At 41.9% G+C, this 71,520-nt stretch overlaps 3 protein-coding genes across 4 annotated transcripts; all 3 read left to right on the forward strand.

Annotated features, from left to right (window-relative positions):
* The first annotated feature begins 1,643 nt into the window (after positions 1-1,643).
* On the forward strand, positions 1,644-55,541 carry LOC132975875 (kinase non-catalytic C-lobe domain-containing protein 1). Of its 2 annotated transcripts, none has more exons than XM_061040717.1 (31): positions 1,644-2,039; positions 10,794-10,992; positions 13,884-13,942; positions 18,433-18,579; positions 21,965-22,082; positions 22,176-22,315; positions 23,642-24,274; positions 25,236-25,350; positions 26,380-26,451; positions 26,597-26,670; positions 26,780-26,938; positions 27,809-27,886; positions 28,063-28,150; positions 28,429-28,624; positions 30,178-30,878; positions 33,233-33,371; positions 38,036-38,295; positions 40,328-40,683; positions 42,555-42,648; positions 42,736-42,833; positions 42,928-43,109; positions 45,904-46,014; positions 46,379-46,526; positions 46,958-47,116; positions 47,533-47,739; positions 48,471-48,553; positions 49,044-49,197; positions 51,016-51,138; positions 51,493-51,552; positions 51,963-52,120; positions 54,662-55,541. In XM_061040717.1, exons 1-31 carry the CDS (start codon positions 1,935-1,937, stop codon positions 54,888-54,890), a joined length of 5,445 nt encoding a protein of 1,814 aa, XP_060896700.1. In that variant the 5' UTR covers positions 1,644-1,934; the 3' UTR covers positions 54,891-55,541. The 2 variants fall into 2 exon arrangements, with proteins under 2 accessions (XP_060896700.1, XP_060896701.1); XM_061040718.1 differs by having other exon boundaries at positions 26,609-26,670.
* A 5,187-nt stretch (positions 55,542-60,728) lies between these two features.
* On the forward strand, positions 60,729-62,879 carry vox (ventral homeobox). Its single transcript, XM_061040988.1, has 3 exons — positions 60,729-62,032; positions 62,143-62,375; positions 62,493-62,879. Exons 1-3 carry the CDS (start codon positions 61,768-61,770, stop codon positions 62,745-62,747), a joined length of 753 nt encoding a protein of 250 aa, XP_060896971.1. The 5' UTR covers positions 60,729-61,767; the 3' UTR covers positions 62,748-62,879.
* A 1,538-nt stretch (positions 62,880-64,417) lies between these two features.
* vent (ventral expressed homeobox) lies at positions 64,418-65,304 on the forward strand. The gene is made up of 3 exons (XM_061041025.1): positions 64,418-64,550; positions 64,666-64,865; positions 64,968-65,304. The coding sequence occupies exons 1-3, from the start codon at positions 64,418-64,420 to the stop codon at positions 65,214-65,216; spliced, it is 582 nt and encodes a 193-aa protein (XP_060897008.1). The 3' UTR covers positions 65,217-65,304.
* The last annotated feature ends 6,216 nt before the right edge of the window (positions 65,305-71,520 follow it).

Genomic DNA, 71,520 nt, shown 5'->3' on the forward strand with positions numbered 1-71,520 from the left:
TAAAGGAAGAATGTGCGACATTTTACTCATAAAAGCAGCAGAAATCAAGTAGGCTATATCCTGTGTAAATGCCTCTCATGAATGTCTACAATGAGTTAGAAGCTCGAGACCTGCTGGCTGTGTTGTTGTCAGAGCCGTGTTTACATCATGTTTACATGGACGGGACGGCCTTGGGTATAAAGCTGTTTTAGTCAAGAACTAGAGAAAAAAAGAATCACATACTGTACTCACTGAGTGGGGAGTGGGGTTGGAGGTGTGTCACTGGAGGAGAGCGGAGGCTTCAGTATGGAGGAGGTGTGGCCAAACAGCAGTTTGTTTTGGTTTCATGCTGGTGCTTAAGGGCGACATCTACTGGATCAAAAATCACACATTCTTCTTTTAAGGCAAAAGGTCACTGATATTTCAGTTAAGGGGTTTTCTCAGAAACTACCAGCTGTGTGTCAAAGGTGTCAGAAGCAGTTTGGAGTCAATCTTCTCATTCATCATCAAGCTTTTGAAATCACAGTTCGGAAATATTCATGGCCTACTTAATGCATGATGTCCCTGATGAGTGGAGTTCAGGGGTTTTAAAGGGACTTTCTAGAAACAAACAGCTGGTTGTTGATGATGTAATGAGCGGTGATTATCTAATCACTTAGCAATTCATCACTTTTATTTCCAATTCAAACACATTTTCACTGCTTCATTTTGTCAATTCACATCCTTTTCTATTCACCTCCTTTTATCATGAGTTTCTGTTACATCCACCCTCGAGGTGTCTTTCCTAACATGATGAATAAACTGTTTTTTGTTTTGAATTATAATACTAAACTCAGTAATATATATATATACTGATGAATGGATGACAATCTAAATGAGTCTGTATTTTTATCAAATCATATGCATTTTTATCAAACTGACCTAAAAAAAATCTGTTTATAATTCATAATTTCATTTTTAAGAGCAAAACGTTTTCATTGCTTCTGCTGTTATCATTTAAATGTGTGTTACTTTCACCCCTCATATTTGATAACCATTTACTTATGACATTTTTTTTAACTTACAGTTGCGAAATGTGTCTTGAGTAAGATTCGCTCTGATGAAAGAGTCATTGAGGAATGAAACAGGCTGTGTTGCACTTTAGAGACGGTCCCTAACTGTGCATATGGAGACACTAACACTGGACAAGCTCAGTTCAGTTCAGTTCCTCTAAATGACCTGTTCATCTTTGACAATTTAATGTTGATCATAACTGTAGAAATGTCTCACTAATAGCGAATATCAAACTGACTTCAATCAAAAAGTTTACAGATTCTGCAAATGAATAGTGAATAGAGAGTATCAAGGTAGCCTACCTGAGTGATTATAATTATAAACATACCACCACTGGTTCAAAATAGTTGATGATGTGAATAATCACACAGTCAATTATAGCCTAACGAGCCAATGGATGGCGGCTCTCATAAATAGCCTTCATAGAGAGATCATCATAATCAGGAGGAGTAGACCTAAGTGATGAATAATGAGTCACACTGTGGACGGAGGCGTGGAGCCAACTGTAGCATGCAGGCAGCATCACTGTGCTCCTCTCTGCCAACACCGGCTCCTCCGGGTGGGGGAGGAGGAGGAGCAGGAAGTGGAGGAGGAGGCGGAGGATAGCTTCGGCTCGTGATCGCCTTCAGTGTGTCGCCTGTTTCTATGGAGGTGTATGATCATGACAGACTCATCATACACCGGCCAGCATCCACCTCCTCCCCGATCCAGGCGCGTCGCTGTGCTTCTCCTTCCCCTGATTTTGGGGTTGATTTTCTGCATCGATTTACAGCCGGACTGCAGCAAGTCTGCACTGGGGGGGAAACCCACACAGCTCGGGCATGCCATCTATATGGACTGGAACCATAACAATTTGGGCTGAATTTCGCTCCATAGCTACTTGAGGAGTGAAAGTTGGTGCAATGGAGACTCCGGGGAGTGAAGCTGCGTTCACTATGTTTGGGAGAGCTGAGGAGAGGGATGGCTTCTTTGATCTGGAGCATCTTCCCCCACTGCTGGAGGACGAGGTGAGACATGAAGTTACATTCATCGTTTGTTATTGTTAGCTTGTATTAAAATAAACATGTCTGATCAGGAATAAGGACAACACCGTGAAGCCTATGTTTGCAATGTTCTTCTTGCATGTCTCCTCAGAGTTCAGGATATTGAGATCACATTATTTTCATAAATAGAGCACTGAGGAAAACTGCACCATATTTCTGCAGACTGCACAGATCTGAAGTCAGATGAGGATTTCTTCTGAACTTCGACTGTTTGGCTTGTACTAGAGCTACAACTATGAAGTACTCACTTATTTGATCAACAGTGAAACAAGCCATAACTTTATTGATTGAATTTTCAGCATCTGAATAGATCTTTTTAGTAGTCTATCACCATCAAAAAGCTTCACTCCTCCTCAGATTAACATGTTTTTTGTTTGACCCTTAGGTACCCACATGTGACAAATTACTTCTTGCTTTAATTATGATTGGATACTATTCTTTAGTGTATGGAACATATTTTAAATATCTCTTAATAATCCCCTCAGCAGTTAGAAAGCTGCTTTTAAAAAAGTTGTGCAGTTTAGTTGTGAAGACCAATTAGGTGTCAAACCATTGAATCTGGATATGTTGGTGTAGAATTGGTTAGTTTGACTTTTATCCACGCCTTAAGTAAAAGGGCAAAAGGTTCAAATGCAAAAAAACGGAGAGACACCTGAGATGTAGCAACTTCTGTAGAAGCAACATAAACTGAAAAGATGACTGATCAGCCAGCATTAACTCTGTCTTCTCTGAAGTGTGTCATGTCACTCAGGGTGATTGTGGAATGGGTTTTGAGGTTGATTAACCAACTGACTCTCTCGCCGTGTCTCCCTCTCACATAGTGCCGGGACACCAACAGTCTCATCACAAAGTTGGAGCTCAAACTTATGTAGGACACCACATTTCACTTGGGGGGGGGGGGGGGGGGGGGTGAGAGAGACTTCCAGCTTCCCTCTGCACTGTTCTCTGGGGAAACTCTCTATTTATGGGGACGCTGCTGCTGTTGCTGTTTGAAGTGGCAACTGTAATTGTGCTCCACTCCACTATACATCCAATAGATCTGCATTGTTCACAATCTCCTGCACCTACAGGAGAGTCATGAAGAGACACAGACAGACACGTCTCCTGCAGTCACTCAGAGATAATGAGACGATTGAAAAGTTACTGAGAGCTGTCATTCATTCAAACTTACAAAAGAGTAAAAAAAAAAAGTCTGTTCCCATGAGACTGAGAGGCAACCTTCTGGGGTATTAATAATGTAACGAAGGGGAAAAAAATCTGATGGTAATGGAAGTACTGGACAGTTGCTGCTTTGTTAATCTCCTCTCCTCCTTCTACCATCCCTCTGTCTTGCGTGAAGGACAGCTTTTGTGTTCACTTTCTCGCCAACGGAAGGTCCTGCAACAATCTGACTGCAGCTTTATGCTCCATGCTGTGTGGAAACTGTGAGATCACTGCCAGGAGAAATGGGGCCATTTGGTTATTGTGGATCACAGATGACGTGTGTTCATGTGGGTGTAAAAGAGTTGCTCTTTGGCATGAAAAGCCAGTGTGTGTGTGTGTGTGTGTGTGTGTGTGTGTGTGTGTGTGCAGGATGCCATGTTCTTTGCGTGCCAAACGCCCTTGTAACTGAGAAAGAAAAGATTCAGGGTCTTCTGCTGTTATAGTTTGAAGAATTAGGACACAGTTTCAGGTGTTATGTAATCACATGAATTTCTAATTAATGTAACAGTTTCTGAGAAGGAACATCACACTTTTATATAACAGGAAACTTTGCTATCAGTGATACAAGCTGTCATCTGTGAATGGAGAGACAATACCACAGCTATTTGCTTTTGGCTCGATTATACGATGTTAGAGCTACATGAGTTGTTCTCGGAAGGCTAGGAGGACATTTGGTTAACATGCATTTTTGTTATCAGTGCTTCCCTGCAATCAGTAGATAAAATGTTCTCACAAAAAAAGAGAGAAAAATCTGGAAGCTGTGTTCAGTTTTGGACTCGTAATCTGGCATTTCCTGTTAATGCCAGATGGAGTCTGTCCACCTACAAGGGGGGGGGGGGGGGGGGGGGGGGGGGTAAGGCCTCTACATGCAATGTTGGAAAAGAAAAACGATAACCTCATGGTCATGGCACAGTTGATTTTGGAATGGCCATATTTGATTAGAGGCATCATGGTACCCAAATTGCCAATAAGCTTCAACCCCTCGTTTCCTTCCTCGGTATGTGCATGTGTAGTTGACCAAATGATTAAATGTTGTCCCTCTCTGGTCGACAGAATGACTTGTGGGTTCAACGCTTTTTATGTTGGGCCTCAATGCTGGTAAATGGCTGTAGCTCCGGCTAATGGGCCTCATTTTCTGGCTCTACTATTGAGATGTAAACAAGCAAAGTGAACAGAGAGCATCTCCTAGGAGCAGCGTGGTTAACCAGTATTTTGATCTAGAAAATTTAGATAAAAATATATGTAGACTGTATCAGTTTAAACTGGCATATCAACCAGAGCAATGTGTAACCACATTTAGCACAGGCATGTGGATGTTAACCTGCAAGGAGGGCTGAAGGCTGGTGGTGCTAGCAATGCTAACATTAGCTGGAGTAGACAAGCACCCAAACACATCGTGAAAAGTGGAGTTGTACAGTGGGGCACGAGTGCAGATCACAGCCCGATCAGCTAAATCAATGGCAGATAAACCCAGAAGTCAATGAGGCTATTCTGGTGAGAAATATTAAGTTGTAGACTGTCTTAAGTACCATAACATCCGGTGTATAAGACGCACTTTTAATACCTATTTTTTCGTCTTGAAGTTGGCTGTGTCTTAAACACCGGTGCGACCAATACACCAGTATAAAAAGCTGACACATGCACCTTCATTACTGCGGCTGCAGAAGCATGCGCACGACCAGGCGCGGTTAAATAATTCCTCTCCATTCATTGTATATTGAAAGCGTATTGCAAGCTGTGCTTGGAAAGACGGCGACCAGTCTGTGCAACTTTTTCACACCTTTTCTTCCTCATGAGGTCATAATCCTGCATTTACACAAAACGTAAATAAACCTTGTGGAGTGCTCTTTTGATTGAAAGAGTCCGATATTAAAGTTAAAGAGTGACCAGCGGAGTCGGGTAGCGAGCTTGTAAGCTAGAGGTCTCTGTTTCACAACAACTTTCAGGCTGAGAGCTCAACTACCGTACTGTAGCTAGTAGGAGTGCAAACTCCCGAAAGTGAAAACAGACGGAACTAAAAGAGCGACAGAGCTGCACAGAAACAGCTCGTTGTTGACGTTACTGAACACAATATAGGAATCGTCACGCAGGACGGCAGTTTAAACTTTTTTTTCTCTTTGAGATACTTTCATAACATGGTGCGTCTTATACACCGGTGTGATTTATATCCTGGATTTTACAGTGACTGAAAAGTGATTTAATGAGTGAGAAAAATATCCGGATGATTTACTTTAGTAAAAGGAGTGATTATACACAGTGTTGAGATTCATGTTACCTGTAAAAGTCCTGCAATGAAAACATGGCTCAACAATGAGTAGAATTACCTGTTATGCTGAATTGCTTACAAAATAATGTACAGATAAGGGAGGGCATTTCCCTGGAGGTGTTTTTTTTTTTGGAGGGACCCATAAGTCTTGCAGGACTTTAGGAACCACATGCATCACCACCTGTTGTGGGCCCAACTCTTTGGAAACGGGAACCTCATGTCGCTGTTCTGCCAGGATCCTTCAATACTCATGCGACTGGCTGATGATCCTAGGATGTGAAAACGAGGATGGCATCTTCTCTGTTGAGGCGAGGAATCTTCTCGCTTCAAACTCAACATCTCTCATCTGAAAGCTGGTGTCCAACTCCCACACCAGCTTGAGAAGAGACATGGCGTCCACATCATCAAACTCCTCCAACTCAAACTCCCAGAGCTGCAGTTCGAGAGACGTTAAGCTCGGCTGGGAGCTTTTTCTTCAGCTGAAGATGTAAAGATTCAGCCACCATTGCGATCTTGATTTTATAGGACTGGATGTCCCAGCAGATCTGCAATGGGAGTGTCGAACAACACCTGGGTTGGTCTGTAGACGCCTCTACTTCCTTCAATGAACTCCATGGATATTCAACTGAAGTCAATCAAAAACAGAATAAGATAATCTGGACTGATAAAAACTTATGAAAATGATTTAACACGAACAACAGACTCAAAAGTACTCCAACACCTTCAATCTATAAGCTCAAATGAGAGTCAGAGTCAGAGAGAGTGTGAAGATTCTCATTTATGTTGTCACAATGAGGACAAGGTTAGGACTTTTCTTTTCAAACTCTTGTTGCTATGGCACCAGAATTAATAAGACAAACAGCAGCTGGACATGTTGTCTGGTATGTACAATGTTGAAATCCTCATTTATTGACTCTTAAAAATGGAAATGTGTTACAACTAAACATGGCCACACAATAAAAAATACCTTTTATTTTTACAGTCTATATATTGGACACTGTCCTCCACAGAAAGAAAAATGCCTTTAGTTATTTCAGATTTTAGCGCAAACAATATGTTTACCCATAAAACCCCTCAAGGTTAACAATAGAAGCTATAAATAAAGAAAGTCAGAAAATGTTTTTATGCAATATATCATACGTCAACAAGGAAACCCCCTCTCTCTATGGAGTTGGTTTAATCCAAAGGTCACTATCGAACCAGCAGGTATGCACTGACACAGCCACAAGGAGCTGTGAATTTCTGAAGTATACTAATCCAGAAGAGCATCAAGCCATTTAAATGTGTACATTATTATAGAGGAAAAGGAAATATTCTAAGTTACGAATACTTAAGCGCCAGCTAAAGATATTAGCCTGATTCAGCCCTCTGGAATATCATTTTTTCTCCATCCTGATTTAACACTAACAGTGTGAGCACTCAGGTGGTACCCGACAATAGGACTGTACAGTATGAGCACACAGACATGAGCTAAAGTTGTGCATTGTAAACATTCTCCTTGAACGGTGTGAGATGACATTATAAACCAGAATATTTACAACATCAATTGTATTCCCAACCCACTTTATCCCAAACAAGCTTGAGTTGGTGACCTCTCTCAAAGAACTTGTCTGGCACCATTCAGTTCGTGTGTTTTGGGGAAGGGATTACCTGAACTCTAAAGGAACTACATTATGCAGATGAACTCCAGGGAGGAGATCTGCATTACATAACACTGATTCAGTGTAGCAGCAGCAGCAGCAAACGCAACGGAGCATGTCATTGTTCACAAACTGTAAAAGTAGCTGAATGGCTCCTTTTTAAGAGAGGTTAAAATGAACTGTGGAGTTTTCCCATGATCAAAACTAAACTGTGTTTACCTTAACTTTACGTTATAATATCTATGACAAGCGTCTGTAATGGGTAAACGTTTTCATAAGTCACTCGTAAAGAGTGTACATCCACATTTTCTTGTGACCAGCGTCCTTCCACTCTGACTTAACGTTTTTTTGCTTTTATTGACACAATACTGCCTCCTCTAGAGTCAAGGCAAGTCAATATTTGATTTGCTCAGCTCAAAATCACTATTTGCCTCAGGGAGATTCACAATCTGAGCAGTGGAAGAGTGCGTCACCGCTTGCAGAACTGTGTACTATGTGTGTGCCTCATGCACAAATGTTTCAAACTGTAATCTAAGCACACTCACTCACTGTGCCTTTAACAAAAGATTGCTCAAATGAACAAAAAACTAAATGTATTTTACAGAACAAGAAGATTCAAACAAGCAGGCCGTACAAAATACAAAGAGACCAGTGGAGGGAAGCATCACAAGAAAGTATTTTGTAAAGTGATTTGAAGGATGAGGAGGAGTTTTCAGTTTGAGGAGCCCGTCATCTCAGGCAGGTCATTCCCCAAGTATAGTAGTCCTGTCTTCAATGTCTCTATCACATTTAAACACACAGAATGTAAACTCAGCAATCAGGAGGCTCAATCAAAACAACAACAGAAGATGACGTCGAGGTTGGCGGGTTGACCGTAGTCAAAACAAACAAAAGAAACAGACCTGACGAAGAGAATATGTCTACCAACAAGCTGATGTATCCAAGGAAAATCTACAGGACGTTTTTATCACAGCAGCACACGCAGCATACCGCAGCTTTCAGTCGCAGTTCACGCTTCCTTATGTTGCGCTCTTTGAGGTGACACTCGGCAGGGAAAAAAAGGGTAACGACAAAAGGGATGCTGAAAGTGTACACACTTTTACTCATGATCTTCTACAGAGATTTCAGTAAACGGTGGGTCTACACAGATGGACTGGGCGTACGGTCATGTGGCTTTAGACCTTGGCAGAAGGTGAAGTCGTGCCAGAAACCCACTTTGTGCTTCCACAAGACAAAAAAAATATTAATAGAAAATCTTCTCAAAAGCAGAACAAAAGCTCAAAAAGTGCACACGTTGCCTTTTAATAACTAACCAGTGATCTCAGTTTGTGCCACATGAGTGCAGAAACAGCATAGAGCACTACGAGCAGTACAGCAGAGTGATTAACAGGACTGTGTGGAGAGCTGGAATACAGGGCTCTCAAAGTCCAATCAGCTGACAGCTGTTGGACAGATGTATTCCTTATACGGGCGTTCTTAAACACTCGGCTAAAATAATGAATAAATGTGAAATAAACATTCATCTTTCTCTCTTCGCTGTTTCTGTCATGCTCTGAATTTGAGAGATGATGTTACTGTTAGATCCAAACAGAGACAGGGTGACGTCCACAAGTTGTACTGAGTTAAATCAGAGTGTTGGTGCTAGTTGTGAAGTTTTGGCTCAGCTAGCTGCATAAAGGGTGTGAAAAGAGGGTGTTTGTTGTGTTGTGATTTTGCAGCCTTGAAAGAAACTAAAACATTTTCATACAAAAGAATAGGATACCGATTCCAACTGGGTAGAATATCTGAGCATGCAGGCAGTATTAAGCAGTAAATGTTGTTGGGAGTAGCTACTACAGTGAAGGTCTTAAATCATCTCAGTTTAAATTTCATCAACAAACGGTTGGAGTTGTAAGGAAACATTTACAAGTCCAGAAGTGAAGTCTGTGTTGAAAATATTCTGGATCTTTTGTTGAAATATGGGTATAAGCAAATTCAGGGGAAATAAAGAGCAGGAGCAAGCCATGTTTTGAAGGCTTTCAAACTAAAGAATGCCAAATAATCTTCCCCTCTGTTAGAGACCAAGCAGTCAGGCATGAGACACAGGAGTAACTTTACAAAAAACGTGTTTGTTTTTTCTCCCGAACAAAGAAAACCAAATGAACAAACCATATTCCAAGAACTAGGCCCTATAAGAAAAGTGAACGTAATCCTCTTCTTCTGTGGTATTTGATGGCTTTTGGCATCCATGTGTGTTGCATTACTGCCACCTTCTGAGTTGCTTCACAGTGCACCCATAGTGCTCCTCCCTCATGATGTTGTCCAGTCTATGGCTCAGACCCAGTTCCCTGAGTCTGTGCGAGTCACTTCTCTGTGTGTTGCCAAGTCCCTCTCTGGTAATGTCCATTGTGTCCAAAAACCTTCTGGCTGAATCCAGCACCATTTTTATCCTCTCTGATTTTCCCTGTCCCTGTGCTTTTCACATCCCTGTGATGTGAAAAGCACACCAATGTAGTGCCCTCCTTTTCCCCTTCCCATAATCCCATCTTCTCCTTGCTTCATGCGCTCCTTCAATCTTGAGGATTGACTCTGCCTTTGGAGACAGTGACACTCACCACCCCCTTCTTCCTCACCTCTGATTGAAGTGGGAAACAGGATACAACGCTATAACCATCTCCAAAGCTACAAACTTTAAGCACCCCTTTTCTCTCTGGTGTTTAGACATCCGACAATAACCATTCCACCTCTGGTTATCCAGATGGACCACACTTTCTCGTGTTTGTCCCAACGAGACAAAAGGGAACTTATGCAGCATTCAGGTGCTGCTCAGGTGGTCCAAGTTACGGAGTTGGGAAGTTGTTCTTCTGACTTCAGTGTGTTCAAGTGATTTCAGTTTTGGAAAGCGTAATGTTGTAACAAAAGAACAAAAAAAAGTTTGATGCGTCAAAGAGGATAAGTGAAATGTAACTTTTCAAAGTTATATTTGAGCAAAAAGTTGATGTGTGAACGTGATACGTGATTTAATAACAAAAACAAAACATATTTTGCCCCCCATTTGGGAAGTCGGGCACCTAATTCTTTTCTGAGTTTCCGATTTGTTGTTCCGACTTGAGCATGTGTTCATGTGCATTTTACAACTCGGAAACTCGTTTTTCCGATGTGTCCAACATCACATGAATGCAGCATTATATAGTGGTTCGGCCAAAGCAAATTAAACGCAAAGGTTTAACAAAATGGACGCCAAGTTAAACTAAATACAAACCAAAACAAACGCAATCCAAATCCCCCCCCATGACAATGGAGCACTTGGTCTGCTCCAATGAGCTGCCTGCAGCACAAGAGTGTCCTCAGCCTTTGGCCACACCTTTGTTCAAACCAGGAAGTCCCCTCCCCGAAACAACCAAGTAACTCTAAAGACAGAAATGATGATTAGTTCATCAGAAAGTAATGCTTCATCTTACACTGGAATACTCTAACTTTGGTTCTTTGTTGCCTGAGATTAAATATATGTTATTCTCTACGCAGTGAGTCTTCAGTACAGCGACCACCCCAGCCTGCAAAGATAAACGTGTGTATGTGCTTACCTAGACTTACTTGTATGTGTGTGCTTATCTTTTTGCGTGTGTGCAGGAGAACGTGTCCCTGGCAGACATCCTCTCTCTGCGGGACAGCTGTCTGTCTGAGGACGAGGTGTGGGCGGTGTGTGCAGAGTGCGTTGTAGCGCTGCAGAGCATCAGACCGTCCCACCTCTTTCACACCCTGTGCATCACACCCGACACTCTGGCCTTCAACGCCCATGGGAACGTTTGCTTCATGGAGCAGCTCAGTGGTGAGTCTTCTGCAAAGACACATTCATGTTTTATATTTGTTCAATAATTAAACCACTTCATGCACATTTTAAACTCCTTGATTTGCACTTTTGGCACAATATTAACCTCTTTTATAAACTTTAACTTGAAGACAGATCAGAACTGCATTGCAAAGCTTTGATGTGGTTGTCCCTTTACTGCGGTTTAAGCTGTTTGACTCAGAGAGAAGGCACATTTTCCATTTTGTTGCCCTGATTTGTATCACTTTAATTTGCAAATTCCTGCTTGAAAGGACTCAATTAAACTCTCACTGGATCTGTCAGGCTCTGCTGAGGTCTGCAGGTCGAATCTGAACTGCAAGGTTATCATTTTTCTCCCTCACAAGCCCTCTCTTTGTTGTCCTTTCCTCTGTTTCCCTTTTCTTCCCCTTTATATATCTTACTTTTTCTCATCCTTGTGCATGTGTGCATACACACACAGTGACGCACACTTTTTTTTTCCGTGCTCTGATGCCAAGCGTTAGAAATTGATCACTATTGATTAGATCAACGGAGTGAAACTTGCCAGGGGGCGTTGTTGTTGTACAAAGCCAGCATGTTATCCTTTTAAAGTGTTTTATCCATTTATCTCCACACCAATCTTCTGTCGGTTATCGAGACACTTTAAAGAGTTGTTTGATGACTCTGTGAGCTCAAATCCTTTCGCAGCCTCATTTGTCGTCATGCTTTATTGGATTGCGTTCACTCCTTCATCTCTGATTCATCCCGTGGAGGGAGTTGGAATCTGCAGTGCCCACATTACCCCTCTTTTGTTTGGTCGTTCCTGCTGAACACAGTGAGACGATCATTAATCATAACAAGCTGCGCACTTTGCCCGCCGTACACTTCCACATTGATTCCTTTTAATTGAGCTTTTGTGGGATTATGATGAAATTTCAAGCTGGTGAATAAAATTGAGCAGCCAGCAGCGTGCTCACACACACACGCTAACAGTCCCTCCCGTGAAGGCTGTGTTATTATAGAGTGACCTTGAGGTCTGTGGAGATGACTGTCTGATGTTACAATGACTCATCAATACACTTCATTCCAGATAATTAATGAGTCCAGTAACAGCAGGAGTGCTTTTGTATGTGACTGCGGGTCATGTGGCTGCACTGACATTAAACATCCGGAGCAGCGAAGTGTCCTGTGTTAGTTTTCATCCAATGATGACCAAAAAAAGACAAATCTTTCCCACCCGGTTTAGCACCGAGAGGTGCTCTGTGGGACGCCTGATCTGCTCGTTTGGGGAGTGTGTTGAATCAGTGAAATATTGCTCAGCTCTTACTACCTGTTATGCTAAAATGCTGTGGGCATACATGACTCACCGAGCTCTCACCATCACTCCCAGGGCAACTGCGTCATTGACAACGGCTGCTGTCTCTTTTTTATCTTCTTCTCTGTCCATTTCTCTGTAAGTCACCAAAGGGTTCAAATGTCCTTTTGTTTGATCTGCCAGTCTCAGTCAAAGGAATGGACAATAGCAAGGAAAGCAAGTGAAAAAATAGAGGAGATGTAAATGCAAAATAGCGGGAAGATCTGAAAAAAGGACAGAGAAGAAGAAAAGAAAGCAAGGGAGCAGAAAGAGAGGATACATTAAAGGTCACATATTCTCCTGCTTTTCAACCAGTTTAAATAATTCTCAGAGCTCCCCAAAACATGTGTGTGAAGTTTCTTGTTCTAAATCCACTCTGATCCTGTATTTGATCAGGTCTATAAACCCCTCTATTTCAGCCCTGCTCAGAACAGGCTGTTTCTGTGTCTGTACCTTTAAATATGTAAATGAGCTGTGTTTGACCACGCCCCCTCTCAGGAAGGGCTTGGGTGTCTCGGGCTTTCTCGCTCCATGTCCTATTGTTTACGGTGAGAAGGCAGACTCAGAGGACAGAACAAACACCTAGCTGTGGGAGTGTCACCCACCTGGGGGAGGGGTCACTGCCCTTTGTGATGTCATGAAGGGAAAATGTCCAAACAGCCTGTTTGAGCACACATTTTCTGAAAAGTGGAGCAGGTAAAAAACGGAGAGGATGGACTTTTCTCATCATTTGGGGATTTGTAGACGGAGTAGGGACACATATTAGTGTTAGAACAACATGGTGAAGTGGATTTTGCATAATATGTCACAAAGTGTTGAGAAAGGCAAAAACATAAAGAACAGTGGATTTGACTAATAAGGCCAATTTGATGAATTTCATGAAAATGTAGGGAACAGAAATGAAGGTAGAAAAAGGTATAGAGAAAGATAAAATGGAGATGTAGGAGAGGAGAGGAGAGGGAGATGGAGATTGGCCTCACTCCACCTGGGAGGGGACATCATACAACCGAGCAGCCAGACAAACCCAGATCTGTCATGACCCACTTTCCTCCCTTTCTTCTCTCCTCTTTCTCCTCCAACTTTGGCTCCAACTTCTCTCTCTCTCTCTCTCTCTCTCTCTCTCTCTCTCAGTCCCTCTCTCTTCCTCCTGTATCCACAGTCCAGCAGGTTGGTGCTGTTTTCATGTTTCTGCGGGTCTTGCCTTGCAGTCTGATCAGTAGCGTATTTCATGGTGAGGAGGATGAGGGTGCAGCACTGCTCCTTCTTCAGATAGCTCCTGTCCTGTTTGTCGGGGACTATCTCACTCTGACACATGAGTAATGAAGATAAAGCGAAACAGGAAGTGCTGCATACGTTAGACTGTTGTGTTTTAGCATGCTGGATACACATCGCTCCGATTAGCATCTCATTATGTGTATGTTATGGTACAGATCTGACATGGCTATACATCAGAGGGTTCACATCAAACAGGAAATGCATCGTTTGTCTCCTTTTGATGACTGTGTGTGTTTCAGAGGGGCGTAATGGTGCAGGTAATTGTTGTGTTTCCCTCCTGCAGATGATCCAGAAGGCTCCTTTGTACCGCCGGAGTTCGACAGCACAGGCAGCACGTTCGAGGTGAGGCCGCCTTCTTATAGGTTTAGATCCGGTCAAGGTCACACACACAGAGTTGTCACCCCTCAGGGAGTTTTCCTGCTACACCACACAGTCACGGGTATCTTGCTGGTGTTTGATGAGGGAGAAGAGGGTGCTGCTGCTCCTCTGTCCTCACCTTAAAGTCATCAATCATACAGCTGTGGTTCTCACCTCGGTCACCTCCAGCTCATTCTGAGGAATATAGAAGAGACATTACAAAGAAGTAAGGTAGTGACTTAACGGTGAATTATGGGTCATTGGAAATGCTAGTATTTTATCCCAACCTTGAGCTACATAGTTAAACAGTATACCCACAATTAAATAAACATGATCAACCACGGATGAAAACTCTGCACATGCTTCAGCTTCCTGCACCCTCCATCTGCAGCCCATTTAAAAAAGAAAAGAAAAAAGAAGATGGTTACTGGTTCCAATCCCCGTCAGAAAATAGCCTCTCTGTGTGGAGTTTGCATGTTACCATGTGTATGCGTGGGTACTCCGGCTTCCTCCCACAATCCAAACACATGCTTGTTAGGCCAATTGATGACTCTTTATTGTCCGTAGGTGTGAATGTGAGTGTGGCTTGGAAGGGCTCCATCATCCCCCATTCATGAACCCTGAATGGGAAAATAGGTAAAAGATAATGGATGGATGGATGGATTTTGTAGAACAACTAATCTTCAAATCAAATAATCTACAAAAAGTCCATAAATACTGCGCTGCATGCAATGTGCAATACAACTCGCTTATTCCACCTTATTATAAAACACCACAATCTGCAGTGCAATGACTGCACGAGGGACAAGAAGCCTAACTGTCAGACCACTCTGACACTGAATTCCCATCACTGTAATGCAACAACTGAGATATAAAGAACAGGTACACTGAGCAGCATCACTGGAAGAGGAATAAAGAGAAAGGTAAAAGTGATAGCAGTGTTTCTTTTAACATTAAGATTTAGGGGGAAAATGTTGGTACAATTGTATTTAAATGTAGTGTCTTGGTGAGGCTCTGTGAATAAAGACTATTCTCAGAACAGCATAGATGGATGGATGGATGGATGGATGGGGATCCGAAATAAGTTTGTTAAGAAAGACTTCCTCTATCTTTCTTTGGAGCAGCTGTTATTAACAAATACAGTCAATGCAAGGACATTCATGGATTTTAAATCCAATCAATGTTGAGTTCCTCCTCTCCAACTTTTCATTGCATCCCAGTTTTTTTTATCCAAACATTGTTCATGAAGTAAGCAGTTTAAGTGGTTTGCCTGTCTTGTCCTTGGAAAAATCTGACAAAGGAAAATTCTGACTTTGTATTAATCTGCAGGCTGATGTAGCCCTTCAACCGGTTTATTGCAATTTTAATCATTGCAAAGTTTGAGTAATTCATATCACTGCAGCAGGACAGATTTCAGCCCATGTGTGACTTGCAGTAAATCTGCCACTCAGTGGAGAATGATTGACAGGCGCTCCACAGCTGAAACAGTACGCTGGTAGTTAACGTCCATCAGAGAAATCCTAGTAATAGACATAGAAGTATTCAGAATTCACTGGCAGTGATATGAATAAAAGTAAAACAACACACACACACACACACACACACACACACTCGCACACACACACACACTCGCACACACACGCACACACACACACACACACACACACACACACACACACACACACACACTACCCGCATACACACACAAACACGGCCATGGCCAGACCAAGCGTCTCCATTGAATACTCTCACCTTCTAGCTTCATATGCAAATGAACACAGAGCCTCCGTCAGCTTCTTTAGATTTTAAAGACATTAAATGGTGATTAGAGCCTGTGATGATTCAGCACAGAGCCTCAGAGAAATGGCTATGTGCACAAGAGGTACAGAGCAGCGGATGATTAAGGACTCAAATGATGAAAAAGTAAACCGACAACATGTCCAATGTGATCATTAAAAAGATACATGTTATGAAGCATCAGAATCCTGAACCCTGTTTGTTATTTAAAGAAAGAATGTGCGACTTTATGATCCAGTAGATGTCACCCTTGAGCACCAGCAAAAAACCAAAACAAACTGCAGTCTGGCCCCACACTTATGAAGGTAGATATGTTGCAAAATGTGAGAGCTAGTAGAATGAGATGTGAGAGCTTGAAAAAGTGAACTTGTATGTAAAAATTATAATTTACTCAGATTTTTTTTTTAAATAACTTGTGCCTATTATCTTTTACAACCACAACTCTCCAATTACAACTTCTCAAATCTTCACAAACTACTTTTCTGAATCTGCGCTGCTTGAGTTTTGCAACACATTTTGCGAGACGTCTGTAGCAAAACAAATTTGTACTTGTAGAAATGCCCCCCACACACACACACGGGAGAGCGGGGGGGAGGGGGGCATTTCTACTTTTAGAAATCTACTGAGATTATAACCTTGAAATGTGCTTATTTAAGGCAATATGTCATTGACAATGATGATTTGCAGAGTTATTTTTATTTTTATTTATTTTTATTTTGTATTCATTAGTCTGAAATGTTAAGGGCTGTCACCTTCTATAATAGCAGTGGATTGAGATGTCTATGTTGAAAAACTTGAAAATTGAAATGAGCTGTATTGCACTTTTACCAACCATCTTCACCCCGGTACCTGCAATTCCTCCCTTCTGATTGGTCAATCCCCCCTCCCCACACACACACGGGAGAGCGGGGGGGAGGGGGGCATTTCTACAAGTACAAATTTGTTTTGCTACAGACGTCTCACAAAATGTGTTGCAAAACTCAAGCAGCGCAGATTCACGCGAGAAAAGTAGTTTGTGAAGATTTGAGAAGTTGTAATTGGAGAGTTGTGGTTGTAAAAGATAATAGGCACAAGTTATTAAAAATTTTTTTTTGAGTAAATTAAGATTTTTACATACAAGTTCACTTTTTCAAGCTCTCACATCACATTCTACAAGCTCTCACATCTCATTCTACAAGCTCTCACATCTCATTCTACAAGCTCTCACATCTCATTCTACAAGCTCTCACATTTTGCAATATATCTACCTTCATACACACTGAAGCCTCCGCTCTCCTGCAGCAACAAACCTCCAACCAATCTTCACTCCTGCTTTAAAGGAGTTATCAAATAGCTCGTAGCTTCATATTGCATGTAAATTTACACGGAATGACCGTGATCTAAAATGACGTGACATTCAAATAAGCAGTGAGTATGTTATTATTTTTTACAGCTTTTACCCAAAGGGGAGGAGCTGGCCGTCCCGTCCATGTAAACTTGATTTAAAAACGGCTCTGACAACAACACAGCCAGCGGGACTCAAGCTTCTCACTCATTGTAGACAGTCATGACTCAGAGACACATTTACACAGGATAGACTTGATTTCTGCTCTCTTTATGTGTAAAATGTCACACATTCTTCCTTTAATGGATGTTAGCAAAAATTGAAACATCAACAAAATTAAATCATTGACAAATCACTGCTCTGTCATCTGAGCTAAGTAGTGTTCAGGGATGATGACCACACCTAAATGATCCTTCATGATCACCCGTTAGCACATTATGACATACAGGTTAACATCTAGTTGTAACATAGTGAGGCAAAATAATAGTGTAGCTGTGCAGAATGATCCCTGCTGCTTCATGTGTGATGGGAGCGTTATTCCTGGTGGGTTTAATAACTGAGTGGAGCTCCTTAACCTTTCGATAATTCACCTCATAACGGTGTCTTCTGTGCTACAGGGGCAGTCTGAAGTCTTGCTGTAAAACAGAACAAAGTGACGCAGCAGATGCATGAAAACAAGTTTTGCCTTCTTCTGCAGAAACACAAACTGAAATGTGAAGCTCACTCTGCTCTCTCCACAACATGAATACATTTGCAGTACACTTATGTAACTGAATTTTAAAAATAAACCATGCATTTTGATTTTGCTGTGTGTCAAAATACATAAATCATGGAAAAGGGAACCAAAACTCTTCCCTTTTACTCTTACTCTGGTGCTTTTTCTCAACTGTTTTTTTTTTCTCTGGGGAGATATTACGCACGGCCAGCGCAACAGCAAGAACAAAACAGGGTTTTAGTCCTTCGGCTGCATGTTTGCTTTTCTATTTTGGTGACCCACACTGGGATCCGCCTTGCATATGTGTTCACCACATAAGTATGGGTACCGTCCACTTCAATTGTTGGGAGTGATGGTTAGGTCTGAGATGTGAGCTCAGAGGCACCTGATTTAAATCCACTGCAGCCTTAAGGCTGACCATAATGTCCACTGTCAGGGCAGCAACAAAAAACAAAAGCTTTGTCATAAAAATGTTCAGTAAGTGACAATTACTGCCCCACATGGTCATGGGATTCTGTGTCCTGTTAGTCTTCTCTGTCATCATTCCCTGATTTAGATCTCTGAACATTCTTTAAACTCACATCTGCAGCTTGCTCTTGATGATGCTGATGATTTCTCTTCTTTATCCTCTCTGTGCAGGGCCATGTTTACTCTCTGGGCTCTACGCTCTCTGCAGCACTGAACTTTGTCATCGAGCCAGAGCTGGAGGCAGATCTGGGGGAAGAAATCCAGAAGCTGCTGGAGCAGATGCAGGAGGAGACACCTGAGGACAGGCCTCTCCTGCAGGTATAGAACGAACCCTGGTTACCGCTGGAATGATTTAGAGAAGTAAACACGATAAGGCAGGTGTGGAATAATTAGAGATCTCACTTCAGCATTGTGTTGTCAGTCTGTCATCACAGGTGTTAAGTGTTAAATGAGGTTATTTTTTCATTGGAAATGCTGATCAGTGATAAAAACAAAAAACATTAGAAGAAAGAAGGAAACTCAAAAAGACTGTCACCGGAGCGACGATAGCCTAGCGGTTATGTCGCAGGCCCCATGTACAGTGGCTGTAGTTTTCGTCTCAGCAGCCGTGGGTTCGAATTCAACCTCTGCCCTTTGCTGCATATCGTCCTCTACTCTGTCCTCCAAACATTTACCATCCTATTCATTAAAGGCAAAAAGGCCCAAAATAACTATTATAAAGAAAATATAAAAAGACTAGAACCCATGAAGAAAATCTGTCACACCTATAAGACATTCTGATAAAGTGTTGACATATGGTCACAGATAAATTAGTAGATGCACTTTTTTTTAGTAATAATGACCCAGGGAGCCGGACGGTTTTTCTTCTGCAGCATGTGAGTAGTCAACCCAGATAACGTCCTTTAATGATGATGAAACAAACCCTGGGACAGCTCGGAGTAAAGTCCCTTAAAACCCACAGAGCCTTTTGCTTGTGTTTTTAGTTTCCTGAGCTGCCTTCCTGTTTTTATTCCCATGCTTTTTTATTCATGTAACCGGTTATATCTTTGTAGCACTTTGAGATTTAAAAAAAAATGTAAAGTGCAGTACAAATAAAATGTAATATTATTATTATTATTTTAAATGAAGACTCCTTCAAGACGAGTTCAAGTGTTTATTGTAATGTTTATTCAAATCTATTTCACTCTTATGAGATGAGCTGCATGGCCCTGCTTGTTGTGAGTCTATGCTCTTTATCACCACCAAGTGGTGATTCTGTTTCAGTGCAGGGAGTGCCATTCACTGTCAAACAGGGCAAAATAAAAACAATAAAATCTTATAATGAATGTAATTATTGTACAAATTTAAATATACATTGATTATAAAAAGAAGAACAAAAACATATTTTAAAACCCAGCATCATTCACCACATTTAAGGTTGAAAGGTTTTTGTAAAAGCTGGAAACCAGAAAAGTTAAAAAATTATTAGAGGTTTCTATTTTACTTTTTACGTTGTATTAAATGGTTGTTTTTTAAAAACGATGGAGTTAATTTATTTGGGTGAGTTCCACACGATACCTGCTAAAACTTGAAGAGGTCAAAAAGCTCCAGCAACACTTGTAGTATGCAGATCAACTTTATTAACGTTGAGTCTTCGATGACCCTGATGAAGGCCCCAAGCCGAAACGTGTCGGTCTGATTTGTTAATAAAGTTGATCTTCAAACTTCAAGTGTTGCTGGAGCTTTCTGACCTCTTCCAGTCTTTCTCTCTTTATGCACCTTGTTTGTTGGTGAAGTTGTGCCAGAAAATCCCGCTCTGCTTCTTACCTGCTGAAATGTGAAAGATTATTTTTTATAATTAATATCAAAATCTTAAAAGAAGATCAACATAGGTAACTTGTAAACAATAGATATTTAAAAAGAAAAATACCATAAATATTTGTTATTATTTTTATTGCGCTTGTATACCTTTATTTCATAGGACAGTGGACAGAGTAAGAAATCAGGGAGAGAGAGAGAGCGTGGGGACATGCGGGAAAGGAGCCAAAAGCCGGATTCGAACCCGGCTGCCCTCTTGGATTGTTAATGAGATATTTTTCAATTAAGTTCTGCGGATGGATGTTATGACCAGTCAGAGCTAGCATCTAGAGGGTCGGCTCTGGGACCCTGCAGCTAACTGTCGAGCCATTCCAAGGTGTTGTGGGCCTAACTTGATGAGACTCCGGTGTAGGGAGTTTTTATACTTGATAACCTTGGTGTTGTGTGGTAGTTTCACAGTTGAGTTGCGTGGTCATCAGAGACCATGTGGAAGGGCAGAAAGTCTGGGCATTTAAGGTGACAGTGCTGTTTTGGTTGTGGTGGCCCATGTGGTGTAGTATGTAACTTCTCAGTAGTGCAAAAGCATGGGGAGGAATACATGTGAGGTAGTGGTAGTGGTGGTTAAAGGGAGGGTGTGGGTGTGTGTGTGTGTGTGTGTGTGTGTGTGTGTGTGTGTGTGTGTGTGTGTGTGTGTGTGTGTGTGTGTGTGTGTGTGTGTGTGTGTGTGTGTGTGTGTGTGTGTGTGTGTGTGTGTGTGTGTGTGTGTGTGTGTGTGTGTGTGTGTGTGTGTCTGAGGCTGGTGACTCGCAGTCTCGCTCGTTCACGTTCAGTCAGTGTTTCGTTCACTGAACGAACTGAGAGGAAGATCGGAGCTCTCGTTCAGTGAACGAACTGAACGTGTACTGAACGTACTGAACAGAACGGTCGGGGAAAATAAATGTGATTGTTTTAGCAGCTTTCAGTTTGCAAACTGTAACTTTATCCAACTAAATTCTCAGCTCATTGGTTTATTATTCACCACCGGCTGTTCTCAGTACGATCGCGAGCAGAACTAAACGTTCGGCCGTGTTTCAGCTTATTAAATTCTGATTCACAGACAGAGCTGCGGAGAAGTACTGAACGATTTGGTGAACGAATCTTTTGAACGAATCACTTTACTGAACTGATTCTACTGATTCAGTACACTGAAAAGAACTGCTTGTCCCATCACTACATTTGATGTTTAGTTGTTGTTGTTAGAGAAATGACTACAGAATAGTCCGGAGATCGAGTTCAGAATCCGATGTTTCTTTATGAAGGTAGAAATCTCCCAGAGTAGAGTAGTCTGTGAGAGGAGCTCCCCGGACTAAAGAACACACAGTTTCCCCCACACACACTTCATGAGATAAGAAGTTTCTCTTCCATAATTGGAGGTTGTTTTTCATCAAGGTATCCAAAAAGGTCGTTCGTGGGAGGCTTTGCACATCATGGTTACATACAAGGAATGTGCTCATTAAGGTTCCATATCAGGCTGTTTTCATCACGGGGACATATTGGTATTTTTCCATCATTTGTATTGAGTCAAAGGTTACAACACGATGTATTGTACTATCTCTGTTGTATTTAGTACAATAAAAACTGCAATAAAAAACCATAATGGTGAAGTGTGTGTGTGTGTGTGTGTGTGTGGGGGGGGGGGGGGTAATTATCCTTTTTATTAGGCCACAAGTTTCATGTTTTTTATTGTAATAATGAAACATTTACAATTCCAATGCTATGCTAACAGACTTTAACAGCAATAAACTGTGCTTAGCATCTTCTGTCTCTACCCTCGAGTAGTGTCCTCTTCTTAAAACCAGACAGATTTGATCATAATTGTTTAATTTATTCTGAATTTGACACACCTGACAGTGTAACTGTCCCACAGCACATCCTCTCTCTGGCTGAAGCCCGGCTGTCTCCTGCCTCCTCTGCAGCCGTGTGCAGAAAGCTGTCTTCTGTCGGTCGACGGGTGCTCTCCATCGAATCAGTTTCCACCTTTCAAGGTCCTTTCATCAACTCAATTCACACTCCCTGTCACTGTCTGGTGTCTGCTGTGATTTCCACTGGTGCTAATCGCTCTCTTTGTACGTCCACAGATGGACAGGAAGGCTCCTGGGAGGCCCGATGGCAGCATCCCAAACCCAGATGTCTGCTTAAAAGACTGAGCTGCGATGAGAACAGTAAAGAGCTGTGTGTGGACTCTTCTGCTAAAGCTAACGGTCTGTCCAGGAAGCAGGTATGTGACAGTAGCTGAAAGCGCTATATGAGGAATACATTTAAGTTTACTGAAAGTATTGTTCTTTGTTAAAATGGAGCTGTTGTAGCTCAGCTATTAGCCCTGGATGCTCTCTCAACTATTATCTTCTTTAGAGGTCATTAGTCCAGTTATATACAGATGGATTTTACAGTGATGGGTAAATACTATTCTACAATGTCATGATTACTTGCACAGAGTAGATAGAAACCAGCAACAAAAACTGTATACAGATAGGGTAGTGTTTTTGTGGCACTTGTCCTCATGGTTAAAAACGATTGCATTTAGACCGGGCGGGCGTGTTTTTGCTGACATGGCATAGAGAGCTTCAGCAGACCCATGACCTTCACAAAGAAGGTGTTTTTGCACATCATGTTGACCTATCCCTAAACCTAACTCAGTTCTGGAAAGAAGGCGGTCAGAAGAGAAGATACGAGAATGACAGGTTGCTTGATAACAGGTGGTTACTCTTTGCTTTGTCTCTGTGCTGTCCGACAGGTCGCTGTAGAATCAACGTTTCAATCCTAAAAGCCAAATGATCACAAGGCCTATTTTCACATATTTTCTCCTTAATCGCTCTCTCCGCCACCAGGGGGCTCTCAATCAAAATAATAACAAAAGACGACTGCGAGGCTGGCGGGGAATCATGGGAGTGATTCTCGCCTTTACCGGTGTTCTGTCCAGATGTGCTGCCTTTTTCAAAAAAGGCTACCATAGTGCGAAACTATAGCAGAGGCCATTTGTAACCCGGATCAAATAACTTTACCAGAACAAAATAACTTTATAGTAATTCATTACCCATCCATTTGAATTAGAAGAGTTAGGAGGAGTGAATTTTGGTGCTCTATATTGTAAGACACTAAAACTATCTGCATTTCCACATTAAGGAAACAGGAAGCATGTTTGGATACTCTGTAATAAAACCTTTTTTTCAGAGTTTAATCGAATAATTTCTCATAGCCGAAAAGCCTCTCCTTGCCGCCCTCTGCTTGTGAACAAATGCCCATTCTCTATGAGGGGGAGGCGTTACCGTACTTTGTGTTTTTTGACACTCTGAGACCTTAAGCTAGCACACCTAACCTCAATATTGTTTTTAAAGTTCTGATACCAGTTCAATAAAAGCCACAGAAACCCAAAAAAAGACACTCACATTCTGAATTTTAGTTTCATGTAGCAAATGTAACGTTCCTAAATGTCCCCTTCAGTTTGACCTTATAAGCCTCAGTTTTTACTCTAATCAATGTATGATTAAGAATATTTCTGCACTGAGAACAGCTCAAACTGTGACTCTGATTTGAAAACCTTCAGGTGTGTGGGGGCTTTGATTCCTCTCTCTGGGCCGAGGACATGGACGACAGTGAAGGAGACGGTCTGATCACGGCGGACGAGTTGGACTGCAGGTCCTACAACAGCTCCCCAGTGAGGAGGAGAGCCCAGCAGAGGCCGGCCCGAGGGAGGGGGGCTCTGAACCGCTCCTGCTCGGTCCCAGACTCCAACAACCCCCCGAGTCTGTCCCCGACCGCACACGGAGATATCAGCGTACCTGTGTCCGACCTCTCTGAGATAGGGGCGGAGGAACACCCGAGCTGCAGGTCTGTGTGGAGTGACAGACTTCAGAAACTGGAGCGGGGACAGTCCTGCGAGGCGTACTCACACAGCAGCTACGAGGACTGTGGGAACTCCATTGTTGACAGAATATTTTCACAAGGAAATGAGGACACTGCAGAGACATTCTGCAGTAAAGACACAACAATCCAAGAGAACCACAGAGTTGAATCTAATAACTGCCTCCGGCACACAGAGTCTCCCTGTACCTCCTGTCAGGACCTGGAACAGGAGCAGGACTCTAAAGGGGAGAGCTCCCTGAACCACAGCCTCTACATTTCCAACAACCACATGACGAAAAGCATGCTGTGCCTAAATGAAGAAACTCAGGACGAGGTTAGTTTATATCTCTGACTCTGCAGTTCTTTCATCAGTTGTTTGATGCTGTCAGGGCAGGAGGTTTGCGTCAGCAGACCTGAGAGTGCGGGTGGGAGTGTGCCGGTGCAGGAGCTCAAACAGGTAGGGGGGAACCAGGTTATGGAGGGCTTTGTATGTGAATTATTGTTATCACAATATGAGCCTTCTCAATAAATATAAGAACACATTTTTAAATGAAGCCAAACAATGTTTTCTCACTCAGCATGTGCACTTTTTACCTGTTGGATGGAGGCCTGGGGATATTTGGCCAAGCTTTCAACCCATGTTGATGCAGCTTGTAGAAGCTAAAGCTAGCTACAAGCTATCGCTGGTTAGTTAGTGACAGTTTGTGGAGATTATTGTTTTTTTTCGAGGGATCGATAATAAGCACAGATATTGTGTAAAACATGAAGAATAGCAGATAGACATTGTGCTTTACAGCTCATATGCACTCTTTATTTTATTTCTATTTATCCCAATCCATACCGTTAATATTGAACTATGTTAGCTTACATTGTATATTTTGCCTCATATTGTGCAGGACTAGTTTGCAACAAATTCAAAGATTCTCCTTTCAGAAATATTGTGTTCACGAGAATGGGAACAGACAATCATACAGTAAATGCCTGTAGCCATAGCTGCTGCCAACGGCGAAAACTGCTCCCTGCTTATTGAAATGTTTTAGCATATCTCATCATGAAACTTCAAAAGAGTAGTATGATGATGAGTTATGTAACATGAGCGCTTAGTCTCAATGAGGTAGAGTGTAAAGGTGGATGAAAGGACAATCCCTCAGGACAAATCATCGTTGGCAGTGGAAAATACAAAATAAAGTCAACATTGAGTGAGGTGTTTCTTCAGTTTGAGTAAAGGAGGCAAACAGAGAAATCAGCTGAAGCTCCTTCTTATAAACTTTATTTGTTTTTATTCTCATGTCCAGTGGATCTCTCTCAGAGAGTTACTGACTCGGTGTGGACGGAGGCTGACCGTCAATGAGCTCTGGGCTCTGTGTTACACCTGCCTGTCCTCACTGCAGACCTACATCGACTTTCCAGGTACATTTTACTGCAACATGTTAAAACTTTGTTTTTGTTCTGTTTGTCTCACTCCTTCTTCCTGCATCTCCCTCTTTCCTTTTGTCCAAGCCCACCACAGTCTCAGCAGACGGCTGCTCATGTATCTGGTTATGCTTGAGGTTTCTTCCTCTTAAAGGCAGTTTTTCTTGCCACTGTAACTTTGCTTAATGTTTCTTAGTGCTCATGATGGATTAATGTTGGGTCTGTGTAGATAATATAACAAAGAGTTGGTATTTTACCTCTTCTTTTACAAAGTGTCTTGAGATAAAATTTGTTATGAATTGGCGCTATTAAAAAAAGATTGATTCATTGAAAACCATAGTTTAAGTACCTATTATCAAAAACTTGATATCTTACTTGATATCCAAAAAATAGGGCCTGACCGATATTGAATTTTTTAGGGCCAATACAGATATCGATATTATGGAGAGAAAAAAATCTGATACTGTTATATTGGCCGATATATCGGTATCAGTTCTATCTGTAGAGATAAATATATAGATATACACATTTATTGTGTTGATCCCTCAAATGCAGTTATCAAACATTTGTGAAAACGATAATGAAGACAAGATGGTCACTCAACTGGAAAGTAACGGGGCATGTATGTGCATCAACGCTCGACACTCTGGAGAGTGATGATGCTTGTTGTAATCCATATAGCGCCCTCCGCTGGTGAAAGAGAACTGCTAGTGTAATACAATGAAAGTCAAATTAAAGGCTATTTGAATGGTGAATAAATGTAGTAATATCGGCAGATTACTGCGATTAAAGGAGCCGATACCAGTGGTCACTGGATACGCTATTATCGGCTGGCCGATGAATAGGTCAGGCTCGACTAATAAATGGGGGTTTATCAAAGTTGATTTAATTTGTGGTGATTTGAGAACCAGCTCTTTTTATCTGGAAAATTATGGAAAAAGATATTGCAAATAAGTAAATATTATTTTACTTGCAGTTTTTTAAGCGTCATTGTTCAAAGCAGTTATCTTTTCTCTTCCCCGTCAGCTTATTTATGCCTGGACACGGTGCATGTTGGCAGCGAGGGAGAAGTACTCTTCTTGAAAACTAAAAACGTTGGTAAGTTAACCTGAGTCATGTTTAGTCTCTGTGCTGCTGAAGCCTCGACGTTTACTTTACTTTTTTAAAAATGTCAATGTATACGGACAGAATAAATGTGAGAAACGCTGAGGCAACAGTTCTAAGATGCTTTCGTTGACTTCAGTGTTCCCTGCAGGATCCAGAGATGAGTTTTATCTTGCTCCTGAATATCAAGAACACGGGATAGTGACTGAGAAGGTCAGCCCGTCTTTACTGCTTGAATTCACTTTTACAAATCTCACTTTCACCTTCGTTTTGCCCTGGTTGTAGCCTCTGCTCTCTTCTCTTCCTCCCTGTCTCGTCTCAGGTGTGTGTGTATGGAGTCGCTGCTATCCTCTGGGCGACGGCCAAGTTCAGTTTGTCTCCCAATCAAAAGCTGGCAATGCCTCGCAAACTGAAGAGACTGCTGCTGGAGATGGCCAAGAGGACGCCCATTGAGAGACCCTCCATCGTTATGGCTCAAAAAGTATTTATATGATCTTAATTCTGTCTTTACAACATGGATTGAAGGTGGATTTAGGATATTTTGCAGAAAACATTCTCACATCAGAAATGACAAAAAAAAGGAGGAACATTTCCACATGAGGCACCAAAGTGTAGATTATATGTATGCTCCAAGTTTATTAAAATCTCCAGACACGCTAACAGGACCTATGTTAACTAAAGGTCTATGTGCTCAACATCTAATAAAGGTAGGCTATAAAAGGAGGAGAGTTTGGTGTTGGTCACCGTCTCTCAGCCCTCTGTCCTGTTAGAAACTTCATGTGCATGTATCAGAAAATGCACAGATATGTAAACTGTGGAGTAGGAGCGCTGTTGTGCATCACGCTGTGTGTGGAACAAGCTCAGTGTGAAGTGTGTTCTGTGAACTCACTGATGTGTGCCCATGTTTCTAACACACCCTCTTCCCTATAAAGGTTTTAGGTGGTTTAGTTTTTTTCATGTTACAATATTTATCTAGTCCATTGGTCTTGTATTGCTTGTAAAGCTCTCTAAAAAGCTCTCCTTTGTCTGTGTCTCTTTAAATAGATATTTGCATATCAATGTGCAGATATTACAATGTCAGAGAGGAGCTTTTATAAATAGTCTTACAAGAGAAGCACTTGTAAGGTAAATATGGTGACTCCAGTGTTGTCGTTTTGTCAGTGAAGCCCTCTCCATAAGAATACCAAACTTCTTCTCTTCGGCTGTCGGCCATTTTTAAAAGCAGCCCTTAGCTTTCTAATGGAACACTTCAGTTATTTCAGGCCAGCGTTTATTGGATCATTACTGTCGATTGTGTGTGTCCTGTATTGTTGTTAGTAATGACGTTCGTTCTCATGTGGGTCCGTTCCAGAGCTGTCGTGACTACTTATCACATCAAGGGACGAATGCTGAGACCGTGTGGAACAACCTCATCAGAAGAGTCCACCCGGTACACGTTGATTACATTTTTACAACACTGAAAATGTTTTCTTTATCTTAACCTGTTTGTGGATTTCACATAATATAATCCTCTATGTCACTGTTGTTTGTCTTCCGTTATGCTCTTCATGTGTGTCCTGTTTCTCTCCTCAGTCGTTGTAATGATTTAAATGTATTTCCCTTCAGCCAGCCTCGAAACCCGCTGACGCAGATGGTCTGAATGAAAATGAAACTCATCAAAGCTCATGTGAAGAGTGTGTACAAAACCACAGCGGTAGGACAGCTCGATGTTTTTTTTTTCATGAAAGACCCTCATGCAAAGCTGTTTACTGTAAACATGTACAGTTATGTCAGACATGCCCCAAATAAAAGAGGAGCATTAGTAGGTGTGACGTCAAAAGACTGTGACAGTCGCCTTATTGAAATGTAACATTCAGAGTCTGAACCTGCAGATCTTTATAATATTCAACACATTCTGTGCGAGGTGCTGATGATCACTGCATGAGACAATATCACTGATATTGTAACTGGCGTTGTTGTAACCGTGTGTAGGCTTTGTGCCCATGGCCACTGAGAGCCGACTGGCTCCTGTGCCTGGCCCTGTTCCCCACAGCTATCAAGTCCACAAGGAACTCCAACTCCCAGAGGCCTTCACTTCCACTGCCACACACTTCTCCCCCATCATCCTGACCAATGAAGGGGACTCTGAGGCTGATGAGGACCCGGACCCTGGAGCTGCCATTAAGCGGTATGGTGTTCTAGGATGTCAAACGGGATAATCATAATGTGTTTTTTATTAAGCAGCAGCACGTATGATGGGATGGTTCAACATTTTGGGAAATGTGCTCCGGCTTTCTTGCTAATATTTGCAGAATATAGTGGAAAAAAAGGAAATAAACATCAACACCTCTAAAGCTCATAAATTAACGAGTTCATGTTTTATGTGGAGTACAAAAGCTCTGGTTAAGGGGAGGTGGGGGGGGGGGGGGGGGGGTGGATGGCTGCAGTCACTTTTTGGTACCTCTTCTTACATGGCATACTTTAGATTCCAGCCAGGACTGTTCAAATAGGGCAATGCTTCAAAATACTTTACGTTCAGTGCAGCAATTTTCTCAACAAGTCTGGCTGTCTCTGTCTTATATAGACTGTATTTAAGCCTTCAGGTCTTGATGGGGCTCCACGCTCCAAATTGAAATCAGGGCTATTCTACCTCCAAAAGAAAAAAGATGCAGCAAAAATGTCTACAATCCAAAGACATATAACAACATATGATCTATAGTCTTCATAAGCAGTGTATGATCTTAAGTTATGTAAAGTTATACAGCATAGAGACACATCCTGATTTGGCTTGTTTGTATTATCTTTAACTTTGACATTTAAGATTTTCAATCAGCTGCGTATCACTTTGATGTTTCACTCCCTTCAGGGAAAGCTCCGTGCTCAAGAACCAGCAAAAGTCCACCTAGCACAGCTTTCAGAAGCCTACAACTTGTGCTTCCACATTTTTTCTCTCTCTTCCTCCGGAGAGTCGCCTCTGAAGAGGTGCAGCGCCATAATAAAAAAAAAGTCATGTCCAAGATTAGCTGGTGAGAACTTGTTGGAAGAACATGGCAGAAACTTTAGATGTGGAGGAAAACAATTTGAATACTCAAATATTGGAGTCAGACATTTAGTGGAGGAATAACCGCGTGGTGATGAGCAAGAAGCCGCTGCTGCAGAGGGTGAAGCAACAGGAGAGAGGGGAAGAGCCCGGTCCAGCTGGGGACAGTCGTAATGCTGCAGAGGCTTTCACCTCTGTGTCACTGTTTCAATGCTCTAAATTGTTGACAGTGCAGTTTCATGACAAATCTATCCTCTGAGCTGCAAAAAAATCCCCTTTTAATTTTCAAACTAAACAAGAAGAACAATTCTCAAAAAAACTTCTCACATATCCAGAAAGTGTCAGCAAACACATGCACATCACTTTTTTAGATGCTGAGTTGTCAAAAATCACTAGATATGATGCACAAAGACACACAAAGCTATGGCTCCAAAATAAGTATATCTTTGTCTTTGTGCATCATGTGTAGCACATAACCATCCATAGAAGTGCATGGTTGTTGTTCTCAGACTTAGTTTATTGTGCTGATTGAACAAACAAGCTTTAATGTATTAGAAATCGAGAGAGTGAAGGGCGGGCAGTCACATTTTGATGTCTTTGGGCCCCACTTCCTGATTGATGATTTACACTGAGGTTTAAGATGTAGAAATGTCAGGCCCAGCATGAAGGGGAATGTGAAACTATTTGATTGAATTTTGCAGGACTGTGGATGGATTCACACAAAGCAGTGAAGTGGATGAGGAAAGGGATCTTGATTTCACCACACACCCTGACGACCTGTATTCTGCTCAGACTGAACCCAAACTACAAATACAGGACTTAACTCTCAGCCAGACAGGACTAACTACAACTTATTACAATGAGACATTGGCCAACTCTACGTCGTCTCTACCTGATGTTTCCCGTATGGAAGTCTCTCTCCCTCAGCAGTTATCCTCTAACCTGAATGGTTGCGGTGTTTTCAACAATTACCTCTTCCATCAGGATCCCAGGACAGGTCATCTCTCCTTGGTGCCTGTTCACGTTCGTGCTCCGGAGTCTCTGCTCGGGTTGGACATAGATCTCTCCCTGGTGCCGCAGCCTCTGCAGGGGCTAATCACAGCTCCAGGGAGCCCTGTTGGTGCTTTTATGAACTGTCTGACTGAGCCTGAACGCCAGGATTACTGCACACCTTCACCTCTTTTCAAAGGCAGCTCCACTTTTTCTGACAGTCCACTGGAGCACAGAGTACCCCGATCTTACAACAGACACCCAGATCAAGGAACACACAATGAGGACAGGTCTCCATCTGAGTCCGTCTCCCCTAAAGTCCACCCGGCCCTGCAGGAAGTGATTGACCTGCTCAAAGGAGAGTTCTCACTTAACGGGTGCCTGGACAATGGACATGAGGACATAGCAATGGGTATGTGTTTTTAGTTGTATTTAAAACCAATGTACTATTTGTTCATTTGCTACACATTGTGGTGTAGTGGTTAGTGCTGTTGCCTCACAGCGAGGAGGTTCCTGGTTCAAATCCTCGTCAGGATCAGCTCCAGCCCCCTAAGACCTTGATAGGGAAAAGCAGATTACATAATAGATACTGGGTGGATGGATTCCTTGAACAAAGCATTGGTGAAAAATCCTTTCACTCCTTTATCTGCTCTTTATGTCTTTATTTTTAACCAGGGTGTCGTCTACACCAGGGTGTACTTCAAGGGTGTTTAATGAAAGATTATTGGTTGGGAAAATTTTATTTAAAAAAACAATTTGTAAAATGCATCCTTAAAGGCTAGTCCAATTTGATAAAGTACAATAGTTAGATCCGACAACTCACATTTGCAGTTGTTTAAATATTTATTGCAGCTGCAGAACAGTTTGTGTCCGATGTATCGCCAGTCAGTTTTATTTTACACGCAGAAACTTGAGGAGTGATGGGATGAAATAACCTAAACAACCCCCCAGTCTGAGCCCACAGGTGGATGCTGGGGTGGTGGTGGGGTCTACAGGTGGATTCTGGGGTGGTATTGGCTGAGCAGGATTGCAGTACTGCTGCAGGTCAGCGCTGACAATGAAAGAGCAGAGGGAGAGACCGGGAGCTTGCAGCTAATTGGATGGAGTTGTTGTCAGGTGATTGTGGATAATGACGCATGTCGGTTATGAAATCAGTGCTGCTCGAGTTGTCTCACAAAATCTACCATTACTAATATACATGTTTAAAACCAGGTCAGTTACTCACTGAGGTCCTTCAGGAAATAGAGCAGAAAAATACATTTGGTGAGTCCTTAAATAACTCAGATCTAATTTGTATCCTTCTTGTATTTATGAAAAAAAAAACATAGTTTTGAAACTTAGTTGGAAATACTGAAGCTGAGGAAAAATTATAAAAAAATAAAGTGTTTAAGCTAAAAGTAATGGATTAAACATTTATCAAAGTTTCCTTAAAGTATTAAAATAAAACGATAATCATAGCTATAACTTTTGTAAAAGGGTATTAGGACCCTCAGGTTTCCAGATTAAAGTCGAACATTTACAAAAAGAAAGTCGTTATTTGTATCTACAGTTACAGCCGCCTGTAAACAGTGAGGAAGGAGGAGCATCTTGTGAAGTTCTACTTTAGTAAAGGTTTCACTAATGAGGAGATACTTCATCATCAGTATCAGGACCCTGAAGAGAAACTGAAAGACACTGGGGGAGAGGAATGTCTTTGAGGGTTCCCCTTTCATCATTTAATGTTGTAAATTTACGACTATATTTTCGTAAAGGTTCGATTATTTTTTTAATTAACTTGGCCTTAATACTGTCGTACTTTTGCATAACACATTGGATAATAGAAGTTATGAAACCCTTAAGTAGCAAACTGAAAAAAGTGTTACACTGTTTGAATCGGTTTAGTTACCGAAAGAGATTAAAGGAAATGTCGCAGCCAGAAGTTAAAAGTATGTAAAGAAACAGAGAGAGGTTGGAGTTCAATGAATGAATGAATTTGTTTTCTTTATTTTGGTCATTCATTAAAAAGTAAAAAAAAATGTGTGTAAATATTCCACTCACCTATCAAAATAAAACACTTCCTGTTTACACTGGTCCATTTAACACAATAAAATTCAAACAATCAAAACAATCGACATAAAGTTATGCAAAATAACTCAAATTTAAATCAAATATTGATGAATTCAAGTTTAAAAATGTCTTTAAAAAAGTAATTGATGAGACATCATTATTGATATCTCTAAGTAATGAAGGGTTGTAGGTAAATGTTTTTTTCAGACAGTACTATCAAAAATGTCAACTTAACCTGAACATGTATAAAAAAGACTGACTTATATATCATTTTACATAATGACTAAGTTTGGAAATGGGATACTAATGAAGGGCCGCTTGAGTTCTTACTGGTGGGGGGACAAGTCCTGTTTGGTAATATTTCTTATAAACTAAAGATGTGATTTTCTTGGAAGGGTTAGATGTGGTTCTGAGAGTATCGTCACACAGACAAAGCTTTCTAATCGGATTCTACACGGACACACAGTGCTCAGCTTTCCACTGTGGGGGATGCCCCCAGGTGGAGCAAAAATAGATAACGCGTACTCACATTTCACTCACTCTTGCTGTTTCCATTGACGTCAGGATGGAAGAAGATGAAAGAGCGCCCTTTGTGTCGGACAGAAAACAAATCTACTGGATGTTTCTACAGCGAGACATAACCCTCCTTACGCTTTTGATTATGTGCAGAGTTTTTTCTGACACATTCACACAGATATCTGCTTCTTTTCTCTTTCCGAGGGGAGTACATCTTCTCTCTGAAGGACCTCCAGTACCACACGTTTGCCAGTGTTGTGAAGGAGAGGTTCAGTCATCTGTACTGGGAGGAGGACTTACTGGGTGTGTTGCACTGCCTGGTGAACTACAGCCTGTCCACACTGTGAGTACAACTTTAACACGGCTGTCTGGTTTTCTGTACGCTCAACAAACAAACCTCCCCTCATAACTGTGGGCTAGACAAAGGTGCATTTATGCCATGTAGTGATTGGTATGCTTCGGTGATCTCTCCAGTTGATTAGTGATGTGTAGCTCGTGAACGATTCGTTCAAAACGAACAAATCATCTGGGTGAACGAACTGAACTGAATCACTTACTGAAAAGAGTCGTTCATTTCTCAACTTCAGTTGCGCTCTCCTCTCTCCTCTCTCCCGTCTCGTGTCCCTCTCTAGACCGTAAGAGTCACTCAAAGCCCGCCCTCCCTCCTCTCCTCAGTCAGTACAGTGTGTGTGTGTGTGTGTGTGTGTGTGTGTGTGTGTGTGTGTGTGTGTGTGTGTGTGTGTGTGTGTGTGTGTGTGTGTGTGTGTGTGTGTGTGTGTGTGTGTGTGTGTGTGTGTGTGTGTGTGTGTGTGTGTGTGTGTGTGACTGAGGCTGGTGACTCGCAGTCTCGCTCGTTCACGTTCAGTCAGTGTTTCGTTCACTGAACGAACTGAGAGGAAGATCGGAGCTCTCGTTCAGAGAACGAACTGAACGTGTACTGAACGTACTGAACAGAACGGTCGGGGAAAATAAATGTGATTGTTTTAGCAGCTTTCAGTTTGCAAACTGTAACTTTATCCAACTAAATTCTCAGCTCATTGGTTTATTATTCACCACCGGCTGTTCTCAGTACGATCGTGAGCAGAACTAAACGTTCGGCCGTGTTTCAGCTTATTAAATTCTGATTCACAGACAGAGCTGCGGAGAAGTACTGAACGATTTGGTGAACGAATCTTTTGAACGAATCACTTTACTGAACTGATTCTACTGATTCAGTACACTGAAAAGAACTGCTTGTCCCATCACTACATTTGATGTTTAGTTGTTGTTGTTAGAGAAATGACTACAGAATAGTCCGGAGATCGAGTTCAGAATCCGATGTTTCTTTATGAAGGTAGAAATCTCCCAGAGTAGAGTAGTCTGTGAGAGGAGCTCCCCGGACTAAAGAACACACAGTTTCCCCCACACACACTTCATGAGATAAGAAGTTTCTCTTCCATAATTGGAGGTTGTTTTTCATCAAGGTATCCAAAAAGGTCGTTCGTGGGAGGCTTTGCACATCATGGTTACATACAAGGAATGTGCTCATTAAGGTTCCATATCAGGCTGTTTTCATCACGGGGACATATTGGTATTTTTCCATCATTTGTATTGAGTCAAAGGTTACAACACGATGTATTGTACTATCTCTGTTGTATTTAGTACAATAAAAACTGCAATAAAAAACCATAATGGTGAAGAAACAAAACGTCCTCAGGGCTTCTCTCAGCGCCTCCGCAAGGAAATCTTTGAGACAAGGAGACAGATGTGCCTAATAGGATTCCAAACATGTGAAAAAGAGGACATTTATAATGTATTCATTAAAGATGGAGTCAGAAGCTTCTTCCTGAAAAAATGGAAAAGTAATGTCACTGAATCGTCACTTCTGGGCCTCCATATGTGTCATGTTGTGACTGTGTCTGCAGAGACACTGGATTTTCATGTTTTGGTTTGTTCTGGTTGACTCGGGATGTTTCTGGGCGGGGAGCTGGTGTGTTTCCCTCAGCCAATGACAGTGCTCAGATGTGTTCAGGAGTGTATACAACTCAGCGACTGGACGCCATTCAAACCGGCCAATATGATGGACGTGGACATAGGGGCAAAGAGTGGCAGTGTAGGTACAAGCAGTAAACGCACACACTACGTCCTGCAGAGAGTGTGTGTCCCCAGAGGAGGTGAGCCCAGGAGGAGGAGGGGCCCCGTTTGAGTGTTGTGTTTACAAGCGGTCGGGACCCCAAGGTTAGGAAAGCTGGCCTAAAGGGAGCATTGGTTGAAGAAAATAAATTGTGTGCACACCAGAAACTATCCTGTGAGCAGGAGATGGTGCACATTCTCATGTCAATGGTTAAAGTTTCTTGTGATCACCAGATCCGTATTCTTTTATTTGTTTGACCGATGTCGTCTTAGGGGCTCCGTAAATATGAACGATGTGGTTGGGTAATAATGGAACAGACATATTTTAGGTTCAGACATGTTCTATTGTTGAAAGAAGTTAAGTGTATATTGCAAACAAGTGTGTTTAAAGGGACAGACATGGTTAAGTTGAGTGTTTGGTCATGAGGCAGAATGAAGATTGTTTGCGTCTTAATATAATTTCATGCATGAAATCATCACAAGTCATGCATGGTGCATCATGAATCTTCATTTCCATTAAGAGACAGTTGGTCGGTACAACCCTAATTCAGATGTTGTTGATATGAGTCTATCTGGAGGATCTCAGACTGCACAAAATGTGACACCTGATTTTAAACTTTGTTTCAAACATAACTCACTGACCACGTTTTAGATCTCTCAGATTTGTAACAGTATGAAGCACAAATCAAAATGACAAATCACTCTAATGACAGGCTGCCTATACGTGATGCAGTGAATACAATCCTTTATGGACTGAGACAGTGCCGCCTTTATACAGCAGCTTGTGGTGCTTTATTTCGAATTCAGAAATCAAATCAAACTGACAAGGAAAAATTAAACAATATAATTGATGTTAAAACCAAGAAATCAAATGAAAAAACATTAAGAGCCTTGGAAAGAAGCAGAAGAACTTCAGAAAATGTGGGTTTTTAAATGCTAGGTGTCGATGCGTGTCAGCAAACACTGGACTGTGAAGCTCTCTGCTTCCTGTTCTGGTTAAAAGTCCATCAACAGAGTTTTGATGAACTTTAGTTTATCATTAAATTGTTCTGGAAGACAAGTCAAGAAAACATTTCTCTAATCTTCTTAAAATACAAACATGAGCAAGTTATCACTCTCTTATAAATATCGATTTTTTTCAGCAGTTTTCTTTCTTTATTGTCTACCTTTAGCCGTACTCTAGAGCTGTTTGAACAACAACAATAACAACAACATCATCAAAGTCTTTGCATGTAAATCCAGTCTTATGGGATAAAAGGTTTTTTAAGTTTGAATGGCTGAACATCATCAACCGTGCTTTTCACTTCCTTATGTGTGCTTAAAGAAGCTGCTTAATGAACCCTCTGGATTGTGGGAATAATAACGATTTAAAAAAGCACACCGAAAGATGTGCAGATGAAAAATAAAAAATAAATAAACGAGGAAAGAAAAATAAGGCAACATTAAATCTATGATGCTAAATCTATTTTAAAGATGAGATTAAGTGTCCACGTGTCCACGACATGGCAACCTGCGTGAGCAACGACTCTAGAGAGGAGGGGGCGGGGGGAGACAGCTGTCTAATGATTTGAATTTGGACTGCGGTACCCATTTTAAACACTAGGGGTCAGAGTTACATATTGCTCCTTTAAGAAATTGGAGAAAACAAATAAATACAAAACACTTTAATGTGCAGAAAGATATAATAATAATTGAACATTCACTTTTCCAGTTTACCAACATGCTCCTCCCTCTCAGTCTCATATCAGGTTTGTAACTCTTAAATTAAATGACAGCATCTCAGGGGGTGTGTTGTCTAATGAATCGAATCAGCACAATTAACCCACATTCTGAGTTGAAGAGAGCAGTCTGAGTAATTAGCCTTAATTTAAAAAAAAAAAGAAAAGGGGAGCAGGATAGATTTTAATTTATTCGTAAATTAGATCTGAATAGGAGGCACACTGAAGATGACCTTTTTCTCCTCAGCACGCTTACATATCACTCATCATCTACAGAATTCAAATGAGCATTTACACAACACCCACTTCTTACATAAACTTCAGCCGGCAGCGTGAATGGTCGCTATGGAAACAGCTCTACATTGTATTGTGCTCAGAGAGTGTTTGGCAACAGTAGTGAATATACAGTTCAAGCCTTTTTCTGTGCTCTTATTGATATGCTGACCAGTAGCCTAAAGGGGTGTGTGTAGAGGGGGGGGGGGGGGGGGATGACTGAATACATGCTCTTTTTCATTTAAATGTAAGACAGAGGCGAGCTGAAACAGACCAGCCCGTCAGAGGTGTAGTTTGATCCAGGCGTTGCCATGCTCTTATGCTAAGGGGGAGCTAATATGTGGAGTGACCCCTTTAATGTGCTGTTTGTGGGAGACATCACAGCTTCACAGAGAGAGCGAGACAGTCTTCATCTGACAGACAGGTGGGAGGATGGAGGGAGGATTTTAGTCTCTACATCAACAGGTGGTGCGTTTAAACTCTGACACACATCATTTACAGTACAGATTGTAGCGTGTTGTGACGTTTAGCACCGTGTTGTATCACGATGTGTAGTATTATTGTTGTGTTCTGTTTCGCAGCGTATTGCATGATGTTTTATTGTGCATGTTATATTATGTTGTATTGGAACGTGTCATGTAATATCCCACTGTACCGTTTAATACTGTATTGTATCATATCAGGATGTATTGCATTGAATTGTATCATATCGCGTTGTATCCTGAATCCTTCTTTATTTGTGAAGTTTGTCGAAAGGTTTTGTTTTGGCCTTTCCTTCCCATTTTCTCTTTCATTACACACTCAAATGCAAATGATTGACATCATTCTTTACATAAGTTCCAATTATCACGAGCCTTGAACACTCACACTATGTGTTTGCTGTTTCCTAATGCGCCTCCTGCAGCGGCTCTAATGAGCAGCCTCCATCAAAGACTGTGAAAAGGGCAGGCGTGACACCCCCCTCCATCGCCACGGTCCGCGCAGAGAAGAGGGAAGTTTTCTCGCACGGCTGCTTCGACTTGAATGGAAACATTCACACGTCCGGTCCAGCTGAAGCGGATCCTTGGGAAGGAGCCGAAGCCCGGTCCCGTCACGGAGAACATGAGGCTTCACTTGAAGACTTGAACTTGAAATCAGAGGAGAGTCAAGACGTCATCAGTAGAGGTAGGAGAGACTCACTGGCATACTCAATGTCTAATTTGTTGTTCATGAAAAAGATAAAACTAATTAAGATAACAGGGTGCACAACAGACATAAAGAATCTCATTCAAATATTTGAAAGCTGGTTCAACTCTGGATTTAGTTATAGAAATATAGACAGGACATGAACCTGAGTGCCTTGTGGCCAAAATTAGAGGTTCAAGAGATTAAAAAAAAACATCACAGTCTATCACATTGTAATAGAAAATGATCTCTGGTGAGAGGCTCAAGTAACATAAAAACATCAACACCCATTAGCCTCACTAAAATCATACCAAAAGTTCCATAGATAGGTAAAAGCAAATGTGCAGAGCGTGTTAAAAAGAAGTATTTATCTAGCCTTGTTTAAAATGTGTATTGCAGTGTGGATAAAAGAGTTTCTGTAGATTTTTCTTTTGAGCCAGTCTTCCTCTGAATCAGCTGTGTGATGGGAACGAGCAATGAAGGGGGTGTGAAGGGTCCTCAGTGAGCCAGACCGCTTCCCTTTCTGCTGCACGCATGCAGAGTTCTGACATTTGGATTTAGATGGTGCAGGTGATTTTGGCTGCATGTTCGATGCTTCCAGTGAGCTTTTTTTTTGTTGCATTTTCAGGGGAGAAAGTTGTTCCAGGATTTGATGTTAAATGTGAGGACTGATTCAATGAGTTTACTGTTGTTAAAATGTGCTGTCTGACTTTTCAATCATTCTTTCTTTGTACAGCGCCTCAAAAAAAGACTCCTCAGGAGAAACATGCTCTCCTGGGCTTTTCTTGTAGTATTACAATTAAAAAGAAAAAGCTAAGCTAAGAATTGTCCAACAGGCACATTTTATTTTATCTGCATCAAAAATAAAAACAAACAAAACATACATAAGCCGTTTTCACATATGAGCTGCTCCGGAGATTCTCCCGACCTGGCTGTTCACACATGCACCTCACAGCGGGAGACTATCCCTGTCAGACAGGAGGGGGAGGGGGGGTGTCTCCTGAGGTAAGACGTGATGTAAAATAAACGGTGCAGAAGTAGCGGTCGAAGCAGCAGAGTCCGCCATACAACACTATAATGAGAATATTTGCCTTTATATCAACAAAAGAGAGAAGAACAACATACTGGAGAACAGAAAGCTAATAATGCATGCTTACACTCTATGCACCGTGCAGCAGTCACAGGATATAAATGTCACACCCCCTCCTATTGGCTCGAGGTGAATTATCCTGATTATATCCTGCTACGTTCTCACATAAGCTCACTCGGACTGTCTGCAGAAAAAAACCCTCAGGGGTCTGCCAGGAGAAAGTGAAATATTCAGCTGTTTGCGTTCACACATGCAGCTCCTCCGGGAGTTTTTCAGAAGATTTCCGCAAGTGTGAAAGCACTAACAGATAATGCTCTACTTTCTTGTCTTGCTGTTATTATGTCATAAACACAGAAGAAACAGAACATCATGATCAGACTTTAAAATGTATACCAGATAATTTTTCCTCACATTCCTCTAAGGGCTTCTGAACCTCTGAGATTTAAAAAAATATTTTTGTAAAATTTAATTTTTCTGCTGGCAGAAGTGAAAAACGTTGTGATTGACAGTTTGGATGCTGCTGTTAAGATTGAAGCATGTTCATGTTCAAGGCGTGCTGCTAGCTAACTTTTCACATGCTTCTCTTCTGTTATCGTTTTCTGGCCAGTGACATTTCAAAAGAGACATGCACCCTGGTTTCTGCATTAGCTGTGCCATGAAAACGTTCTACACATTGGATTGTGATTACTAACAGGTTCTCACAAGGTACTCAAGATCAAATGAAAGATAGCAATAAATGACGTGAATGTTGAACTTTCATCTGTCAAACAGTGGATGCATTGTGCAGCCGTAACAGTTAGCAACAAATACCCACCAAACACTCTTCTGTTTTTATTACAAATCCAGTTTTTTTTTTTTCTCTGCATGTGATTCAGTCCCTCTCTCTGTTTTTGTTTTTTTTCCCCTCTTCCCCCTCTCACTACTGTCTGTTTAATGGTGGAGGCATGAGCACTGACGGCTCCGAGGCAGGGGTCATGGAGGGAGGAGAATATTCAGTGGGGGGCAGCGATGAAAGCCCCTCTGAAGCCGAGTTTCTGTCAGGGAGAGATGAAGGCCCGACTGGAGCCCACGACGAGCAGATGAGCCCGGACTGCTCGGAGGACATGGAGGATAGCGACTCTCTGGTGTCAGAGCGGCTCGTCTCGCCTGGATCCAGAGCAGAGGGGCCGGGTCTCAGCTTCAGCCCAGCCTGGGCCCTGGCCTTCTATGGAGAGGATTGTTTTGGTCCAGAAGTGATCCAGTACACTGGGAATCTTGGGCAGCACACAGGATCTCCACGCCTGGATGTGAAAACACAGGTGGGTAGACCTGAGACACTCACTGTCTGTGCGTCATATCTGACCTTAACCCGGTGTGTTTGAACAAAGAGCAGCCTGTGCATCAGATCCTCTCAGACTACACACTGAACCCTGTGTCACAAGGTCTGCTTTTATTTCATGCATGTTGATAACAGGATAGATGTGCATAATAACCCGCAGGTCTGTCAATAAGTAGATACGTTTAGAACAGATTTTTTCTGCAAAAGAAAAAAAAAGTAATCCTGAAAATGTCAGGCAGACTGCACCTGAACTCTTCCTGAGTTACTTGTTCACACATAAACCTCACAACAGGAGACTGTCCATGACAGACCGGCAGACCAGGAGGCCGAACGGGGGCAGGGTGGGACCTGACTTGGTTAAAATGACAGAAGTGGCGGACCAAGTAAGAGAGGCCGAAGCTATAATGAGATTTTTGCTTTTATACTAATGCTACGTGTAGTTCAACACATTCGCAATGTCCACAGACGAGCGGGGAAGAACATACTGGCTAACAGAAAACCCAATGAAGCAGTCACTGATTATAAACGACGCTGGATAAATACCTCACCTCCACCTCCCACTCGATTGCGTTTCATTTTCCTGAATATTTCCTGCCACATTCTCACACCAGCTCACCCTGACTTTAGTGCAACATTTACTGGCAGGGAAATTCTGAGTAAGACCCCGTGTCCACCTAGTGTTTTTTACTGAGTGCCAGTGTCTTTTTTCAATTGTTTTTCGATGGGTAGAGAGAGATCAGAGCAGAAAATGGTCGTCTGGAGAAAAAGTGCAGCACCCTGCGTCTTTTTTCTGAGTGCTCCACCATTTTTCTGCAGCCGCTCCGAGCGCTCAAGTTGAAAATCTTTTAACTTTTCAGAAAGTCGCTGTTGACATCACCGGCACTCTTTTCCAAATGATGCTGATATTCCCTGTATTTTTAGCGCCTACAGATCATGTCTGGTACTCACATCATCTTTGCTCCGTGTCTGATTGGGAAACAAAACGATCTTAAATATTAAACTTAGTAAAAATTAACGGAGCAGTGTTGGTCATACAGCAGCCATCATCAACAGACGGTTGTCATAGAGACAGGACGGACGTGCACGCTCAATGCAAGCACTCCTGAGCGCACAGCCAGCCTGCCCGGAAAAAACCACTAGGTGGACACGGGGCCTAAGTCGGATAAAAAAGAATCACCTGTTGGCGTTGACACATTCAGCTCACCCCAAACATTTCAGGAAGATTTCTGGAGTTTTCTGCATGTGTGAAAGCACCTTTAGTGTTTCATAACCTGCAGACAGTATATGCTATAAATAAATAAGATTTCCTTTTTTTTCAAATCCAGTTTTTATATATATTTGTATAATGTTGCGCCTGAGTGCCTGCTGGCCACATTGTCCCTCTCCTGGTCAGGCTATTTGAATGTGAGCTGGAATCACTTTCCTATCAGTAATGAAGTGTAGCACAGTCAGGCTCTTGGGTAAACAGGAAAAGAAAATGTGTGGGGACTTTCAGATAATTGCTGTATTATTCTCTCCAAACTGGATCTGAATATTAATGCGTTGAACTTCGCCCCTGGCAGAGGAAGTTATTATCATTTGTAAAAGAATATTAATGAAAAGCTTTTGTGTTCACACACTTTGAAGGCACAGGCCGTTTGTACAACAGCTAATAACACACCTTAAGCGCTGCGCTGCTGCAACTTCTCACTTCAAAAGAGCTGTTGCATTCTGTTGCCGTGGTGAAGAGAGGAAAAAAAGAAACACAGCTCCACACACACAATGGAAAGACCCGAAGGCTTCTCTCAGTGAAAGGCATGTGGTGTTATTTTAAGGCTGTTTTTATGGGTTCGTGTGATTTTCTTTATCCAGGAACTGCAGCAGCAGCTGATGATTGAAACAAGGAATCTGAAGAAAACCAGAAAATTCTACCTGAAGCTGGTTCAGCAAGAGAGAAAGAACAAAGGTTGCATGACTGTAATTCTTATATAATACTGGAGAACAGCCTCAGTGTCCAGTATGGTCTATAAGAAACTGTGTATGTGTCCCAAAGGTTCAGAGAGCAAACTGATGCCATCCAAAATCAAGACCCAGTTTGAAGAACTCCGATCCAAAGTGCTCTTCTTGGACAGCGTGAAGAAATACCTCGAGGTACTGAGTCAGCACTCCAGCTCCAACACTAGTGTTTTTTCAGTCATTTCCTCACAGCGTTTTAATCCTGAAATGATTTCTTGTAATGATTCAGGTTCTGAGTGTGGACCAGTGGGGCCTGGAGGTTTCATTACTGCCCTCCTTAGCCATCTGTGGACCCTCCGTGGACATCCAGTCCTCTGAGGATCCATCAGTTCTGAGTTATGGTATGAGCAAAGAGAAGAGAATTCTGCAGGCAGGGTCTCCTGAGGGCCTCATGGCTTACCTCTACGCCAGGTAATATTCATAAAGGTTCAAAGTAGATCAGAGAAGCAGATTAATCAACATTTGATTATTTATTTTATGACCAAATGCCTGCAAAACTAACGGCATTCCCATCAGCCTTAGCTCTGATGTCTTGTTAGTTTTGATAAGTACAGATGGTTTATATTATTCCTTCTCACCACCAGGGTCACGTTGTTAAAAAGTTTTTATTTCCAAATGAAAATTATCCAGATTTGGTAATCCACTTTTTGTCTACCAAGGATCACATAATCCAGCTCACCTTTCTCCTGGGTTTTCAACGGAGAAAACTGAGAGAATGAACCTGATCTAAACAGAGACTTTTAATTATTACTAAAACTGGATTAACAGTTCTTAAAGGTCACATATTATCCTACTTTTCAAACAATTTGAATAAGTCTCGGAGGTCCCCAAAACATGTCTGTGAAGTTTCTTGTTCTAAATCCACTCTGATCCTGTATTTGATCATGCCTATAAACCCCTCTATTCAGCCCTGCTCAGAACAGGCTATTTCTGTGTCTGTACCTTTAAATATGTAAATGAGCTGTGTCTGACCACGCCCCCTCTCTGGAAGGGCTTGGGTGTCTCGGGCTTTCTCGCTCCATGTTCTATTGTTTACGGTGAGAAGGCAGACTCAGAGGGCAGAACAAACACCTAGCTGTGGGAGTGTCACCCACCTGGGGGAGGGGTTACTGCCCTTTGTGATGTCATGAAGCTGCTTTAAATTAGATTACTTGATGCTAGATGCTTTTTGGTGAAAGATTTAAGATGATAAAAATCCTTCCTTTGTTTATTCACAACCTTAATGCTGTTTTGAGTAGGTTTTTATGAAACCCAGACTAAACAGATATGATGCAGTTTACTATCTGTGACATGACTTTCCTCCCTGATGGAGCCACCAAGAGCAGCTCATCCCGAAAAAATAACGCTCTTGTCACAGCCCGTGGTTATAAATTAATGAATAAGTGTTTTAATGTAGAATTATAATGCATTAGGCCAAATGTAATAATGTAAAACAAATTATTCTTTTCAGATTCTTCTCACTTCAAACATGATTTCTTAGGTCAAACAAAGATGGACTTGTTGTCAAAACCACTGGAGACTCTGACATCACTTATAAAAGTGCTTCAGTTACAAGGACATTAAAAATATCACTTGAACTGTGTGGGGTGTTACCCTGGCAACAATGCTCATCTGAACAGAAAGATGACAGTTTTTCAAGAGATGTTTTTGTATTAAATTGTAGAACTTTGAGGAGTCCTTAAAAACAGACCCTGGACCTGTTTGCTCATGATGAAACATGGAGTCCATCCCATACAGGGCCCTGACCAGATCTCTGGTTCCTGTAGATCAGTGAGACAATTTATGTTTCCGTTGACATAATTGTGATTTAGGTGACATTCAAAAATGCCAGCTGTAGTTCTAAAATCTTTAAACAACCTGGTTTGATTCTTCAGCAGCTTGTTTGTATCGGTTGCCATGGGAAACAGCATCAACAATCAGAGCAGCAGGAACACAGCCCATGATTTAGTTCTCACTGCCTGAATGAGAAGCTGTTGTGTTTTTTTTGTTTTTTTGATAAGGCTGGTTCTCATTATGTATTAAAATGGAGGAACATTTCAATAAAACACAAGAACAAAATACAAAAACAGCTGCACATAAGCAAGGTTTAATATCCTCAAATATCGCCTCACTGTGCGTTATTATTTTCTCTACACGTCCACATCTCTCATACTGGCTGGTTTGAATGGCGTCCAATTCCTGAGTTTTATTCACTCCTACACTCACCTGCACACTGTCATTGGCTGGAGGAAACACACCAGCTCCCCCGCCCACAAACATCCAGTGTCAACCAAAACCAAAGAAATCATTGAAATCCAGGCAGAGGACAGGTTCTCTGCAGACACAGTCACCACCACACACTGTGACTCTTATCTTTAAGCCTTACATTAGTGAGAGATTTGAGTACTTCTCCAGCCTGTTTTTCTTCAACCCTCTCCTGCTTCCATGTGTCGCCCATAGACTGTAAAACTAAATGAACAGCATAGGTTTCTGAACAGGCATGTTGAAGATGAACAGTGGCATCACCTTATTAGAAATGCTGTCCCCACCTAAGTTTTGATCAATCTAGAAATGGTCAAAGTGGTGGAGTTGAGGCGGGCTTTGAGCCTTCTGGCTACACCCACCTTTCATGCAAATCAGAAACACCCCTAATCATGCAAATGTCTTCATAACTCTTAGCCTTAATATATAAAAAAGCAGACTTCCTGGGCTAGCAGTCAGCCTCTAGTGGACACTAGAGGAACTACAGTTTTTTCACCTGTGCATTGGCTTCACTTTTCCACGCTGGAGGTTGCTGCTTGGTGTTGCCTCTGGCTTTTTAACAAACAGCTGTTACATTATTGGTTGCGCTTTAAAAAGTCAGCAGTGACTGAGGTCAAAGTTGTAGAGTTTAAACTTATAGCCCAGTGCTCAATGCTAAGTTTAAGTGGTATGCCATGCCAAGGCTCTGCTGCCAATGTGTCCAGCAATGTTCTTTCATCTCAGAACAATTGCACAGCCAGCACAGAGCAGGTTTATGGCCGATCATGTGTGAACAGCACTTACTTAGTGTTTTGTTGATTTCAGAGAACTTTGCGTGACTACTCCCCCGTCACACAGCACGCTCCAGGGACATCACACTATTCTCTGTTGATCATGTGTTGCTGCTAGTTTATATACTGCTGAATTTAAATTGAATGTTTGATGAGAGAAACCATTGAAGTGAACTTGTTCCTTTTCATCACAGAAATGCTGCCATGGAGGGCTACATCCAGCAGTTCCTGTACACCTACCGCTTCTTCTGCACTGCTGAGCAGCTGCTGCACTTCATTATGGATAAATTCATCTGTGCAGCCAGGTAGTGATCATAGAGAGCGGCAGCTGTGTGTGTGTGTGTGTGTGTGTGTGTGTGTGTGTGTGTGTGTGTGTGTGTGTGTGTGTGTGTGTGTGTGTGTGTGTGTGTGTGTGTGTGTGTGTGTGTGTGTGTGTGTGTGTGTGTGTGTGTGTGTGTGTGTGTGTGTGTGTGTGTGTGTGTGTGTGTGTGTGTGTGTGTGTGTGTGTGTGTGTGTGTGTGTGTGTGTGTGTGTGTGTGTGTGTGTGTGTGTGTGTGTGTGTGTGTGTATGTGTGTGTGCGTTGAGTATGCCTGCCTCCATGTAAACTACAAAACACAACAGCACAACGTATGAAAGATTTTGCAGTGACAGCATGGTTTGTTTTCCAGACAAGGTCCGGACATGTCAGGAGACAGTGAGAAGATCTTTCATCGCAGTCTGGACCTGCTTCAGTTCTGGGTATCAGACTGCAGAGAGGTGGACTTCACAGCTAAATCAGGCCTCGTGGAAACATTAGAAAACTTCCTGAACACTGAGGTAACACAGAAGGGCCACTTTGCTCTACTCATGACAGCAATGACTTGTCTTATCGTGCAAATTGTTGGAAAGCAATTTCAATTCATGAATTATATTTTGTCTTGTTCTTGAGCTCATGAATAAAAACAAGCTGTTTCTACTGATGCTGCCTACAAAAAGATTGATTAAGATGATTAAGATGATTAAGAATCTGTCTTTTGATGAACAAATAAATCTTTGTGTGTTAAACGTACATATCAAATGTAAAGTCAAACAGTTGCAGAGTTTGTTTAAAGGCTAATATATATAAGCACCAATTGAAATCACCTTAGCACAAGGCATCCATTTCAACTTTTTTTTCTGTAAAATGCAGATAACCTGTGATTTCTCTTTCCTGTATTCATGAAATGGACGATGTCTTCCAATCTGTAGTTGCTTCTTTATCCCCCCAGGTGATTCCCGTGGACAGTCGAGGGGAGGCCATCCTTGCTGCCCTCCACAGCCCTGCATGTAAGACTTGGAGTAGAGGATGTAGAGGAAGCCTGAGCAGCATTGAGGAAGATGATGATTCTTTGTGTGTGCACTCGTCCACTGAGGACCTCGGTAGAAAGGTCAGTACCATTCCTCCAACTATGACAACTTTCAAAAGCATAAACTGATTCCTTTGATCCTACAGTAGTAATCATCAGCAGCAGGTTCAGTCCTGTATGATTAATTAGAGATACTCTGACTGAGCTCTTACAGCTCTTGTGCACAAAAAGGGGAAACACAAAAATGCTGTCAAAGTCCAAACCTGTCAGTTACATTAATTTATTCTAGAAGAAAATAAACTAATTTATGAGGTTTTAATTTAGGGACGATGTGTTTCAGACTGACGAGTTTGATGCCAAATGAACCGTTTTTAAAACATAAATCTTCTGTATTGATTTTACTGTGCAGAGCGTCCTGCATGAAATACTAAAGCAGCCAGTTCAGTTCAGAGCTTGTTTCCTCTTCTGTCACATATCTTGTTCTGAACTTGATTCAGTGGAGATTCTCCAGAGTGGTTGAACACTCATCCTCCGTGCCCAAAGAGAAGGCCTTCTCCATCGCCGCCGCCCTGCCCATGCCGTGCTACAGCTCCATGTTGGACGACCTCTCTAACGTGTGCCTGCACGGCGAGGAGCGGCTCCCCTTCAGCCAGACTGACTACAGCGCTCAGCACATCGCCCAGCAGCTCACCCTGCTGCAGCAGGTACACATTACACACACACACACACACACACACACACACACACACACACACACACACACACACACACACACACACACACACACACACACACACACACACACACACACACACACACACACACACATGATTCACAGCTTCTCTTAATTGGTTGGTATCTCTTTCTACCACTAGAGGGGGACATTTCTTTATTAATGCATCAATAGAAAGTAGATAGATGTCTTTATTGAACCAAAAGTGGAAAAATTGTGTTGTTGCTGGGCAGGTTATCAGAGCAAATAATAAAATAAACACACCGTAACCATAAACACTTATAAAGAAGAAGAAATATACATCCAGGAATTCTATTAAACTCTTGAAAATAAAGTCTCAAATATATGTGGTATACATACACAAATATAAAACTAAAGTCTAATGAGAAGGAAACGTACTTTGCAGGGAGGTAGAGGTCTGAATGTGCTGAATAGTGATCACTGTTGTAGATGTTCAGTTACAGAAGTGTGCAATCACACTGTTGTTCATGTGCAAAGACAGAGATCAGATATGTTAAAGTGTAAAAACACTGTGCAGAAATGTTATCTGCAAATACAACAAAGTTAGTGATAATATTTGGTAGATAGTGAACTGATTGTTTTTTAACGTCATTAACGTAATCATGCACATTTGAACCGAAGCAGAATCCACGCCTCACTGAGTACAGTAATCAGTTCTGATAATAAAGTTTTATGATACAGGAAGTGTTCCAAGGATGTCATCCATTTCACTTCCTCAACTCGAGAACTCAAGGAGTCATGGACAAAGGGACGACCCCTAACAAGTGAGTATAATGCACCAGCTGTATTCACTTTGAATGATTTTATTTTTATTGATTTCAACTCTGAAATGAGTCAACTTCACAATTTCTGCAGGGATTAAAGACCCTTTTGAAATGTCCATTAAAGCATGCATTAATAAAACTCATTTTGACAGTGTATGACTCATTCATTGATAAATAAGTACATTAGATCTACATGGTGGTGCAGTGCAGGGTAAACACTGGTTACAGAGTATACCCACTTATTACAGCTGTAATTAACAAAGCTCCATTTCCACCAAGTGGCCCTGTTTGGTTCAGTACAGTTTGGTAGACTGTGCCTCACCTCCAACCAGGAAATATGTGTCATGTTCATTTACTTGAAACAAAATCAGTCAATAAATCATCAACTTCTCAGGCAGATGATTTCATGGTTATCCACTTTGAAAAGAATTACTGCCTCAGTCATTCTTCCTTGGTATAATTTCCCCCCTCTTCTGTGTTTCCTCACCAGGAATGTGTCTCAGCATGTCCCACCAGCAGAGGGCAGCAGTGTGTTTGAATCTGAGGGGACGTCCTCCGACAGCTTCCTCCTGCGGTTGCTCACATTCGCTGACAGTGTCTCCAACTGGATCTCAGCTGAAATAGTCATCTGTGATTCCGTCAAGGTGAGAGGAGACACAACTCATCAAGGTAACACGGTCAGATGGGGGGGGGGGGGGGGTCACTGCTGCCACAGCTGGTTTGTTGATTTCTCATCGGACGTGGACCCACGTGTCAGTCACAGACTTCCCCAGATGTGAGCTCTGTCACTTCTGTTGCCTCACACTCGAATGTTTACAGAGCTTTAGGAACATGAACACAAAGGCCTGAATCCTGAAACAGTCCTTTTTGAATCTTCTTTTTAAATGCTGCATGTGCTGTGATTTGATTTTTTAAGTTGTGTTTTGGGGCCTTTTTGGCTCATTTCATAGGATAAGACAGCTGTAGAGAGACAGGAAGTGTTGGGAGGAGAGAGTGGCCAATGGCATGCAGCAAAGGGCAGAGGTCGGATTTGAACCCACAGCTGCTGCGATGTGGACTGTAGCCTCTGTACACGGGGCGCGCGACATAACTACTAGGCTATCCGGTGCCCCATGTGCTGTGATTTGTGACCTATGAACAGCTGTGAAATAATACTTGAGGAGTAGCCTCAGCTACTTCCTCATCCCTTCTGATAGACATTTCATTAGAATATGAAAGTGTTCGTCTGGTTTAGGAGGTGTGGGTTTAATCAGAATTATTTGATTACTTTAATTAAGTAGCTGTATATATGACAGCTCAAGTAGTCCGCCCGTCACTTCATCTATGTGTAGTGTGCTTCAATCATGTCTGTCGAGCCGTCTGGTTTCCGTTTTAAATCGATGTAGAATTTACTGACCATATCTGAGCAAGCTTTCATCGTATGCAGCCAAATAATCCATAGAGAGCAAAAGAAGGAGAAAACACAGGAAAAAAGGAAATCCTGAAATCCATAATAAAAAAGCAGAACCTGTTCATTCACATGATTTTCCATATTTTTGCTTTACATGTATTTATTTGATTTTGTATATGATTTAAAGGAGCACTATATAACTCTGACACCTAGTGTTTCAAATGGGTACTGCAGTCCAAATTCAAAACATTGTAGAGAGCTGTCTCCCCCCGTCCACTTGTCTCTAGAGTCGATGTGAATGTGGGTTACCATTTCGCGGACACTGAAGCTTCAGTGTTTATCCAGCTCTGCATGGGTCTGTAAACCTTTCTGTGTTCTAACCTCTCTCCATTTTTCTAAAGCATCTCCAACATTGATCCTAGTTTGAGCACGTTTCTGCTCGTGGAGCTTATTAGAAACATACAGAGGCTTTTTAGGTCGGGTACAATCACTTCTATCTGAACCACTTCTCTTGCCCGCTTCCATCGCTGCAACACCTGTTGGTTTGACCTGATAACTGCTCTCATATCTGGCAAACCGAGGGCCGTCCAAAACGGCCGTGTGTGGGGGGGGGGGGGGGGGGACCAGAATGTAAAGTTAGAAGGAGGACATACTGGCTGCTGCATTGTTGTCAGAGAAGCCAGCACTTCAACATAGCATGTTTCTTTAATGTCTGATCATATAGTAAGGTAACTTTGAGTTAATTCAGTAGATATCGTTCAGATTGGACCTTTAAAGTTATTATCTTTTAATTTGAATATACATTTTAAAAGGGCAGTTTGTAAGATATTATTTTTCTTAGTTTTTATACAGAAAATATAGATTTTTTTTTGTATCAGTCTTTGTAAAATTTGTACAATTAAAGAATATTGTATGGTAAAACCAGTATTGAAGGTAGGTATCATATATTGAGTTTAGTGTATTTTTTTTTACAGCCCTAGTTCGAGGTTTATTGGCAGCATTACTGGGCTTTTGCATTTCCCTGTTTTTGCATTTTCCTCTTGTATTCATTGCAAGCTGTCTCCTGCTGCAGACTCAAGCTGCTGTGCTGACCAAGTATCTGTGGATCGGGAAACACTGCTACGAAGCGAGAAACTTTGCCACCGCCATGCAGGTCCTCGGAGGTCTGGAGAACGTGATTGTGAGGCAATTACCCGTAAGGCTGCATCTCATAAATTCCCCCTCACACTCACTCTGAGCTTCTGTAATAAGTCGGATGCCCCGAGCTAAATGTTTTTGGTACGGCTGTGTGAGAATCGCTCGGTGTTTAATTAGTTTAGAAAATTGAAAATAAGCATAAATGTATTCAGATAAGATGGAGAGAGTGGGAATGTGTTCTGAGTATGAGTCATTTAAGACTTGCAGTTATAAGACACCATTGCACATATGAGACATATTATAAGACATTTCCATTTTTTTGTGTGACTGTGATTATCTCTATTGAAGCAAGTGTATAATTAGCTTTAATTTCAGAGATACTAACTAAAACTTCCTGGTCCTTTGCCAACAGGCTTGGAAACATCTGTCTACCAAGGTGTGTGAGATCCTGGAGGAGCTACGAGCTGTGCAGGTGTGTCTCTGCGTCAGTGTGTGTCTGTGTGTAGGTGTGTTTGAGAAAGCATGTTGTTTGTTACCAAAGGCTCTGCTAGTCACATATTGTGGATTTGGGCTGCAGGGAAAACAAATCGATAGAAAAACAGCTTCGAGCAAACCCCGCCTGTGTGCTGAGGGCTTACAGCTGGCTCTGCTCCTCAAAGTTTCCCTCCAAAGAACCTGATGCTTCAAACAGCAGGCTGCAATATCATGCAAACTTTTCTTTTTTCACTGTAATCATGAGAAACGTGTGTACACTTTTTGGCTTTGGCTGATTTTATTGGACGTCTGCTTCATTGCTGCATTGTATTTCAAATCCTCTATCCCAGTCCAGAGCTGATGTAGCTGGGTCTGCTATACTCATTTGTATACCACGCTCTCTCTCAGGTGTTTCTGAAGAGTGATGACCTGTGTCTGATGGGAGGAGAACACACGATGAGGAGGCCCACCCTGCCGTCTGCACACATCCTGGCCATGCACGTCCAGCAGCGTGAGATCGGAGCGTTCACATTAACCACGGGGATGTACAAGTGGACCAAGCTGAGGTAAGAGGCAGCTGGATCAGATGTCTAATAAGCATCTGTTGACCTTCTGTTGGTCAGCCAGTGTTTGTCTGTTCTAATTCTGGGTCTGATTTCAGGCTCTGGTGAAAGCTCGGGCCGGAGGCATGATATTTTTGGGTGGGGAGTCCATCGTGTCTGTTTCAATCTTGTGAGAGCGATAAATCAGTGATACTTCGAGGGAAGAGCTTCAGATGTTGTAGAAACATCCATATAGACTCAGTAAGGATCATGAGATCTGTGTGGTCAAGGTCACTGTGACCTCTTTTTGGGCTTTCTGGCAAAAACTTAAAAATAGAAACACTTACAAGGACAGAACTTCACTAAAATGTCTTATAGGATCAAATGAATGATGACAAGTGGCATCAATTTCACTGACAAAAGCCTTTTGCACACATTTAAATTATAATTCAAAGGACTCGTCATCTCAGGCAGAATCCAAAGAAAGTTCAGGAGCACAGGAAAGACTAAAGGCAAATTCATTTTGGTCTAAGGACTAATGTTTCAACGCACTGCGATGCAGAGGTGATTTGTGTGCTCCAGTACTTCCTTTGGATCCGGACTCTCTTTGGAGAGAAGGAGTCCATTGAATTATAATTTGAACATCTAAGGTTGTTCTCTGAGAGCACTGACCTCCATTAGCGGGGCGGCTGAAGTGCAAAAGCTTTCCTTCTACCCTTTTCACACGTCTCGTAAAAAATGTCTCGAAAATGCCAGGAGTGTCTGCCCCTGATATGTTCCCGAGTTCCTCGTTCATGTTCCTCACAGTGTGAAGGTTTTCCTCTGGGATGGGGGAGTAAGACATGATGTAAAGAAAAAAAAAGAAAAAAAAGATGCTGTGGACAACGAATACAACAGACAAAGTGACAAAGTCTGGAACTACAATGACAGTTTTTTTTACCTTCAAATCAATGCTATGTGAAATGAACATATTTACAGTATCCAAACATACTGCTGAGCAGAAAAGATCTGTGGGAGGCCTTAGCTCAGTCTGTACGGACTTGGGTTGGGAATCGGAGGGTCACCGGTTCAAGTCCCGGCACGGACCAAGTCTGGAAATTGGTCTGGTAGCTGGAGAGGTGCCAGTCCACTTCCTGAGCACTGCCGAGGTGCCCCTGAGCAAGACACCTAACCCCCCCCCCACCAGCTCAGGAGCGGGATCAATAAAGTATAAATTATTATTATTATCATGCACCGGTCGCACTCTCACAGTACATTTTCTTGAATATTTCCACAACTGTTCACAAATCTGACTCTACATGGACATTTTACTAGGAGGCTCAACAAAGACGAGCTGAAAAATGAGTGTACAGCTCAGTTTGAGAAAATCTGGAAATGCTCAGGAGTGTGAAAACACCTGTCACTTCCTGGTTAAAGAACAATCACTGCAGTGCCAGTGATTGTTCTTTAATTGAATTGTTAATATCTGCTTCATTAAACTTCATGTAGACTTGTCATCACCTGAAGAGAAAATCTTTCACTTATCGGGTGTGGAAAAAGTTAAGCAGGAAAAATGTCTCCTCCAGGGTAAAATTATGGAAGTGCATAAAAATACAGAGAAACAGTGTAACTACTTTAACATGTTAAATGAGTCTCTACTGTGTCATCTAGGAGATATTGTAGAGACTCACAACTTTATGATGTGTCATATTTTCATACAGAAAAACACAAATATCTCTAAGGTGAAGTTTGTCATTGTATCCTTGAGATGTGACGGCCCAATCTGCTGCATGTTGTTTTGTGAAACTCGTCAAATCTTTGTCAGATTTTGGAGCATTGTAACAGACTATGCTGCTCTGTATCTGATATTAAAAGACAAAACAATCTGTAGCGTAATGCCTTTATTTCTGAGGACCTTAATTGAACCTTAAACCCCTCCCTTCATTTTCAAACACAGCCATGATTTCTCTGCATGCTTTAATTTGCACTTATCCTTTTTCAGGTGATATTGGGGAAATGTGCATACAGGATGTTAAATTAGCCTGATAGCTCTCACAATATAATAACACTTAGAGTCATTTACTGATAATTAGCTCTCTGCCCACATCCCAAATATCCATTCATGGCAAAGTCGGCCAACTCTCCTCGAGGACGCTTTTTCCCGTGTCCTTTTCCTCCTCTCCAATATGGCTGACCAGATGCTGAGGTCACAGAGAGAGGTGGAGGGATGGTAATGGCACAGCTGTTGGATTTGGGCTGTCGGTAGGGGTGCCAGTGTTGCACCAGATGGCGCCCGTGGGATGGGGTTTGATTGGAAAAGAGGTTTTGGGCCAGATGCTGAGAGGAGCCGGGCTGCGGCCAGATGCTGGGGTCAGGAGATGTAGCAGAGGGAGGCAGAAACACAGCTGGTTACTGTGGACCTGGGGTTACCCCCGCTCTCTCCAAATCAGGTCAAAGCTGGTGAGGCTGCTAGGAGGAACGCTACCTGATATGCATGAGGAAAAAAGTATATTATCACTCTTCTTTTTGTTCTCTTGTTTCCTTTACATGTCCTCCATCCTCTCCTCTATCCATCTTGGGCTAAAGGAGCATAGCAAAGGTTGTGAGTCAGGTCCATGCCTTCCAGGAGGGTGTGTGCCCCTACAACTCGGACCGGGAACTGCAGGTTTACCTCCGCAGCCGCATCACCCGGCTCGCAACCTCCAACATCCACCTTTTGGCCGCAGACAACGATGCCAACTTCCAGCAGAGCAGTGAGCGACAAACACGGAGGATCCAGGACACACTGAGGAGGGTTAAGGCCACTTTCCAATGACCCGGTCAAACCTCGCAGCCCAGTGCCAGACACCAACACCGGGTCAACACCCCCAATGACCAAGCCCAGACTGATATTACTCAGACGCTTCTGTTGCCTGGCAACCAACTTTTTCAACTGTCAAAGGTTCTCTTTTTGCCAAAGACCCCTTCATACATCATTTCATCATAAGTTCAGACCCACCACCCCCCCCTACCCCCCGGCAAACTTTCTTCACAACTCCCACTCTGTAAGATTACACCAACAGGTTCCCCAACAGATCTGTTGGCTTTTGATAACAGTTTTCTTCCACAATCACAGGAAATAACGATGTTTCATGCACTGACATTTTTTTTTTATCAGTATTTGTGAGTGACTTGAAATGTAGCTGTTTAAGCCTTTAGTAAGAAACACAATGCATGTCCAACATCAAGGCTGGATCACCAACACGGATACCCAGCGGTGGACGAACCCCGCTGAGTCACTGTGGAGCGGTGTGAGAATGTAATCAGTTGTGATTGGGTATTTCAACCACTAAAGCACAAAACAAGATGGCCACCCTCCTGTAGAGCTCTGCTTTCTAATGCCAGACTGTGTGTCATTGAATTTGATCCTGGCTGAATTATCTCAACAATGATCACATTTATTGATTAAAAAAAGTTGTTTACGGTCCCTGCAGTATGAATTCTTAGAACGTTGATGCTCGGCTTTTCCTCCTGCCCTACTCTACTCATTTTAAAACTCCTCACATTCATTTTGCTGCTTTTATTAGCTCCAATTTTGAACTTTTCTAAAACATTTAATTATGACACAATGTGTGAGAAACTGATGGCATTCCCATCAGCCTCAGCTTTGCTATGTGATTAGTGCTGAATAGCAAATGTTAGCATGCTTAGATGATAAACTGAGATTGTGAGTGAACATGGAAAGATTTTCTAAAACGTCTTTAACTAACTGGACACACATGAAGCATGTTAAATGATGCCACACATCTTCACAGCATAGGTTCATTTGCAGAAGGCCTTCTTTGAATACATGACACTCAGAAAGCAAAAGTACAGGTGAAAAAAAAACACCAAAAGATTCATGATGTACAGAGTACTTGAGGGGACATAGGCAGAAATGTTTTTAAATAATCAGTTTCAGGTGCGCACGAGAATGTTTCCCGTGCTCCTGAGAAGTCAAGTCAAGTTTATTTATGGAGCACATTTCATACGACAGACGTTGACTCAATGTTCTTTAAGAGACGGTAGTGTGTGCACGAGATCTCTGGAGTCTCTGGAGCTCATGAGAAAATGTGCACATAAAACTTTCTCTTGCACACAAGAAACTTTTCTTAAGCTCACACAGGATTGTTTGTGGTGCACACCTTCATTTTCTTTTTCGTCTTTTTTTCTGCCCATGTCCCCTTAGGAGCTCCGTAATGACTCCACAAATGAGCCCGTTTCAAACTGTTTTAAGTTTGAGTTCAAAAGGATCTCTGTAAGGATCCAGTGTTATGTTCCACAGGTTATATTCCAGGCTTTTTTTAAATGATGATAAATTTAAGTGCACCTTAGAGTTCCCATGAGAGGCTCCAAGAGTTTAGAGCTCTGCATCTGGAGATCAGTTGAGACCAGTTTGAGATTCAGTGAAACTTTAAATACTAAACACACTGTACTGAACCTCAGCATGTCTGCATCATTATTGAGTGCATGCTACAGAGCATGCTGATTTGAACCTCTACCTGAACAGACATCAGTATACAGCCTCATAAAATACAACTGTGGCTGCAGCAGATCGATGTTAGCATAATTAGCATCTGATTTTTTAATTTCTGTATCCCACCCCATCATGCTCAGTAACTACGATCTGGCTAACTGGTAAGATAGGAATAACACTCTCTGAGACATTTCATGTGGAATTGACTTCCGTCTTTAAGATCGTATAAGACCTTCAATGTCATTTTACTAAATGGGATTATATTTAGTTTTACACTCAAACAGCCAATCTGGTGTAATATCGACTAATTAACAGTGTTCACTTCTTAAAGAAAGACAGAATGGAGGCTAACGCAGCAACAGGTTAATCTAACCAAACATATAGATATATTTTAAGACAGAGAAAAACACAAAGTGTATTAAATTCACAGAACCTTTGTTTATGTTGTACTTTTATTAACCTACAAGAAAACACAGTTTTGGTATTTAAAGGGGACATATTATGAAAAATCCACTTCTACAGTGTTTTTGAACATATATTTGGGTAACCTGAGTGTCTACTGACCCACAAAATGTGAAATAAACCCATCCAGTCCTTTGTTTGTGATCTGCATAAGTCTTACAACACAGAGAAAAATGTTATGTTTCATATTTGCTATTGCATTGTGATGTCACAGTGGGATTCTGGTAAAAAAAAAAAACCCTCCCCTGATATCTCCACCCATCGACTCCACCCCCAGCCTAGAACAAAACTTTTGCACAGGTCCACTATTTTTATTCTCGCTAGCGAAGGAGTGATGTCTACTGAGAAAACTCAGAGGGGGGTCATTGCATTTAAAGAGACACACACACCAAAACGGAGCGTTCTGAGAGAGCTGGTTTATACAGGGTCACAAACCTCCTCTGGTGCTTGATTCATGTTATATTTTGATCAAAGCACAGCACAGATGTTTCAGTTAGACCACAGGGGACTGTTTGAAAAGGTGGAAAATATGTCCTTTTTAAATGAGCTTGATACGATTGGATAGATAAATTCATTTAAATGTTCCCTACATTACACAGTGAAATAACTAAACTTGCTATCACAAGTGTGCCATGTAATCTTCATGTGATGACAATAGATGACAGGAACAGAGAAGCCGATGGAGCAAACTGAGAGGTCAGAGTGAAAAATATTTTGTGAAGAATGATCAGTGTCTATGTTTCTATGTTTCTATGTTCCCGCCCCCGCGATGCTCTGTCTTTCATGCTCTCATTGAAACACAGTGTGGATTTTGAATGTGACATGCAATGAAGATTTGCTTAATTGAGACAAATAAAAGAGGTTTTATAGAAGTCCTGCCTCGCCCGATTGTATTCTTGTCAGAACATATCTGTGATGGGGGGACTGTATGACAGCTCAAGAGTCTGTTGGGTAATGTGAGATGCTGTGTGGATGGAGGAGCTGAAACTCCTCCTTTCCTCCATGACTCCAAAATGACTTTAAATGCAGCTTTCTGGCATTTTGATAAGTATCGCTGGAGGATTGACTTTGATGTAACAACTACATCATATTTTTAAGACAGCAAAAAAGAGACATTTCATCAATTTAAGATGTTTGCATCATCTCTGTGTTACGTTGACATCATCTTTAACTCCAGATACTGTCACAAAGCAGATCAGTGGTGTGTGATTGTGGAGTTTGTGAATCAGCCGCTCAGCTTGTCGGTTTGTTTTGTGATACATTTGGAGAAATCCAGAAACAGCTAGTTGTGAAATCTGACAAATGTTCTATATTTAGTACAAATATGAGCTAATTGAAGTTTAAGTCTCAGTATTTCTGTCACTCAGCTTTTAAGATTGATAAAATCCAGTGTTACAAACTTCCACATCCAGCTGCACAAAAGTGACTGAACCTGTAACCTAATGTAACATCAACATGCTGCACATTTATACATCTGTAATTATGGTCCCATACTTCTTTCTTTCTTCTTTCCTTCTTATTACACATTAACAAACCTTTCTGTAAATGCCACTCTAGCCACCTTCGGCCTATATTTAACTGCAGTATAACAATGGAGTGCTGACATTGACTTACTGTGGTGATATTTTGCAAACTATAGGTACAATATGCTGATAAATGGATGCAGGACTTTAACTTATATCTACCAAAGAAATTGTAATGAAGGTTGAATCTTTACTCTTCTGACTGTCCTTTCTTCAAATCAGGACTGACTTTGCTCCACTAACGGCCCTGGGGGTAGCCTTTAAAAGAGGTAGGTGTAAGTATGTTTTATGACTTACCTGAAAAGACATAAAGGAAGACCATCCACACTTAAAAATTCTTGATTTTATTTGCTTTGTTGGTTATAAAAGTAACAACAGGATTACTAAACCAATTCTAAACCGTATTAAAAAAAGGAAGTCTTATATTTCCAAGCCACCATGTTTCACTACAAATTATAATACAGTCACTTCTCACGGTTCTTCCTCCGAGGCTGACAGACAGACACACACACACACACACACACACACACACACAGACAGACAGAGCCCATACATTCAGGCTGAGGTGAGGTGAGGAAATCGGCGCAGTGTGACGTCGACGTCCCGCGCGCTCTTCATTGTTTTCTAACGGGATCAGGGAGCATCTTCAAAGGTGCTCAGATAAAGTGCCCCAGCAGACTGAAGGGACTCCAGCCTCCACAGATCACCGATAAACGAGACAAGCAGACTCAGCCTCTTATCTGCTCTGTCATATAACTAAACGATCAGTTTAGCGCCTTTTGTCCCTGAGCTGCTGGACGCGAGGAGAAAGGTCTCAGTTTGTGTGGCCGAAATGACCTGATGTGACGCTGTCAGTCGGCTTATTACAGAAGAAAAATGTCTCGACGTTAAATCCCAAACCTTGTAAATAGTTATAATATTGCTCAGTGCGGTTGCAGTGATTTGACCAGTAATTGATCCTGACCTAATTGGAGATGTATGGACTGATATTGGAGCCTTTGGTATGTGAAGTGGCCCATTGAAGGATTAGCTGATGTTTCTATGGGCGGCCTGTTTGGCTTCCTCACAGCTTGTTTTAACATATTAACATGTGAACGCGCGACAATCAGCCCAAATTGTGTTGCTACTGTAAAACCTTTGATCTGGGATGTTTGAAGCGCCTGCGCCAAACGCTGGCGCCAGCGCCCAGCAGGGGGTCAAACACGTTTCAACACCAAGCCATCCAGGTCTGATCACATTCTACGTTTCACTCAAAAAGTGAAGGGGTTCGTGGGTTTGAGGACACAAGTCTGCAGAGGGGTAGGTGGGATTGAATTCAGTTATTGAACTCGTTGTTACACAGATGAAATACGTCATCATTCTCACCCTCCTCTTCATTTAAGGAAAATAAAAACGTAAAAAATACCCCCAAATTCAGAGTATAAAGTCATAAAATTTAAAGTTTTCCCTGAAGGGAGGGGGGAGGGGGGGGGGTGAGCTGAGATAATAAAAAAAAAGATTAAGGTCAGAGATTTTCTGATTTTCTTAGCTGAAAGTTCAAGTTTTAAGGAGGGAAATCTTAACTTTTAATTAATTAACATCTACAAAACTACAAGCTAATTAAATATAATAAGAAAAAAAGATTCTTACAAGTCTGAGAATAAAGTCTGCATTTACAGAATGGGAAAAAAAAGTTATACAAGTTATATCAAGGTTTTATAAAAACATTGGATTTCATTCATAAAGTATTTCTGTGTTAAAAATTAAAAGTTACAAAATCTAAGGGAAAATAAATACATTTCAAAACTATTTTTAAAACAAATACATCAAAATTAGGTCATCATTTAATGATGAAAAAAATGACATATGACGACTTATATATACAGTATTCAGTATTATACAGTATCTACAGTATTCCAGGGACATCAAGGCTTCATAAATATATTTTATAAGTCCAGTTTCTTAAGCTTACAGTCATTTCTTTCACTTTTTCTACGTGGTCACCTTCAATAGAGAACTGCTGTTTCTTTCAATTTTGACTGACAGAAAGTTGAGTCCAGCCTTTAATTAGGATCTCACTGAATCAGAAACAAATCGACTCATTTGTGATTTGAAACTATATAGCGTGTGAATATATATATACATATGTATATATATATATATATATATATATATATATAGGGACATCATAAATATATACTTCCAGAAATATTTAAACAACTTTCAAATTTCCTTGGCTTGTTATTGATGAGTCAGCACTGAACTAGAAAATATCCACTATTCCACAGGAATAGGTCATAGGTACTTCAGTGTAGCTCACAGACATCATGATTGAAAGTAGGCGATGAAAAGATTATAAGGGTTTCTCCAGTGGAGGAAGAGGAGTTCACATCAGTGGGATTTGCAGCTGCAACTGTAAAAGTGCAATAAAGTCCTTGCAGCATGTTGCTTATTTGTTATCTAATAGATTCTGTAAAATATACTACCCCTCTGTAGTGAAGTATAACTTGGAATAAATACACAATAAAATGACATTGTAGTCTACTTTGACTCTAGATCTAGAAGATTGTATTTTTACTTGAACTGCTGCTGAAAAGCTGCTGTTTTGGAATATATCATTGTGTCCTGTAGTAGAATATCATTTTGCAGGGGAAAGTAAGTTAAATGAAAAAAAAGAGTTTCCCCATCTCTTTTTTATTTTGTGCCTGTTCTCTCCACCTAATGAAATATTTGACAATAAATTCCCTATGTGGTCCCCAGATGAGTTTGTTCCCAGCCAGACTAACTTGGAGACATAAATGCATCAGGTCAGACATGACCAAATTAAGATGCATTGTTTAAAATAGAAAACCTGAGACAGGACTAATAAGATCTGTTATCACCTTTCCTCTGAGCTACTGTATGCAGCAGCAGTGACCTGAAAGTCCGCAGGAGCTGCAGCTGTGTCTGCAGGCCCACAGTTTCTGTCGGGGCGGACAAATGTATGAGCTCAGGAGGTTTCTCACAGACTCGGCGGCGCCAGGTTTTCACACACTCACAGGATATGTAAAGACTTCAATAACGAGCCATTAAGCCCTAATCATCGGGATCGATGAGGCGTTAACAAGAACCTCTACATATGCAAAACACCTCCAGGGTCGGGGCCTTATAAGCCCCGACCCTGCAGCAAGGAGGACACACATTCTCCCTCTGACACCTCGTGGATTTACAGTTCACTGAGCAGCACTGCCAACATGGTCATGTACTTTTCTGTGGACTGGCTGGCCCAGAGCCATCACAACACCGCGTCGAGCGAGGAGCACGGAGCTGGCACGGAACCTTCGCCGACCTGCAGACCTCACATCCCCTGCATGGTGCAGCCACAACCGCCGACCCTTGGCAAGAGTCACCTGCAGCCCAAACCTAAAGCCTTAAAGCCTGTGATCATGCAGAGCAGCGGACAGCAGGATTCTAGCCTGATGAGCTCACCTCTACATCCACGAAACTGCTCCTCACCGAGTAAGTCGACTATCAGTTCTAATAAATACAATTCGAAGTCTGTTAAATAACAAAGCTGTGTTTTTGTACAAACAGTATTCGTAACCAAAGCTCTCTTTCTCTTCCTCCAGTTTCAGAAACGAGCGGGTATTCCTCCGGGTACGAGAGCGAGGCCGCCTCCTCTGAGTATCTCTCCGTGGATGAGGGGTGCGAGGCGGACAGAGACGGACCCCAGCGCCGAGTGCGCACAAAGTTCACCAACGAGCAGATCGGTAAACTGGAGAAGATCTTCAACAAGCACAAATACCTGGACGCAGGAGAGAGAGTGAAGATAGCGCTGAAACTGAACCTCACAGAGACACAGGTAAGAAAAGATTTCAGCTGCAAAAAAAAACACACAATTTAAAATGACAGAGAATCCTGCAGTGAATCCTTCATTGCGCATGTACTTACTTCTATATCTCTGTTTTTTCTCTCTCAGGTGAGGACTTGGTTCCAGAACAGAAGGATGAAGCTGAAACGTGAGGTGCAGGACTACCTAGCCCCCCAAGTCCCCCCGGTTATGTTCCGGCCTCTGGCCCCGGGTCAGTACCACAACATAGCCGCTCAGCGACCCCACTACCACGCGACCGGCCCGGCCTTCTACCCTCTCCCCGTCCCGCAGCTGGTCCTCCAGCCTCAGATGTCCCCTCACCATTTTCCTCATGGCGTCATCCACAGCCAACATTTCTACTGAAAGACTTGAAAAAACTAGAGACTTATTTCTACTTGAAACACTTAGAATCCAAAAAGTGCAATCCAGAGTTTATTTGATGTGTAATATTTTAATTGTATTTGATATAAAAGTTGTAAATACTTTACATAAAAATCTATTTATCCTTGAATAAAGTTTATGGTCTATACTGAAGCTCCTGACTGTGTGTGCGTTTTATTTCCTCTTGCATAACTGACACTTTTAGATAACTTTAGATAACTGGCCTTTAGATGCAGACTGGTCTGTGTGTAAACAGTGAACAACTCAAGAGATAAAGGTGATGATATTATCTTTATTGCAGGATTAGTTCAGCATGAATACATCATCCTGGCTTTCATCATAAGGCAGAGGAGGTTGAAAGAAGGAGTGATAAAGATAGGAGTTTTCCATTAGGGCTAAAGGATCATATCTCAGCTCATTGTGTGGATCTCCTGCTTTGATCCTCTCAATATATCAGACTGAGGTCAGGCCGAAGGCTGGTCAAACCTTTCCATCCAAACAAATAACACTAAATGTAATCAGGGAGGGTTGTGCTTTCGATCTGAAAACCATAAAGAAGCCAGAAGAGCTTAAAAGTCCTGATACAGACGTTGTGGTTTGTCCCTCACCTGTCAGCAGACCAGACTGACTCACCCAATTCTCTGCTTTCATATGCTGATTCATTTCCACTTCAAACGTCAGCTAACGGGCACATCACGGTCAACAATTAGTCCTCATTAATCCGCCCATTGATGAGTTTACACTTCCAGCAGGAGCCCTCCGGCGCGGCTCCAGAGAGTCTGGAGCTTTGTTTGGAGAACCAAACGTGAGCTCTGAGACCTGCTGCAGAAGACTTGTTTCATGTGATGAGATTAGGAAGATTGTAGACCTGACTCTTATCCACTGTAAAGGTCATTTAAGGGCATAAGGTCCTGATTTTGTACTTTATTTTCCGACAATGTCAAAATGCATCAAAGTCAAAAGCTTGGACATATTTTATTTTTGTTGTCCTGTAAAACACCTCGCTTTAGGTCGTGCCTGTTTTATTTGTTGTTTTCCCTTGTCTCATTCAAATCGGTCAACACAGATCAAACGAAACTTTCTCAACTTTCTGGATGGGGTCACACCCATCTGAATCCCCCCCACCATAACAAAGGCCTCATCAACGCGCAGCCTGATGCTCAGACAGATGGGCGCGTCTGTCTGCAGCTGCAAAACCCAATCAGGGATCTGACAGTCTGCATGGAGACATTTTAATCACTGGGCAATTTTTGAATAAAGCAGTTTTTGGCTTCCTAGAAAATCAAGTTATGGATATGTCACACCTTGGGTCATTTATTTGGCCAAAGTCCCCGCATAGCTACAGTAAATAGTTCTATAATTGGTCTCCATTTCATGCATTCAGCAGCGGATATCACTCTGAATCACTTTATGCAGAGCTCATTTAGCCTGTCAGGTAACTGATACTCAGACTTACTGGCGCCGGAGCATCTCAGCCATGGACGTGAGAAAACGCACAGCCCAGCCTCTATTAACCCCAATTACAACCGCCATCAAGTTTCTATCGTTCCGCTGACATATCTTTGCATATGCAAATAAAGAAGTGTGTCCCTCCTATATATCCACCAAGAGTCAATCGGCACAAACCTCGGAGACCTCTGTTTGGAGACAACATGGCAAACTTCTCTGTAGAATGGCTCTCAAGAAGCTTCCATGAAGAGGGGGCCCAGGATGCTTCGCCTCATTCAAAAGTCCGGAGAGATATTGAGGAATTTAAAAAGGAATCATCTCCGACCTCGCTAAACAGTAAGTTCACTAATCAGCTGTTTATTTTAAATACATGAGACGGACAGCCACCTGTGCGGTTATTGGTTCAGACTATATTCATTAAACGCTCTGTTTTCTTTTCTTTTTTTCTCAGATAGCTGCGGTTACACTTCAGGCTCTGAGAGCGAGGTGGGAGAGGACAGCGAAGGGGAGGCCGCCGCGCAGAGAAGGATGCGGACTAAGTTCTCCTCCCAGCAGATCGGCAAGTTGGAGAAAAGCTTCAGCAAGAACAAATACCTGGGAGCTGTACAGAGGAGGACGATAGCAGAGAGGCTGAACCTGTCAGAAACACAGGTGAGTTTTACTTAATATCCACGGATAGTTTTCTATAAGTAATACATATACCCTAACTGAGTATTAAGGGCCCTAGTTAATGACTGCCTTGTATCCCTTCAGGTGAAAACATGGTTCCAAAACCGGAGGATGAAGCTAAAACGGGAGGTCCAAGATCTGCGCTCAGAGTTCCTCCCGGTCCCGGCTGCTCTGCTGCCTCCTCTGCTGTTTCAGCACCCCGCGCTCGGTGGACAGCTCCCCGCCGGCAGCGGCCTCTACGCACAGCTCCGGCCGCTCCACAGGGCGATACTGCCGGCTGCTCTGCACCAGCACCGCTCCCCCCATCTCATCATCCCCCCACTCTACTACTAAACTGTCACCATCCACAAAAAAAAAAAAATGTTGTCTAGAATCTAGATATTAATTGTTCTCTCTAAAAGAGGGGATTAAAAGTTGTTTATGTTTATTATATTTGGGAAGCACTACATTGTAAGGTATTATATGTAGTCTATGTATATGATTGTAATTTGCTGTTTTAAGTAAAAAAAATAAACTGAATAACACACTACTTCTGTCCTCTTTATGTCTTTATCTGTCAATCAAACACCCTGTGATTATGTCCCGCCCTTTTACTTTGAGTAATATTTGGAGCCAACTTTATATTTTAAGATTTTCAGACATTACTTACAAAGTATACACATTTCCTAAAGGGCATTTCATAGTTCTGATGATGACATAATAACTTGCAGAATTAGAAAATACCAAGATTGGATCTCAAACATCATTAAAAGTGTCTCTATTGACTCTTAACACATCATCTCTGGGACATCCAGGTTGTTGCCATATGTTGCTGCACTGATGTTAACTGTAACTGTAACAAAAGGAACAAATGTTGCATTCTATTGTTCCTGTTTCATCATAACGTGAGCATGTTTTATGTTATACTCTCTCTATCTGGCTCTTTTCCCATATTTTCCTCTGATGAGACTCATCGGTGGCCACAGAACACCAGACACAAAATCCTTTTTTACCACAAAAAAAAAAACAGCGCAGGATCAGTCCGGGGTACGGCAGGCCCTGCATGCCCGGGCCGCCAGAGGCTCGAAGGATGCTTCTGGTCTCTGTCTGCTGCGGGCAAATATTTTCATTTGGCGTCCGGTGGCATCGCCCCCAGCTGTGCTCGCTCTCTTCTCTGTTGTAGATTTGCATCTTCAAAAGGAACATCAAAGCGGAGCTAACTGCTGGATCATTGAGATCCATTGAGCTCTATTGTCTCCAGATTGAACTCTTCACACCTACCTGAGAGACGCTGAGGGACGGCGCCCTGAAGTCTGCCTGAGGTGTATATTCCCTCACGTTAGACTCATTTAGTGGCTCCGGCTAAGTGGCTAACTGATTGAGTCACTCTGTCATAAATGCTCCTTGTTCTCTTATGATTTGCAAGTCAGAATCAGAGAGGAAGTCCCCGCTGGCGGAGTGAATGAATAGAGTTCCTGCAGGTTATCAGACAGGCAGATACTGTGACAGTCAGACCTGACTTTGTGTTCAGATACCACAGACCTGATTCAAAAGATGCATATATATATCTATCTCTTAAGAGAAAAGGTAGATTTTTAACTTGAGTTTTTAACACACACAGTTTAGACACTTTATATAAACCTATAAACCTTTTATTTTTATTTTCATTCCTAAAGGTATTGTAAACCGATGTTTCCCATGCTAATAAAGCCCCTTTTAAAATGTAATTTATTTGACAATATACAACAGAAAATATTCAGATATGTGGAAATTACTAAAATAATGAATGCAGATTGAAAATTTATTTATTTATTTTTTGATATCCTTTATTATTATTTATTATCCCCTGAGGGAAATTCGGTTTCCACTCTGTTATTTATAGGGACATGCTTCTCACACACATAGGCATGAATCACACACAACAGGACCTGTGGACATGCAATGGTGGAGAGATGTCAGAGTCAGAGTGTGGCTGCTACAAGCTGCTAAGCAGAGAGCGCACCAGAGCAGTTGGGGGTTCAGTGCCTTGCTCAAGGACACCTCGGCAGTGCTCGGGTACCTCTCCAGCTACCAGACCAACTTCCAGATTTGGTCCGCACCAGGACTTGAACCCTCCGGTGCCCAACCCAAGTCCCTGCGGATTGAGCTACTGCCGCCCCAACATCTATTTACATCTGTTTATGATTTTTTATACATTTTGGTTTTTCAAAGATATAAACCAAAGTAAATATATATAAGACAAAGATTCAATCAGACTTCACTACATGATAAATAAAAGTCAGCAAGACAAAATGTTTGGGGCCTCATGAGACGTGAAGCAAGACAAAAAGAGACCATGAACTCATCTAAAGAGAAATTAAGTTCTGACTCCTTCCAGCAGGAGGCACAATTCTCAAATTCTCTTCAGTAACTACAACTGTGAACGACACTTTGTTCATTTAAAGGTGAAGGTGCATCTATTCATTCAGCAGTCTGCTGTACTTACAGACATTGTCATGACTACACGGTCGTCTATGAGTGGAGGATTGTTGACCTGAATGACAATGAGTGTTTCCCTGATCCTTTTGAGCCAGGTGAGTGTTCAGGTGAAGAGGTGCTAACAGTGTGGTGAAGCTGCAGTAGCTGGACTGGAGCCAGGGCTGGATGATGATGATGATGATGTTCAGTGAGAGAGCTGCTAATGAGACATCAGCTTTCCATGACAGTGATGGAATTAAATAAAGCTCCCACAGAGAGGATTTATACTCTCCTAAGCGTAGAATCAGCCTTTAGTGTTGGGGGAAAATAACTCAAATAATGTGTGAATAAATGTTCTTACAGCTCCACCCTGAGACAGCACACAAATCAAGATGTAGATAACTATTTCAGGCAGCCTGCTGTCAGCGGTGGAAAGGAACGAACTCAGCCAAGGTGCATAAATAAAGACACCTACTGAGCATTCACATTTGATCTTTCTTCATACTTCACTATATGTTAGGGTAACTGCATTAATTAAGTCATTCATTATAGAGGCTTTAATACAAAACAATGTGGAGGAATATTTTTCTATCTTCTGTAATGAGGCCGACAGCAGGATAGGATACCCCCCTATGGAGTCTAGACCCTGGTGGTAGTGGTGATACCCCCCTATGGAGTCTAGACCCCGGTGGTGGTGGTGGTGATACCCCCCTATGGAGTCTTGACCCTGGTGGTGGTGGTGATAGAAGAAAGCAGGATGTGATGACGAGTGGGTTTCTGAGGCTGGATCTGAACTCTGCTGAGCTGGACTGGAGGTGACCGGGGCGGAGGAGGGTCACAGAGATCGAACTGAAATGATAACCTGACTGTGGAAGAGAAAAAACAGGTTTTAAAATCTGACCGCAGCAGGATGATTGTTTGAGAGAGGTTGTGGCAGAGTCAGGCTTGATTATTACTTAAAGAGTCAACGCCCCAAATCAGCTGATCACCAGAGCAGGGAGACGGAGGAAGAGGTAGAGAGGGAGGGGCTAAGCTGAATGAAGACATTGAATAAATGTGTAAGAGAATATAAGCAGTCTTCCTGCTTGAACTTACGCTGAGCTTCATTTTCTCTTCCAGAGAGATGGGCGGAGCACCGACCTGTAGGCCACACAAGGGAAAGGGAAGGAGGGGAGAGACAACACAGGACAACACCAACACACCACAGCCAATAACACCTCCCCCATAAGACAAAAATTAAGTTTTTAGATCTAGCATGTTAACCCTAGACACCATTCACCAAATTTACTATACAACAAAATTAGTCACCAAGCCAGAAAAATACACACTAGGCTTACATAGATTAAAAACAGTGCAAAACATGTTTGTATCTTACCCACGGGACAGGGCATCGGCCACCATGTTGTCAGCCCCCTTTCATATTTGCACTCATAAGTATCTTGCACCAACCTGCACATACTATGTGTTCATTGTGTTCATATTTCTAATATCGTTTTTCTATTTTGATCTCATTACATGTAAGTCCCCAGCAGAAATACCGCTGTCTTTTCTCCTCTTGCTCTTATGCTAATTCTATGTTAGTCATTTCTGTTGCACAAATAAGCCAAGTCAAATTCCTTTAATGTGGAAACCTGAATCTGGTTCTGATATTTCACATATCAAGGAAAAACTAAGAGTCAAAAACGTATCTTTTCTCTCCTTCTGTGTCTAATTAATCATCCCCTGCCCCTTTAGATATATCTTCTGACCCTATGCATCCAAATTAAATACGTGTAAATCAAGAGGTTTGGTAGTGAATGAATATTTAAATAACTCTTTGTGGGAGAAGCTACGATAGTAAATCGTTTTGTGCATCTTAAAACATGACAGTGCACATATTGTGTAAAATCCCAAAACATTTTTTCAGTGGATTTCTGCCTCTTGAAGTAATTAAAGTAGGTTTTTCTGGTTTTCATTTATTTTTGGCTGATTTCTAATTCATACAGTTTGTATATTCAGTTTACAATCTGAGCACCTTTTGTCTTCAGCTGGGGGTTTGACATTTGCAGTGAAATATAAAGTGAAATATTCACAGTCCTTGTCTCTAAAAACTTGTAACAGAAGCTTTAGCCGACTCCCAGTTATTTGTGTCATTCATGTATCATGAACACACTCTTTGCAGCAGACTGTGTATTTTTTTTTTTTAAAGTTTGGATTTTAAAGCAGCGATACTGAGGCAATTTCTTGGGCACTGTTGCCCATCAGAGTTGCCCAAAAAAACTGCCTAGTGTATCACCACTCTAAATCATTCACAAGAAATGAACGCTGCTATGAACCACTGCCTGATTTAATCTCCTCAACTTAAAGACCTGTTTGCATGCAATCTTTAAAAAGAATCTGAATGTATAAATGTCAAATACAGTATTTAATGCAAAAGAAGTCTTTATTCAGAAACAGCAGCAAACAAGTGATTCAGAGGCAAACAGATGTTAACAACCAAACAAAAAAGGATTCTACAATAACTTCAGGTCACACACACACACAATATCATGAGTGAATCTGATGAAATTTGAGTAATGATGTGATACAACAAAAAAACAACACAGACACAAAGATCACCTGCAGCCTGAGCTTCAGGGTTTCTCTTTGCAGACTGTACAGTGAGTCGATGGCATGCTGCGCTAGTGTGTGAGTGTGTGTAGTTTGAGGTCAGCTGTCATGCCGAGAGGCGCTGATGAAACGCTTGTCTGCGTGTTGGAATACCTCTGCAGCCCCATTTTCCCATGCCCTATGCCTCTTTAAAGTTACATCTGAAAGAGGTATATGCATAGGAAAAAGGAACAGCGAGTGCAAAGAGCCCCGCTGCTCGCCGCTGCGTGAGGGAGCCTGCAGGGTGAAAAAAAGTGGGTCAGTTACACGTCTGCATGCACAACAGAGGAAATAGCACACACACATTCTCTCACTGGCTGGCATGTAGAGGCATCAGGCTTTGGTTGCTGAATATAAAACAAGATGCATATAATATATCTTTCAAAGATACAGGTAAATGTTTGGTTCAGTCTTTTTCAAATGAAGTCCATAAAACGAGCGAGGCGTGAAGATAACTTACCCCGCACAGCTCCAGATGAGTCTCTCCTGGGAATGCACCTCCTCTCACACATTTATCTGTCCACAGGGACCTTGAAGATGTTTGAGAAAGACAAAGTAGCTGTTGTGTGTGTGTGTGTGCTCACTCAGCACTTCTCCTCCCTCCTTGGTTTCCAGCCATGGTGACACACCTGTGGACACCACAGATGCCTCCGGAGTGAGAAAAACAAAAAAAAAAAAAAAAAAAACCCTCTGCTGCAGTACACAGACTCACATAGCTGGGATGCCTGTGCAGAGTTCACTGTGTGTTAACAGCGAACTTGTTGCAGTTATTATCTCCATCTGGCCCCCTCGCTGCAGACGTCAGAGCGTGAAGTAAGGGAAACGTTCAGGACGGATCGTTCCTGCTGCTGGAGAAGTTTCTTATCTGTTCAGGGTTTTATTTTTTATTTTTTGCTCTTTCTCTCTCCCAGAAGAGAGAGGCCCCCCTTGTGCTTTTTTAACAATCAAGGTCTCCAGACAAGGACTCTCAGGGTGTGCTGGAGTGAAACACACACACACACACACACACACACACACACACACACACCATGCTGTGCTGGAAGTGTTGTGGCATGTCAAGGCCCGAGCAGACAGCCGAAGAAGAAACTTTTCTCTTTGAACTCTTGAATAGCAGCAGTCATAGATCACAATGTTTATTAAAGGAAGATCTATATCAGATGATCGTTTTGGTCCAGTAGTTATCTCACATCACTCTGCTGCTGCAGGAGTCAGGAGGGGGCGGTGGAGGGGGGGGGATTTTCTATGTCTAAGGGTCAAGTATGGAAAAACACACCATCAGTCAACCTATTCTGTTATTTTGTAAAGAAGAGACATTTCAAAAAGTGGGAAAAGTGACCATCTTTGAAAAAAAACAACAGCAAATCAAACACAGTATTTCCTCTTCGGAAAAAGGGCGGGCTATTTATAGCCACAGAACAGCATTTCTTTCAGCATGAAGGAGTGTGAGTTGTGTTCTGTGAGTAGTTATGACTGGGAACATCTTTGGATACAATGGGGGGAAAGACTTTGGTTTTAGACTTGATAAAAAAAAAAGGCATAGGGGGAGGATTGTGTACAACAATGTGGAAAACAG

This window comes from Labrus mixtus, chromosome 6 (assembly GCF_963584025.1).
Source record: "Labrus mixtus chromosome 6, fLabMix1.1, whole genome shotgun sequence".
Taxonomy (NCBI): Eukaryota; Metazoa; Chordata; class Actinopteri; order Labriformes; family Labridae; genus Labrus; species Labrus mixtus.

What these genes read in the sequence shown, in the direction of transcription:
- LOC132975875 (XM_061040717.1), top strand. Translation starts at nt 1,935, where the DNA reads ATGGAGACTCCGGGGAGTGAAGCTGCGTTCACTATGTTTGGGAGAGCT. An exon ending in CCCCACTGCTGGAGGACGAG is followed by an intron (nt 2,040 to 10,793) that starts GTGAGACATGAA and finishes GCGTGTGTGCAG; the next exon opens with GAGAACGTGTCCCTGGCAGA. An exon ending in CTTGAAAACTAAAAACGTTG is followed by an intron (nt 26,452 to 26,596) that starts GTAAGTTAACCT and finishes CGTTGACTTCAG; the next exon opens with TGTTCCCTGCAGGATCCAGA.
- vox (XM_061040988.1), top strand. Translation starts at nt 61,768, where the DNA reads ATGGTCATGTACTTTTCTGTGGACTGGCTGGCCCAGAGCCATCACAAC. An exon ending in ACGAAACTGCTCCTCACCGA is followed by an intron (nt 62,033 to 62,142) that starts GTAAGTCGACTA and finishes CTCTTCCTCCAG; the next exon opens with TTTCAGAAACGAGCGGGTAT. An exon ending in TGAACCTCACAGAGACACAG is followed by an intron (nt 62,376 to 62,492) that starts GTAAGAAAAGAT and finishes TTTCTCTCTCAG; the next exon opens with GTGAGGACTTGGTTCCAGAA.
- vent (XM_061041025.1), top strand. Translation starts at nt 64,418, where the DNA reads ATGGCAAACTTCTCTGTAGAATGGCTCTCAAGAAGCTTCCATGAAGAG. An exon ending in ATCTCCGACCTCGCTAAACA is followed by an intron (nt 64,551 to 64,665) that starts GTAAGTTCACTA and finishes TTTTTTTCTCAG; the next exon opens with ATAGCTGCGGTTACACTTCA. An exon ending in TGAACCTGTCAGAAACACAG is followed by an intron (nt 64,866 to 64,967) that starts GTGAGTTTTACT and finishes GTATCCCTTCAG; the next exon opens with GTGAAAACATGGTTCCAAAA.